Here is a 72,089-nt window from a genome sequence, read left to right on the forward strand (position 1 = left end):
TGGTGAGATCCTCCCAGTATGAGGAGCGCAACTTCATATCGCCTTATCTGCAGATGATATTTTGCTTTTTCAAAATGTAAACAGATTGACCTTGGGGAGGCTATCTGGCTGCCAAACAAATTCGGGGATAGATTGGAACGGCACATTAACTGGCTAGAAAGGTACTGGTTGCGTCAGCCGGGCTGTTGTATTAATGTGCTACGTTACCAGTAATACTTCAAAGAAATGTAATGTTTCTTCTATGTTCATACCCATGCCAAACAATGCTTGTTCTACGGCATCATTCTTAAGTGGCGTGCACAGACAATAACATGTTTATGATTGGATGCATGGCTCATGGGGCAGGTCCCCCTTAACTTGTTCAGAATGCAGCTGCAGGCAGATGCACTCTGATCTTCAGGGAGGAAGGGTGCACTCCTGTGCTTTCCGCGGAATCTTTGCAATAAAGCATACTTTCACAAATCAAAGGCACTCCTTTTGGATTATTTACATCAGCGCCCTTTTACAAGAAACACATTCCACGGATTAGATGATTTTACTAGCAGACTTGATCTGTGGTAAGGTGCCCAGTGCCCAGTCACAGATGGAGGCCTTGCGGCCCTCAGGCTGCCAAACTATCACTTGGTGGCACAAATGCAGCGAGTCACTAAATGGGTGTATGCAAGGTAGAGTGGAAGGACGGCAGCGGAGGAGACCACCCACCCCACCTCTAAGGGGGTTAATCCAGTTGCGGCCGGACTCTAAAGGGCTCGGTGTGGAACGCTGAGGACTGATGGCAGTAGCCAGAGCTTTAAGTGGGCCAGGTCCTGCCGGTACTCAGCACCAGCACTTTTTAAAAGCAGGTGCCCAGACATGTCCCAATCGGGTGCTCCATTTTTACTCTCAGGGTGAAAAAAAGTCACTGCTTTTGATGTAACGTCAAACAGACTCGTTTTTGAGTTTTATAAAGTGCAAACTTGGAGCACTTTACACAAGCCCCAGTTACATTGCTCAAGGACCTAATACTTTTTTGAATAACAGGACGGCAAACCCTAACTTGTTTTTTCAGCCCGAAGGTCGGCTGCTCTAGGCTTAGGCCACAACCTCGCCCACAAGAACTAAATCATTTTCCATTTTCAATATTATGCACATCAAAGTCATGGTTGTTGCCTATTTATATTATGGAACGTACAACCATTGACAAAGCCAATAGTCCTGCCTTGCTGCATGTGTAATGTTAGTTGTAAAATATATCTGGATGAATGGACACATGTATCGGTCTTCCACGTGAAAGCAATTGGACAGGACTAAGACAATATGATTTGTATAGGACGACACCATTGTGAAATTGGTGTATTTACAAGTTCATTATGTAACCATTAGTACGTTGAAATCATTCTGTGGAAACGCTTCATGTTTACATGTTCAAACTACTGTTGTTCAAATCCATGTTTGTGCAATTATGTTCTTACTAATATGGAAATAACATTAAAACAGTTAAAAAAGATAGGTCTCATTGGGTGCAAGGTTACGGAGGGGCCTTTTAAGTCGTTAGCTCTGTATAAAAAAAAAATCTTGCGCCCTGACTACCACCCATAGCCAGATCTAGGGGACATGTATGTGTGTGTCCTCGCGCTGAACTCCCTGTGAGTCATGCCTGACTGCTATTACCCACAATGCACTGAGTTGGAGTTGGCAAAACACAGTCCTGGCCAGCATTATGCTGTGTAAATGGTTCCCACCCGTGTTTGCTGCTTTCTTCGGGCGAGGGTGGAGGCACCTCGGCTTCACAGTCCACACTCACTGAAATAAAGCCGACCACACCGAGAATCATCGTGTCAAGTCAGGACAGCAAGAGTCCACTGACGTCAGCAGGGCCACTCCTTGGTCACGTGGTCAGATTTCTTTCTCAGCAGCGCCAGCTCTGTAAATACACCCGCTCGTGCAAAGAATGCGCTTATCTGTTCTTGTCGTGTTTAAAACGCTTCCTATTAGTTTCTTCATTTTCATCATATACTATAAATATACTGTACATACCCCTTTTTCTCGTAGGTGACATTTAAGCAAATAACATATATACTATTGCGATGTAGGCGTCCTCGATCGTCGAACGAATGCACTTGCACAACTTGCCCCAGGGTCAAAGATCAGATCATGTAACATCTAAGAGTTTCCGTTCAACGGTTCAGTAAACAAAACCCAACTTACTCGAGATAAAGGCACAGTAATGCAGCCCCGAGTCGACTCTGACCTCCAGATAGAGAGAGATAGGATAAGGTGGGTCCTATCCAAATATTTGTGGTTTATAAATTGTAATGTATGTTGTATGTGTTGTAACTAGGAGCTTTACCCTGTCCCTGTCTCCCTTCATTCACCCCTTCCATCCACCTTCCTTTCACCCGTCCCCCCTTCCCTTTTCCTCCCATTGGTACTTACCATTCCAGTAGAATCTTGAAGAGAAGCTCACTTTAGACTGTTCACTGCCCTTCACTTGTCAGCTGGTGCCTGAGGATCCAAGTTCAATAAACGTTTTCTCTTCTTCAACTCTTGTGGTGGCGTTACTTAACGGTATTGCAGTATGTATATAGCGCTTACCACCTCTGTGTGGGTCACCGAGGCGCCTGCCTACATGGGCAACGAGCGATGCCATCTAGGGGTGTGGTTGGGAGCGTGTAGTTTTTGTATTTAATGTGTTGTCTTTGTTTTAGGATTGTCTGTGGGAAGTGTTTCCATGTCGTGTGATGACCACCAAGGTCCTGTTTTGGTGTTATGGGGCGTAGCAGTGTGGTGGGTGAAGAGGCATGAGAGACTGTGTCTTATGGGTTTCAGTGAGCTGGCAGCTTTAAACAGCTCTGCAGGTCGCTTTATGGGATTTCTTTTGATCTTACTCTACTTAACTGGTTTCTGCTCTCGGTGGTCCATTCTGAGTTAAGTTTAACAGCTGAGATTTTGTTGAGAGTTTTTGGTTCTGAGCAGGCATGGGTGGAGATAGAAGCGGTGGTAAAATCTGCTGAAATGGACTTTGTTAATGTCATTGCATGCCTTAATGCCATTGTAAGATGTAAAGATGCTGTGATATTGTGTAGTCGGTTGTAAACCTGCAGTGGTAGTCTAGGTTAGAGTCCTCCTATTGGCCAGCAGTATGTGACAGATCTTGTCAATTATTTGATGCCTCTTCAGTTGGCGATGACTGCTGTGTTGGCTGGTGCAGTTCTGGGGGATGCAGAGGTCTACAGTAGGTATGTCTTAAGTGAGGGTTACAGTACATCCAAAGCAATACTTTGATGCCGGGCCTGATTCCGGTATTGGTTACTCTAGACCGTTGGTCAAGGCCTTAATGGTTGTTCTGTTCTAGTTTTAGCTCCAGGATAGCTTGACAATCCCACACTCTAAAAATAGTTATAATACAAATAATTATAGTAACAATAGAAACTCACCTTCTCAAAGCGCACGAGACCAGTACAGGTGTCCTACCAACCTGAAGTGACAGGACACATGAGGAACTGCTATCTAGGACCTTCCCTTCCTGCAAGGTATGTTGATATGTTGAGCATAGGTAAGATGGGTCATACATCTGCCTTGGGAGCTCTTCAACTGCCCTCACATGTTCCCAGTACCATTTCAACCCTTTAAATCAAGTGGCTCCAGTGAAGGAGAGTGACGCCCACTACGCATGTTGACCCACAGAGTGGATAGCTCCCTACGTGGCATCCATTTTGTCTGCTCAATGGAGGGAGCACAGTCCTAAAATGGAGGCCAAGCTTGAGGACAATAGTTAAGCACAAGAAGGGAAAGGACCGGTTGAACTAACAGTTCCTCCCCAAACTACATGTGCTCAGATGTTGGGTTATAGGTAGGGTAAAGAATTTGGGGGCCAGAGGGGTCAGGGGAAAATGTCTGTGGCTGTGCAAACTAATATTTACCTAGGTTTGCTACAACCGGACCCCCAGCTTCCCACAGATACAAAGTAGACCAAAGCACTTTACTGCCTTGTGCTACTTAAATGGAGCCCATTGCTGACTTTGTTTTCAAGGAGATTGCATTTTATCACATGGCACCCGATGCCCTGTGAGAAACTCTTCGCACATACTGCAGGCCTTGTTTATGAGGCCTTGAGACAGTTTTGCGCTGCTTTTGCATCACATTTTGTGACGCATCAGCGGCGTATAACATGCCCGCTGTTGTGCCATATTTACAAAGTGATGCATCTAAGCAGATGTGTCACTTTGTACACCCCTGCGCTACATTATACCGGTGTCAGGTATAATGTATGCGGGGTGTGGACGTTCCCACGCAAGTAAGCCTCATTAAAGTGATCACTGCGCCACTTCCAGGATGCAAATGCGCCAAAACCTTACGCCTGCCTAATGGCAGGCGTAAGAGTGACGCAGTGGTATATTCATAGCCGTACCCCCTGCATTGCTGGAGTCGCATCACACTTCCGACACAACTCCAGCCTTGCGTCATTCTTGCGCCAACAGATACGTCAGTAAAACTGACGCAGCTGTCATTCATTGCGACATGATGCGTCATACAGTAAATATGACACATTCATCATGTCACAAGGAGGGCGCACTGAAAAGTGACGCATCGCTGTTTTCACGCAGCAATGCATCAATTTTCATAAAAAAGGACATGCATGTTTTCCAGTCTCCCAGCTGTGGCTGAGCCACTTGTCCCTTATGCCTGTGGTAAACCCGAAGCCTCAGGTTTTTACCAGCTTCCCCACTCCTAGCATCAGACATCATACTTACCATAGAGCAGTATTTGGGGATATGCCAAAAAATACTTAAAATACAGACACCCAGCTACAGCCAATGCAATCCAGCTGTCTGGGCTGCCACCAAGTAATGTGATCCAGCTGGACTGGTTGCAGGGAATGCCATCAAGTTCTCAGGGCTGCCACCAGTGAGTGCGTTCCAGCTCTGAGGGCTGCCACCAATGAAAGTGATTGTATGAATTTGGACTTTTCTGTGTGGTGACCACAGATTCTTCTCCATTTGCTGGACCGTATTTTTGCTGTCTCTAGAACTCTGTGCAATTTACCTCTGCTAAGCACTAGTAAAGTACCTGTGCTCTCCATTTGAGAATGGTTGAAATGGCATACTCCAAATTGGTATATCCTAGTGTATGGTACCAGATGTACCCAGGGCCTGGAAGTTAAATGCCCCTTGTAGGAGAGTAGGGTCTGCTTCCTATGGTCACCCCCACTTTTTGCTGTGATACTCTGGTTTTTCGACTTTAGTGTGGCTGTGGGCTTGCTAATCAGACCCACAGCCCAGCTGTTCTCTCTCTAAATTGATACCATGTACTTTAGGTACATACAAGATTGGTTACTGGATCACCTTTGTGAGCCCCTGTATAGTGTACCCTAGGTACCCAGGGCATAGGTGCATCCAATGCCTACCAGGGGCTGCAGCATGTATTATGCCACCCCTGGCTGGCCCTCCCAACTGACACCACAGGCTGATCACTCAGCTTGGGTAAGGTGGTGTAATCACCCCTTACTTAGATATAGTATATCTATATCTACCTTATATAAAGACACAAATGCACCTATAAGTCACTGCTATGGCAGGCCTCGACAATCCTGAAGGCAGAGTGCTTGGTTTTATGTGAGAGGGTGCCCTAGCATGAGCTGAGCCCCTCTGCAGCTTTCGGAACCATCTCCTTATAGCTGTTCTATGATATAGCCATACCATATACTCTTAAGTGCATTATAATCCTCGCGGTCAATGCTAACTTTGGTTTGACTTTATCAAAACATATTGTGTAAGGTATCAAACACTTTGGAATCCATGTGCTTCAGCTTCCCTGCAAAGGAGAAGCGCCCCAGACCTTGCTGGTCTGACTCAAAGCCAATCTTCACTTCCTGCGTGGGTTGTGTTTGGCAAGGCTTGTTGGGTCCAATCCTGATACCGACACCGCAGTCAACTAGATCCTTCGTGGGACAGCTCGAACCCAGCTACTGGTTGTCGTCGACACCTCCTGGTCTTTGTGGCTGCAGAGACAAGCTTCACTTCTTCACCTGAGATCTTCGCGACATCGCCTGGTTCCTTTCTGGTACCTTCCTGGTCACTGGCTAGTGACCCAGACTCTGTCCCCTCTGCTTTCAGCTTCTTCAGATCTTCGATCCACCCTTGGATCCACCCGGACACTTTTCCTCTAGTTGCCTGCAGCACTTCTTTGCCGATCTCCATAGAAAACATTGACGAAACCCGACACCAAAAGACACCTATGCACCCGGCTTCCTTGGGTGAGGTAACACGAGTACTGCGGTGCTCCCATGGGTCTTGACTCTCGAAGTGTCCTAGTCTAAAGGGGTTTTGTCGTAGTCCATCCGGAAGTGCCCTTAAACAGTAACGTTGTAACTTTTACGTTCTCCATTATAAGTCAATGGTAACTCGCGACTGTGTTTAGACACTGCACGCGTCTCCCGTGTGCCTCTTACTCCCTAACCTTTGGTTGTTTAGTGTAGCCCCAGCGATTCCCTACTCACTATTTCTATCGTGGTTTTTATATCACTATTTTAGTATATGGTTTGTGAGGCCCCTAAGGCAAAACTGTATTTGTGCGACTTATCGTATGCTAATTAAGTAACTTGTGATGTACTTTTACCTCTGACCTCATAAAGAGTGCAGAGGGGTTGTGTTTAGAATAAATACATATATATTTGATATATACCTTGTGTGGTGTCCTTTCATTTGGTATTCGAGGGATTATAATTGGTAAAACAGCTTGCTTCACATGCTCTCTGCAGTCTTAGCCTAAGACTGCTGGTTCATGCTACCACTAGGATAGCTTGTCTATAAGGTTGACTTTACAACCACCATCAATAAGGGTCGAGTAGACTGGTGCAAGGTGCCCACTAGAATAGTGGACATCATATGCCAGGCTAACTTCTCACACCCCTAGTGAACTGTGTCACCTAATATGCCATCCACTAGAGTGGCATTGCAAACATGACTTCTGGCCTGACTTTATCAGCGTAAATAATGCAGTTCAACTTGTCAAAATAAACCATTTTAGCAGATCAAAACGTCTCTGAAAAATATAAATAAGTCACTCCTATGTATTCCTTATAGCAAGTCTAAGGACTTTTTGTCTCAGTTTGACTTAAGACCAAAATGTAAGTTTAACTGAGACAAAGGTCTAACTTTGCTACTCGTAAATGCTGTTTGTGAACACTGAAAGCCGTAAAGTTAGAAATTTGTCTCAGTTTACCTTTTTGAATCGGGACCTTAGTCTAGAACTAATTACTATTACTTCGCTGTACTGACCGTTGCTAAGTGTGAGGACACAAGTTTACTAATGGAACTACCCGGTGAGGTTCACTGAGAGATAAAGACTCTAATACCCAGGGTCCATGTTACGTCAAATGGTGATTCCCTTCACAAACATCAACCTTTTTTATTTTTCATAACGTTATTCATTATTTTTAATCTTAACAGAAGTGCAATCATTAGTACAACATTGCTCATCTTCTCAGCATACATAATATCGCCAGGTAAATCATTTTGTTTTTCATTTTAACATAGTGTAACATTCTGCGTACATGAATCACGGTATACAGTACAGGATATATACCTAGATCATTTCCCACCTCTGCGCACACACATGCTTGGGGGCACATAGCACTAAATCGCTATCTTGTCCCCACCTTTTCCCACGCAGTGTATCCGTTATCCAATCTTATTCTACCATTGTCGTTTGTGGTGCTCCTTGGCTATTCTCAGCTTACCCCTATCTCATAAAATATTCTATCAGTGGCTGCTATATATCCCTAGGTCTCGATGTAGGGGGTTGTAATTCAGCATATATTTTGCTGTTTGTGTCACAGTACATTAAACATTTAAGCCACAGTTCAAGTGTTGGCGTGCTCCCGCAACCTCAATGAATGGCTAACTCTCTTTTTGCAATTAGTAACACTATGCCAATGTACCTGCGCATCATTTTGGGGATGTCTGCCAGGTATCCAAGCAAGGCCATTATAGGAGACGGCCTGATTTGTAGGCCTGTCATTTGTTGTAGTGCTGTAAAAATGTCCTCCCAGTACCCAGCCACCTTACTACATGTCCAAGTCATTTGTATATAGTCCGCCCCTGGGACCTGACATTTACGGCAGTTTGTTTGGCGGGTTGGATCCATTCTTGCCATCTTTACTGGCATCTTATATGTCCTGCGTAAGAACTTGTAATGAATCAGTTTGTGTCTGATTGCCTGATATTGTGAGTGTGACCTTGCAACACTCTTACTATATTGTATCTGTGATGGGCTGCCCCAAATCTGCCTCCCACGCACCCCTGATGCTGCCATCACACACTGTTAATGACACTGATTGAGTAAGTAAGTAACTGAGGTTACTTGAGACCTATGTTTCAAGTAGCCCAATGAACTGGTCCCTAATGATGATGAACTAGTTTAGGTCTCAAATAGCCTGGGTCTTGAGGGGTGCACGTATAATCGAGTCTTACACTGGAGCCTGGGTCCTTATCAGGTTCTTGATCATCGATGGATTAATTTCCCTTAAACAATGAGAATCTGAATAATATGAAATGTAACGATGATGCAGAAGAGCAGCTTAAAGGGGGTCAACAAGCAAATAGCTATGTAGGGGATTACTTACTTGCGGATTGTAACCTCAACACAGAAGGGCGATCGAAGAAACATGAGACAACACCTGCCCAACTTATTTTAAGTCTCATGAAAGCCATAAGCATGACGCTAGATTCAATAGCCATTGCACTGACCTCACAGTCACTAAAGTTGATGAACAAACCCAGATACGCAGAGAAAGCCTAAGCACCCTCAACGTAATAACCAGGATTGATCAAAGAATGGCTGGTATTGAGGAAGCTGTGAAGAGTAAGCTCGCCCAGCCAGCCACGCCAATGAAAGTGTGCCCCTGTTCTCCCATTCTGAATAAGTTGCATGAGATTTCATACACTCTATCCTCCATCATAGAGGAGTGCAAGATCCTGCCTCAAGAAAGGAGAGAGAGGTGGCAGCAAACTAACAAGTGGACCAATTCCTCCCAAAGAATGGTACCGGTGTGACTGACGTAAACGGAACCATAAAAAAACATATTGGGAACCATTAAAAGGAGTGCCATTAGGGTACACAAATCCAAAAATGGATGGACCAGAAAACTCCTGTTCCCAACAAGACCAAGCCAAAAATCCAACAGACGTAAAAGAACAGAAAAGGACAAGCACTGAGACACTCTGGGAGGCTATCAATGCCCCTGGATCCCCCAAACCTTCCTTGACTGCATGGCATCCCTTGAACTCCCTTGAATCATCTTCAAGTGTACTGAAACCTAAATTGATCTCATCGTCTAAAGTCCTGGAGGGGAAAGTGGCCAATATATTTGGAACTCCATCAAACAGCCCACAGACACCGTAGTCTAGCAATCCATCTCTTTGGCTCCTCCTCTTCACTTATTCCAGGCTCTTATGCGACAAACAGTGCAAGATACATACGCACATCGATAGATTCTGTGCTGGCCAGAGACCCATCCAGGCGACCAGCCTTAAGACTAATGAAGGTGAAGGAGCATCGCTCACTGGCTGCACCAATGACAAAGCTTCATGCACCAGGGGTCCACTAGGACTGCCCTTAACAGAAGCAATTATATCACACAAAAGGAGAGATACATGGCATTAGAGGGTTCACGCCTGCCCTTAGTTACTAAAATACAAAAATGGCGTGACATCCCAGTGGTTAATTTAGTACGCTTATTTAGCGAAACATGAGAAAGAGGTGTGTTAACATCCCAGCTGTTGCTACCTACTCTTCACTTCTAATTGTTTGGGCAATTCCAAAAGTTGGACGAGGATGGCTCACTCACATAATGCGACATGCTTCATTAGCCACCCCATCCCACCCTGGTACGGTGGTACTACCAGGGTGGACTCTACCTCAGGCAGGGGTTTACCAGAGGGAGTTCTTGGATAATAGTTATCCTATCTGGATAATACTATGATCCAGCTGACTGGTTAAAAACACTTCAGGATAGACCACAAAAGTGTCCTTCATTCAGGTGGTATACCAGGTAGATTAAAAAGTTACTAAAGGCGTATCTACAGGAGGCATATATGGGTGTAATGACCAATATGCGTCTCTGCATATGGGTAAATATGCATGCCAACATGTTTCTGCCTTCCGTTGACCTATTTGCCTATGGCATTCATCAGGGCTGTATCTGTGAGTCCCTATACTGCAAGCAGTCAGTGCAGAGTACCCGAAGAGAAAGAATATGAATATGGAGAGGACCTACCTCTCACTTATGAATTTTTCAGTTAGGAATAACCTAAAGATACAAAGAGTAAAGAGAAGTAGCAGAAAATACATACTTTATATACTAATAAACAAAGGAAAAAGAAACTGATTCAGTTCATTATTATATGCTTTAGGGAGCTTATTATTTGTACACCCCAAGGTAAAGTTTGATTAAAAACCTAGAAAAATATGACAGTAAACCACCTGTGATCAGGTGATTCTAAAAATATTCAGTGGCACGACATGCACAAGTGGCACAGAAACACGTAAAGACACACAGGGTTGTTTTTACCTAGTTTGGTTAAACTAATTGCTGCATGGTCTGTTTGGGCTGGGTCTCTCCTGTAGTCAAACTCTAGTGATAGGGTTACATAGGGATTTATTAGCGATAAGGCATGAAGAAAAACATAATGAGATCATATTGTTAGCTTAGAACTAACCACTCTTCTGCCGTGAGGACTTAGAGCCTTTTGCGCATTTGTAAGATTTTGTATCTGTAATCACTTTTCTTTCACATACTTCTTCAAGGTAGAGAACCCACTTGTTTCCTACCGTGCCCGTTCAAACAGCTGACTGATGGAGAATCCATCTTGGGAATTGCTTCCCTATGAACCGCCTGGACAGGGGCGTGCTTTATTTGGTTAATCGTCCCCACCTGTTCCTAATCCAGAGGGGAAGTCTGAGCTAAACCGCAAGGCGGAGTGAGGAGTTTCACAATCCTCGTTGCAGCGGCGGGCCTCCATTGTCAAGGTACACGACCGGTCCCATTCCCACACTGTAATTGGGACGCGTGTGCCGGGTTTTATTTCATGTGGGTAGGAGCTGGTCTCAAGCCCTCCATTATTCAGGGAGTGTTTTACTTGTGCTTGTAGACACGCTTTTGCCGTGCCGCAGGCGTGTCACCTGTTGGGTGTCCTACGTGCATCATGCTGGCACTAAGGGGTCTATTACTATAGTGGGCGGATCCGCCCGCCATTCCCCCCGCCCGCCTACTATTTCCCCTCCGCCATATTACGATGGCGGGGTGGACCCCGGCAGATGGAAAGACCGTCCAGCGGTTTTCCGCTGGCGATGAGTCGACGGGACGGAAAAGTGGTATAATATGGTGGGGGTGTCTGCAAGACACCGCCACCATATTATAATGTGGGCAGGGATGTGCCTTTCCATGGCGGCCGTGCCACTATGGAAAGGCATGCTGTGTCTGCATGTGGGGGCCCGTTACGGGCCCCCAGAGTGTTGGGGCGGCAGAGGTGAACATGGGGGGCACCGCGCGGTGCCTGGCACGTTGTGCATGCAAATGCACAACATGTCTTTTTTACATTGCGGCGGTGCTGCTGAAAACACCGCCCGCCAAAATGTAAAAAATGCTGGATGCGCCCGCCTGTGTGGCGGGCGCATCCTAATCTGCATCACGGGACTGCCGCACATATGGCAGGTGGTCCCTTTTGCCGTAACAGTGGCGGACGGTCATAATAGTGTTTGCGGCGCGGCAGGTGCATCAATTATGGCGTGTCCCACGCGCGCCATGCATCATGCTAGCACATAGCCCATTATGTCAACATGGGAGCAATTGTTGATTGCTTGCCTGTTCCAAGACCCTTCTTGCTGCATCCTGGGATATGTAGCCTGTAGGATGGATGCCGCAGATACTTCGTGTAGGCATTTGGCCCTTATCATCAAAATATACAGATAATGGCTGTATCCTACCGTGGCCATTTGAGGTCAATCTGTTTTGTTTGTAGGCCACCACGTTAGCTTGTGTAGGCATTTTTGGCCCATATTATCACATTATACAGCGGGGAATCTGTCTAATTTGTAGACCACCGCCCAGCCTGGATTCCTTGTTTCTTTCCATTTTTAGGTCTCGCCTACGCAGCGCATGCGCTGCTTAGAAAAAGACCTGTAGCAATTGCTTTGGTTTTTGACCCAAAAACGTGCACGCGTTGCATTGCCTTCAATGGCAACGCATGCACGTTTGGCGAGTCCCTAGCGGGAGTGAGCTTGACACCAGGGGCCAGATGTAGGTAGACATTTACAGACCGGTAACGGCCGATTCGGCCGTTACCGACCGGTAAATGGCTATTCTAGATGTAGGTGGCCTATTTTACCGATTCTGTAAATTTACCGAATCAGTAAATTTACCAAATTGGTAAAATACCGAATCGGTATTTTTACCGATTCGGTAATTTTGAAATGTAGGTGGGACTCTTCTGAGTCCCACAGGCCTTACCGAATCGGTATTTTACCACCCAATCCAATTGGGAGGTAAAATACCGATTCCAGGTGTGCATGCACATGTGTGCATGCACACCTATGGCATGTGACAGACGGACATGCCCTTAGGGCATGTCTTTGTGCCACATGTCAAACATGCTTTAAATCGGGGTGCTAGAGGGTGTCAAAGTGACACCCCCTGCACCCTTGCAAAATTCGGTATTTACCGAATCGGTAAATACCGATTCGGTAATGACCATTGATTCCTATGGGCTTCAATGGGCATTACCGAATCAGTATTTACCAATTCTGTAAATACCGATTCTTACAGAATCGGTAATTCAATTACCGATTCTTTCTACATCTCCCCCCTTCTATTTAACTGATTCATAAATACCGAATAGGTAAAATTCGGTATTTATGAATCGGTAAAATATACTTACCTACATCTGGCCCCATATGTTTGTAATTAACTTGTAAATAATGGTGCGCATGGCTCGCTCCCGCAGGGGAAACGCTTTGTGTGCTCAAGGGAAACAGGCGCCGGCTCCCTTCTCTTTTCTCTCCCCTCCCCCTGCTGCCAGCGGCAGGTGCGCGCGCTTGTTCTTTTTTGGATCCATTTCACAGGGAAGCAACTAAATGAAAGAAGGAAAGAGAGGTTGTGAACCATTTCTTCAAGTCGCGGTTTTCAGTAAGTGAGGAGCACAACACAAAGAGAGGGAATAATAGGAAGGGGGGGCAGCTGCCAGCACAGAAAAGAAGAGGACATTGTTCGTGTCTTCTCTGGGAAGTAAGGAAGAGACAGAGTCTTTTCCCTTCTCTGCCCGTCCACTAAAGCAAGCAGAGCCTTATCTGAATGCCTTTGCTATTATGCCGTCCTGGGACACAGTTTTGAAAAGAAAATATAGGGGAACGAAATCTTTTTAATAAAAGAAGTAGGGGCATGGCGTGCGCTTCCGATCCCGCCCCTTCGACCACTGATTACAGTCCTTTGCTGGACCAGAGTCCAAGCGTGCAACCCGTGGACGGCACCCAGTGACGAGGGTCCACTCCTGAGGCAGGGAAGGATGTCCCTGGAGATAGGCCGGGCGTCCGTGTGCGTCATCAGTCTGCCGCTGCAGTGGGCATGTTCGGCCCTATACCCTGGGTGCAAACACTGCCGCCTCAAACAGCGCGCCCTTGGGCTGACAGAGCCCAAGCCACGCACTAGAAAAAGATCAAGTTAATTTACTGGGAGAGGCAGGGAGTCGAGCCTCATCATCCCAGCGCCCCGCGCGCAGCTGCTGCATGCCAGGCCAGGAAAGTACTTCATTGCCCTTACTCCTCCGGCGCTGAGACAGCAAGACACGGAGGTTCATGCCCCCCCCCTCCCTCCATCGGTATCTGCGCAGCTCAGCCCACCCTGCCTACCCTCATGCCATGCAAACGAGAAGCACAAGCACGGCTAGCCAGTACCGAACGACAACCCACCTGCTTCTGGGCGCTATCGAAATACAGCCGTTCTTTCTCTCGGGGCCAATGGAACTAAAACTGCATGCTTCTGGGTGCTATCAAAGGAGAACGCTAATGGCCTCTTCTAACTACCATGTAAATATGAGCCCAAAGAGAACCCTGAGCTACTGGTGGCACTGCTGTGAGGCAAACAGCCTTTCAAAAGTGTGAACACATATTTATCATTTTTGGTACAAGTGTTCTATATTTATTTTGTACTCCATAGAATGTTCTTCAAGGAAAAAGTAACGGTAAGTAATTCAAAAAATATATATGATGGTATTTCTTAATCATACATTCTTGACTTGACAAAAGGCAATTGTAGAAATCACAATTTCAATTTAACATTTCTTGTTTCATTGAAACTAACGACCAAAGTTCATAACATGATGTCAAAAATCCCAATGGATTTCGGGTTTAAACTCAACCCTTCGTCAGGGTATATATAGGTAAAAGAAAGAAATATGTAAATTGCAGGTGTCGACTTTCAATGATGTAGATTATTCAGGACCTACAAAAATAGCAACAAAAGGTCTATTTTACATGTCTGTCAAGAAATTACATTTTTATACCCAAGAAACTAAGGAGTGCTGCCAGGAAAAGGAAAACAACATGTGTGTAAGTAGTGAATTGGGCGTGAAAAGAAACGCAGCCCTCTTGTAATCAAGTGGGTTTGTGTGCTCCGTCCGACCACCATGAGTAACAAAGGAAAACTAGTGATATTAGTGGCTATATATGGTGCATGAAACCCCCGGAGGCGTGATGGAAAGCTGTGGATCAATAACTCATTAAACGTGAAACATTGCAGCCTTATAACCCCCGTGCACTGATGTTATACCTTACTAAATCCGAAGCTAAAAGGTTGTATGCTTACTCGACAATGTATTCAATACAATGGGTCCTGGTGCTCTACCCCGAGCGCGAGGAAAATCTTCTAAATGGAAACTCTGTATTGTTGTCTGAAAATGAAATGGGGATCAAAGATAAGAATCCCGTATAGCATGTGTATATCGGGTAGGTAACTAGTGGCTAGCATGCAGCTTACTCGCACTTTCCTGTACTGGTTGTGTCGTGCGACCCTCGCTACTCGAACAAAAAGCTGAAAAGAATGGAACCGATGTTGAAAACAAGGGCAATAAGTTATGCCTCAGTTCCGACATTTGTTGATAAATAATCCCCGAGGCGTACCTGGTTAAACGAACGCTGCCTAAACGAAAGATAAACTTATTCCGTGTCCGCCCTTCTGATCACATGGTGCGGAACTAGGAGGTTACTTAAGCTTCAGTGCAACTAAAACTAAACGACGGACTATAGCAGAAAGAGTTCACTTGGCCGACACGGCCTGAAAAGAAAAGCATGCAGCTTACCCGCACTTTCCTGTACTGGTTGTGTCGTCCGACCCTCGCTACTCGAACAAAAAAGCTGAAAAGAATGGAACCGATGTTAAAAACAAGGGCAATAAGTTATGCCTCAGTTCCACAAAACCAGCGATCAAATCTAAGGAAAGGGGTATGATGAAATGCTTTAACTGCGGCCAATGTGGCAATGTCATCACTGGAAATCTGTTCACACATCCACACACAGGTAAAAATATAAAACTCAGACACAATGGGGACTGTACAACATAGGGAGTAATATACGCCATTAAATGCCCATGTGGGCTAGTATACGTGGGGAGAACCAGTAGAAAAATAAAGACACGCATAGTAGAACACAAAAGTTGCATCAGAAATCAGAACATCAACTCATAATTAGCCAGACACTGGGCAGATGCCAAACACACCATTCCCCAACTCAGATACACTGTTTTGGAATGTATCAAACAAAGATCTGGAATAGACCTTAATACCCTTTTAGCTAGAAGGGAAACTTACTGGATAAAAACTTTAGGTACTGTAATTAGCTAGAAGGGAAACTTACTGGATAAAAACTTTAGGTACTGTAATTCCAGCAGGTCTCAATGATCATTATGAACTACTGTGTTTTCTGGATTAATGTAATCTTATTGCACAGATTGTACAGGAGTACGCTGGGATCTTTTACACTAGTGTTATACTAATCTGTCATTTTTCTTAAAGTTCATCTTCCATTAACACAGCTTTATTTTCCATTAACACACTTTTATTTACTTTCCATTTTAGCCCTTCATACACACATTTTTTAATACTATTCCTGTTTCTTTCACTCTTGTTTTGTCCCAGGGAGAGAGGCTTCCTATCTGATATTTCTCCATTAATTTGGAGATCCAGTGATACCATATGTTCCTTTACTCCTCACAATGATATCTCCATTATGCAATGTGGGCTATTAACATTGAGTCAATCGGTTCCTTTATTATGATCTGGGACCCCACTTCTTTTCTTTTCAGGCCGTGTCGGCCAAGTGAACTCTTTGTGCTATAGTCCGTCGTTTAGTTTTAGTTGCACTGAAGCTTAAGTAACCTCCTAGCTCAGCACCATGTGATCAGATGGGCGGACACGGAACAAGTTTATCTTTCGTTCAGGCGGCGTTCGTTTAACCAGGTACGCCTCGGGGATTATTTATCAACAAATGTCGCACCTGAGGCATAACTTATTGCCCTTGTTTTCAACATCGGTTCCATTCTTTTCAGCTTTTTTGTTCGAGTTGCGAGGGTTGGACGACACAACCAGTACAGGAAAGTGCGGGTAAGCTGCATACTAGCCACTAGTTACCTACCCGATATACACATGCTATACGGGATTCTTATCTTTGATCCCCATTTCATTTTCAGACAACAATACAGAGTTTTCATTTAGAAGATTTTCCTCGCGCTCGGGGTAGAGCACCAGGACGCATTGTATTGTATACATTGTCGAGTAAGCATACAACCTTTTAGCTTTGGATTTAGTAAGGTATAACATCCGTGCAGGGGGGTTTTAAGGCTGCAATGTTTCACGTTTAATGAGTTATTGATCCACAGCTTTCCATCACGCCTCCGGGGGTTTCATGCACCATATATAGCCACCAATATCACTAGTTTTCCTTTGTTACTCATGGTGGTCGGACGGAGCACAAAAACCCACTTGATTACAAGAGGGCTGCGTTTCTTTTCACGCCCAATTCACTACTTACACACATGTTGTTTTCCTTTTCCTGGCGGCACTCCTTAGTTTCTTGGGTATAAAAATGTAATTTCTTGACAGACATGTAAAATAGACCTTTTGTTGCTGTTTTTGTAGGTCCTGAATAATCTACATCATTGAAAGTGGACACCTGCAATTTACATATTTCTTTCTTTTACCTATATATCCCCTGACGAAGGGTTGAGTTTAAACCCGAAATGCATTGGGATTTTTGACATCATGTTATGAACTTTGGTCGTTAGTTTCAATGAAACAAGAAATGTTAAATTGAAATTGTGATTTCTACAATTGCCTTTTGTCAAGTCAAGAATGTATGATTAAGAAATACCTTCATATATATTTTTTGAATTACTTACCGTTACTTTTTCCTTGAAGAACATTCTATGGAGTACAAAATAAATATAGAACACTTGTACAAAAAATGATAAATATGTGTTCACACTTTTGAAAGGCTGTTTGCCTCACAGCAGTGCCACCAGTAGCTCAGGGTTCTCTTTGGGCTCATATTTACATTGTTGTTACATTATAGGGAGCAGGGCACGCCCCCTTATAACTGGCGCGCACACAAAAACTGAGTACTTAGAGATAACTTTGATTAACTGGAGACATCAGGTGTGCAGGTCCACCCCCCACAACACTCTTCTAACTACCGACAGAAACGGCCTCTTGCTGATGGGTGATGAAAGGAATCGAACTTCCGGTCTCTGGGGCACCTTTGTAAGCTAGACCGGCTTCTGTGAGGCTGAGCTATTCAAATCAATAAATCAATCAATCAGTAATTTGTAAAGCGCACTACTTACCGTGAGGGTCTCAGGGCGCTGGGGGTAGGGCTTGCTGCTACTGCTCAAAAAGTCAGGTCTTGAGGAGTCTTCTGAAAGACAGCAGGTCTTGGGTCTGCCGTAGGTGGATGGGGAGGGTGTTCCAGGTCTTGGCGGCGAGGTGGGAGAACGATCTGCTGCTGGAAGTCGCTCTTCGGATGTGGGGGACTGTGGCGAGGGCGAGCTCGTGGAGTGGAGCTGACGGGTGGGGGTGTAGAAGTTGAGTCTTCTATTGAGGTACACTGGTCCGGTGTTGTGGAGTGCCTTGTGTGCGTGGGTGAGGAGCTTGAAGGTCATCCTCTTGTTGACGGGGAGCTAGTGCAGGTCTCTCAGGTGGGGTGTGATGTGGCTGCGGCGAGGGATGTTGAGGATCAGGCTCTCAGAAGCGTTCTGGATGCTTTGAAGCCATTTCAGGAGTTTGGCCGTAGAGGGTGTTTCTGTAGTCCAACCTGCTGCTGACGAGGTCCTGGGTGACCGTTTTTCTTGTTTGAGTGGAGATCCACTTGTAGATCTTGCGGAGCATGCGGAGGGTGTTGAAGCAGGAGGAAGAGACGGCGCTGACCTGCTAAGACATGGAGAGGGTGTAGTTAAGGATGATCCCTAGGTTGCGTGCGTGGTTGGTGGGTGTTGGAGCTGTTCCTAGTGCGGTCAGAAGCCAGGAGTCATCCCAGGCGGATGGGGTGATTCCGAGGATGAGGACCTCCGTCTTGTCCGAGTTCAGTTTAAGTCGGCTGTTCCTCATCCATTCGGTGACGGCCTTCATTCCTTCGTGGAGGTTGGTTTTGGCTGTGAGGGGGTCCTTGGTGAGGGAGAGGATCAGCTGGGTGTCATCGGCGTATGAGATGATGTTGAGGTCGTGCAGTCGGGCGACGTGGGCGAGCGGTGCCATGTAGATGTTGAGTCGATGTCACCCGCTTATGGGTTGTACTGGAATACAGGACCTCCAGGTCTGGGCACTGCTAGCCTGAAAGATAAAATCACTAGTGTCTGGGTGCTATTAAAGATGGAACAATCTGCTCCTTGTAACTTTTGCAAAAAAAAGCTGCTAGGCGCTATAGAAATATCTTGGGTTGGACCCTATGGAAAGACAAACCGGCTTGCCTCAGGTCACTCTCGAAAGACAGACCACCAGTTTCTGGGCACCATCACAAAGACAAAATGTCACGTGGCCCCATCTCGTCCCCCATACCCAAGTTTGAACCAACCCGTCCACACCTGGGTGATATTGGAAGAAAGGAGCATAATAACTTCCAGCTGCTTTTGAAATACAGAACTGTCTTATTCTGGGCGCAATCAAGGCAGCTTGAGGGTTAAGTTGAGCTGTTCCTTTTAAACATGTTCTGGAAGGCATCCAGATCTGTATTTATAATACCTACACAAACAACTCCTGCTCCCATGCAATGTACTTAAAAACAAAACAATTACTCAGCATTTTAGACGTAGTTGTGAAGGTTGGGAAAGGATTAGTAAAAAAAAAAAACACATTTACGTAAACGCAGCATTTGAATTCTTAAATTTAAGCTCTGCAAGGCAAAGATTGCCATTTGTGCCAAACGGAGAATTTTTGATTTAACTAGAGTAGTGGGCATGGCTTCTGGGCTTATTATTCTATGTTCCTAATTTTAATCTCGAGCCGTGCACGACGAGTGTGGGTTGTGCAGCACGTTCTAAACATGGGTGTCCAAAGTAGGCCCAAGAGGCCAAACCGCACCAGATTTTAAAGCAACAAAGGTAAATGACTTTATGTGCAATTGATCAGAATGAACCTCTTTTGCCTGGCTAGCGCTAAACTAACAAATTACCATGAATCCGGCTTATGGACACATGCTGGACGCCACTACTGCGCATGCATGACCCCATGTTAAAATCAGTTCTTGGTCTTTAATTGGGGCAGGAGTTTTTTTAATGTATTGGTTGAAATGAGAAAACCATTCTGTATGCCGTATACTGCAATCAGATGCGGCAAACCCACCCTGAGACTAAATTGCCTTTTATGAGATGCTGGTGAGAGCCATGGCCCTAGAGCTTGATCACAGGAACCGATAAAGGAAAATATTTAATACAAGATATGGTCTCTGAGCATTACAGGAAGAAAAATACATTCTCCGCCTTTACCCTGCAGATTTGAAGTAGATTTCCAGTTTTAAGGCTGTGCCTGAGCAGTAAGGGTCACTGTCAGCATTCCTGCCTTCCTGGCTCAATCTCCTGGCCTTTCGGAAGCCCTTGCATGTAAAAGAGCACATGGGCAGAGCTGGCAGTGTGCGGATAATGGAATAAGTAGGTCATTTCGAGTTAGATCTCCTTTCCGGGGATGTTGCCACAGACCGCTTTAGCGTTTTGGCTAGGAGGGCTCATTTTATCACACAACGCAAAAATACATATATAAAGACAGAGAAAGAGGCTTTTGGACAGCCTTGCTGAGCCAATGGCTACCGTGGTCCACCTGTGTTTAATCTATAACTGATTGGGTTGACCATCAGCATTGTTTCAACCCACAACAGTTCACAGTGTGAACACACACGCAGGCAGTATTTGAGTTGTTTTGTAAATATACATCTATATGTGTGTGTGTGTATATATATATATATATATATGTGTGTGTGTGTGTGTGTGTGTATACACACACATATTTATATTGAGTATGCACACACACACACCTATATATGCACACACACACACACACACATATATATATATATATTTAGAGGGGATCTGTGCTATTTATTTATTTTTTACTTCTGATGGCCCAGCAGCTGCCAAGTGCTACTGATTTGCTCACTTCCCCAAGATGGTTGTCGTGAGCTCACATGCATACACTGGGCAGCACAGTGGTCATTTTGGCTTTTCTTACCTTTAACCACACAAAAGGTAATGGCCACGTTACCCTAAATAACACTGGGCTTTGGGTATTGGGACCAGTTGATAACTAAATAGAAAGAGCAGCACCTTTGGGATCAATTTTAAACTCAAAATGTCCTCTTTCCCAGGGGAGTCCTTCTACAACTATCTAGGAAGTATCTTCACTGAGAGACTTTACAAGTAGCTGCATGTGCTTGTGTGTGACTTTGAAGTTACAGGACCTGCCAATTCTGCTAGGCTGCCCCGGGTCACCGCAGGGGGCCACCTAAGAGGGCGGCCACCCTTAGTGCCACAGGATGGCACAGACCCACAATGAGCGGTCTAGTGTGCGGGACCCTGGGGGTCCCGAGTGATGTCACTTCCTGCGGGGGAGGGGCCGTAGGCATATAGCCAGGGGTCGCGGGCCTGGTGCCCTCTTTGACCCCGAGCTGCATCGTGGATGGACCCTCTCCCTCCTTGCCCGGACGAGCTGTGCTGCCCGGACGCTGATTTTGGGCTTGTCTGGTCTCGAGTCGGGTTTTCTTTGACGGGTTTTACGGTGAGTGCTGGTTTGTTTCCCCGAGCCCGTCTGCGGGCGTTTTGCAGTGGATGCAACCTGATGGGCACGTTTCCTTGGCAAGGCTCGGGAGGGGGAGGAGAGCAAGCGTTTTGTGGTCGTTTACTGTCCCCGATGTCAATCAATCAATCAATCAATCAATCAAAGCATTTGTATAGCGCACTACTCACCCAGAGGGTTTCAAGGCGCTTAGGGAGGGGGGTCCGCTACTGCTCGAACAGCCAGGTCTTGAGCTGCTTCCTGAAGGCGAGGTGGTCTTGGGTCAGGCGGAGGTGGGTCGGGAGGGAGTTCCAGGTCTTGGCGGCCAGGTGGGAGAAGGACCTTCCTCCTGTGGTGGCTCTTCGGATGCGGGGGACGTCGGCGAGGGCGTGGCTGGTCGATCGAAGCTGGCGTGTGGGAGTGTAGAAGTTGAGGCGGCTGTTGAGGTATCTTGGGCCTTGGTTGTGTAGGGCTTTGTGTGCGTGGGTGAGGAGACGGAAGGTGATTCTCTTGTTGACCGGGAGCCAGTGCAGGTCTCTCAGGTGTCCAGAGATGTGGCTGTGTCGGGGGATGTCGAGGATGAGTCTTGCTGAGGCGTTCTGGATACGTTGGAGTCTCTTCTGGAGTTTGGCAGTGGTTCCGGCGTAGAGGGAGTTGCTGTAGTCCAGTCGGCTGGTGACGAGGGCCTGGGTAACCGTCTTCCTGGTCTTGGTGGGGATCCACTGGAAGATCTTACGTAGCATGCGCAGGATGTTGAAGCACGACGAGGAGACGGCGTTGACTTGTCTGGTCATGGAGAGGGAGGAGTCCAGGATGAAGCCCAGGTTGCGTGCGTGGTCAGTTGGTTTGGGTGTGCTGCCCAGGCCAGGGGGCCACCAGGAGTCGTCCCAGGCGGAGGGCGAGGAGCCCAGGATGAGGACCTCCGTTTTGTCCGAGTTCAGCTTCAGGCGGCTGTTCATCATCCACTCGGCTACGTCTGTCATCCCTTCGTATAGGTTGGCTCTGGGAATGGAGACAAGGGGCAGGAAGCAGCAAGCGTGACTGTAGTTAATCTCTCAAACCGGATTTTGTCTGCAGATGAAATCAACGTCCTCACGCTAGGCCTCTCCTTTTGCCCTACAAGTAACATGAACTATGCACGAACAAGGATTTATCTTTTTCTCAAGGAAATTAAAATTAAAAAAATGATTTAACACTCAACCACAGAGACAGTCTACTGATATCACAATGGATGCTGTAAGTAACCTTAATGTTGAAGATGTGGCACTACTAAATATGTTGCATAATGATACGGCAGACTCTGAGAATACTCCTAATGAAGACATTTGGGGGGTGGATACTGACACTAAACCTGGGAGTAATTTTAAACCAAAGTTCATTTTTCTTCCCAATGTGCAGTGTGAAGTGATAGATCTCTTTGAAAAAGATGTTTTGATTGATTTGAAAAAAATTGAGATCGGCTAGAACTCCTTATAATCAAAGGAATCTCACTGTAACTCAGGTTGCTACTATTGAAAGTCTGAAGGCGGATGGGAGTATTGTCATTCGCCAGTCAGACAAGGGGGGGAATGTGGTGGTTTTGGAGAAAAGCAAGTATCTTGCTGAAAGGACATGACAATTAAGTGATACAGCATGCTATTGCAAGTCAGATATGTCAGAAGTACTAAAATCAAATACTACATACAGGGAATTACTTGTAGAATGGAGGGAGAAAGCCTTATTGGAATGGGAAGAGTACCATTACCTATACTGTGCACACCCTCGCATTCCCATCTTATATCTTCTGCCTAAACTCCACAAAAACTACCTTGAACCTCCAGGAAGACCTATTGTTTCTTAGATGGGGCCCCATTTGGAGAATACCTCTAGGTTTATTGATTACTATCTGAGACCCTATGTAGTGGCGCTTCCCTCTTATCTTAGAGATACCACTCACTTTCTAATGATTATAGAGGGTATACATTGGGAGGAGAGTTTCATTTTGGTTACTCTCGATGTGAGTAGCCTCTATACTAGCATTAAACACCAGCTAGGGCTAGAGGCCATTAAACACTTTTTCAAGACTTGCTCAATCTCATTGCTCAACCACTCCACTATGATCACCACTATGAATGAATTTTGGCTCACAAACAACTTCCTTATTTTTGATGGCACCACCTACAGGCAGTCACAGGGCACTGCGATGGGCACCTGCTTTACCCCCAGTTACGCGAATGTATTCAAGGGCTGGTGAGAGGAGCAGGTGGCCGCGCAGATCGAAGAATTTGATAACAACGTAGCACTGTGGCTGCGTTATATTGACGATATGTTTGTCATTTGGAGTGGGGATCTTTACAGAAAATATCAGTAGACAAAGGATTGAATTCCTTGATGTGTCTGTCGAAATTAATAAGAACGCCATTGAAACTAAACTATTCCGGAAAGAGACCTCAGGGAATAGTATCTTGAGGGCCAAAAGCTCACACCCGCGGAACTTGGTACACAGTATTCCCTATGGGGAATTACTGCGTGCCAAGAGAAATTGCAGCACAGTGGAAACATATGAGCAGGAAAAATCAATAATGTGTGAGATTTAAAGAACGTGGCTGTAGTGCTAAAATCATATCTGATGCCTGTAACAGGGTCGAAGAGGTCACCAGGAACGATCTACTGTATCCCCTAAAGAGGGATGAATCCAAAGAGAACATAAGATTTATCACAACTTATTCAGGACAGGCCAAAGATATTTGCATAATCTTTACTAAACGTTGGCAGGTTCTGTTGACCGATGAACATCTCAATAAAGATTTGGGGAGCAATCCCCAAATTACTTTTCGGAAAAGTAGATCACTGAAAGATGAGCTAAGCCACAATCATGTGACACAAGAGAACAGAGGTAAACCTATAGTGAAATCTGGGTTTAGATGCTGCAAAAAATGTAAGGCTTGTTAAGGTAGCATAATTGTGAAAAGTTGACTGGACCCAATTTGGGTAGGGAATTTATGATAAAGAAAAATCTTATCTGTAATACAGCATACTGTGTGTATATTTTGATCTGCCCCTGTAACAAGTGATATGTTGGTAGCACCAAACATCAAGCTAAAAAGCGTGTGCTAGAACACTTACGTGCAGTGAGAAATAATACAAACAATACCCTCAAGCCTGCCACTTTTATTCACACCACTATCAGGATGATGCCCTGTTCGTATGGTTGTCATTGACACTGTAGATCTAGGAGTAAGGGGGGGTAACCGGGAATTGTCTTTAAGGAAACTTGAATCAAGATATATTATTTATTTTGAGAGTGTCGCACCCAATGGACTGAATATCAATGAGGAGTTGGCTGTACACTTGTATGATATATGAACTTTCTTGCAAAATCCAGTACCGCATCTGCTTCTGAGTAATTGTAACTTTTTATTTTTTCCAGGTTTCCCTTTTCAACTTATTTTTTGGGCCGTAGCAGTATTTGAATCATGCCTCAACCAATGCTCACATTTAGGAACTAATTGACTACTGTTTGTTAAAACCTAGCTTTGATGGTGGTTTCTGCCGTTTGTGGGTTGGAAATAATGCTTGAATATCTGTGATCAATAGCCCACTTGGGCAGGATGTGTCCACATTATTTCATACACTGCATTGTAGCCTGTATGCATGTTTGGTTGGTAGAGTGGGTGTGTTCTATTGGACCCCATGTTATTCTTTAAGAAATACCGGCAAGCCCACTAGGGCTATATTTCTATGAGCCAGATAGCACTGAGGCCATGAATTTGCATGCGCAGTGGGTAATGTAATGGATTGTGTATTCAGACGGAAATTTTTGCCACCATTGTTGCAGAATATGACTTAATATGATTTACAGTTCAATATTATGCCATGTCAAAGACTTGGAATTGCTTTTTGCTTTGGTATGATTGCAAGCATGTACTGTATCACGTTACTGTATATACCAGTGAGAAATGGCCGCTCTGTTTACATCCATTGAGAAGCAACCTGGAAATAGTCCTATGTTTATTTTTATGACTATTGGTTTAAATGTCTTCTGTGTGTGTATGTCTACAAGCGTGGTCAAGGCATAATTGCCGAAACGCGTTGTTTTTGCCATTAAATCTATTTTTCTATCTGCAAAGGAAGGTGTCCGAGCAGTCATTTGTACTTGAAAGACTACGGAGCGGATATCAGGGACTTCCGGTGTCCCAGCTCAGACCGCCCGAGACAGCGTATCGACAGTTACCGGAGATTGCGGAGGAAAAAAAAAATATATATATATATATATATCAGGAACACTCCAAACTTCACCATACAAGAAAGGCACTGACTCTGTGAAATTTTGAATTCCAAATAAGTTTTAATCACTTATTGGCTGCTTGACGCGTTTCGGCGGTAAGCACCCGCCTTGTTCATATGTGTGTATATATTCACTGAAAAAAACAAAGGTTAGAAGGACATTATAGTTGGGAATTGGCATTTAAAAAACCTTAGAAAGTCACAGAAAAAAACAAAGGTTACAGGATTGTTATAGTTAAGCTCAGAATTCACTCATACAAAACCAGTGAAATTCAGTTATAGTTAGTGAGCTATCTATGACTTGCGCCTGCGCAATGCACTGCTTATGACCTCACATATTATATCACTTATGACATGGTCAGTGACATCACTGATGACATCTAAAATGACATCACTGATGATTTCATCCAGTGACTGTGGGTGTTTTTAAAAGGTTTATGAGTGGTAAATATATATACCAAGGTGTATTGCTGATTCAGTGGGTGTATGAATGCCTATATAGTTGAGTCAGGCTGTGTGTGATATATAATCAACCATAGGTAATTTTTACCTAAAGAATAGCTATATATTAAAAAAAGTTAAATTATTATACATATCTGTACAAAGAAATACACATATCTAGATATGTACATATAATCAAATTATAAATGGTTATATGCACAAGATATGCTGTATATTAGTGTTTGAGTATGGTGGTTATGTAGTAAAGATCCAGCTCTTGAATAGTCTTCTGAAGAAAAGATAGTTATGTGTGGATCTTATGTTTGGGGTAATGAATTCCATAGTTTGTAAACTTGAATAGAGAAAGATGTGCCACCTATGTTTTTTTTCTTCTATGCTGGGATTTTGAGGCGAGGTGTGTGCCAATCTGGAGCAGAGGTTACTTTGTTGAATGTATTTCGTGATTTTATTCCTGATGAAAAGCGGTCCTGTTCCTGTTCAATGTATTGCTTTGTGGTTTATACAAAGCAGCTTGAAGGTGGATCTTCTGGTAACCAGTAACCAATGTAGGGCCATCAAGGCAGGGGAGATGTGGGCTTGTGGCTTTACATGTAGGAGTAGTCTGGCAGCAGAGTTCTGAATAAGCTGGAGTCTTTTTATAGTTGATAAAGATGATCTGTGGTAGAGGCCATTGGAGTAATCAAGTTTAGACAGTACAAGAGAGATAGTAGCCTGGACCTTGTGTGGAAATCCCGGGTGGGAGAAGATGCATCGCTGAGTTTACATAGTAATAAATCTTGGTCTTGCTAATTTGTCCAGATGGTAATTCACTGATAAGTAGGAGTCCGTGGTATTTCCAATTTAGGAGGTGGTCGCCGATCGTCAGGCCAGGAGCAGGGTGGGTCATCATTATTCCAATTGCCACATGCGAGTATTTCAGTTTTTATAGCATTCAATTTGAGATGGCGCCATGTCATCCACTGATCAACAGCTCTGAGGCAACCGAAGATTTTTGAGTTTCCAATATCTTTGGGGGTTTCCAGCTTAAGAATATTTGTGTGTCATCTGCATAGGTACAGCATTTGAGCTGAAATTCATTGATTATTGTCCGTAATGACTCCATGTAGATATTGAAAAGCATGGGTGAGATGATGGAACCCTGAGGGACCCCCCTTTGGTGAAGTAAGGTTTGGATGAGAAAGGGGGAGTATAAGTGAAAAATTTTCTGTTTTGATGGTAGGATGTGATCCAGTCGAGAGTATTCCCCTCTATACTGGTTTTGTAGAGTCTTTGTAATAGAGTGTCATAGTCAACTGTATAGAAGGCAGCTGAGAGGTCCAAAAGAAGTAATGCAGCGACCCCCTTGTGGTATACTGTGCTTTTAGGGTTATCGCAGATGGCAGATTCTCTTCCTCTTCCTGGGTGTAATACTGTTTGGAAGTTTGAAAGTATGGAGATATCTTCAATGAATTTTGAAATCTGGGCGAGTGCTGCTCTCTCTATCAGTTTGCCCAGGAAAGATTCCCATAGCTAAAGAAATATTTATGATGCTAAGGTCGTTTTTTTTTTTTAAATGTGTTTATGAGTTCAAAAGAAAAAGGAGCATTACAACCCAATAGGCAATGCTTCATTGTCCACATTGCAAAAGCACGCGGCGTACGCAACGATTTCATGTCAAACAGTATGCATGGTGGCACAGGGGCACCCATGGCAGTAACAATAATAATAAACACAAATACATCAAGTGTGAATAAGAAAACAAAGCAAACAAGTTGTGGAGAAGTGTGGCTCACTGGTTAGAGCAGGCAGACCCTGAAGCAGAGGTCAGACCTGGGACCAGGGTTCAATTCCCGACGTGGCAGGGTCTTAAGCTCAAATGTCCACGGACTCGATAATTCTCGCTTCGGTGCCTGACCAAATCATGGGTTCACACTCTGCAACTCTGGGCATTAAGCTTGCTTAATCTCCACAACGGCCCCCCTGCGGCGGGATGCCTGGCTTTCACCTTGGGGATGCCCTGTAGGGGCTATCTCACAGGGAAAAGCCAGGACGGGTTCCCAAGGCAAGCGCTTAGAGACCCCTGGGTGATACGCGCTATATAAATCCAATATACAATACAATACAATACAATACAAGTTCAGGAGTCTGTCTCAGCAATATGGGTGATGGGGCATATGCGAGAAAGGAGGTTGGGGTTGGTCCCGTCAGGAGGGAAGAGGATCGTGGGCAATAGGAGAGGAGAGAAGTGATGCACAAAAGTGTAGCTCAGGGAGGGTGCATCTTGCTCTTAGCTTCAGCGTTGAGCAGAAAGGCCTCAGTACAGAAGAGCCCCCTCATGTGGAGCCAGCAGAGGACGTGCGCCTCGGTACGAGTCTATATTAACAGATCATATAACCAGCAGTGGATATCGGGAGGAGCAGGCGCCTTCCACACAACAGCCAACCGGGATTTGAACAGAACAAATGCTAAATCAATCAATCAATCTATTAAGGTGCTTATCAGCCTTTGCATGGGGACGTAATCCCAGTAAACAGGAGAAAAGGCACAGGAGCGAGAGTTTGTACTGCTAATTCTGCTACCACCTCTGTCTGTAACCATGTGCCAGGCTGGCTTCAACATTGGGCAATCCCACACCATATGATAAAATTCTGCGTCCTGTAATGTACAATGGGGACAGGTAGGGAACATGCTTTTAATATGCTGTGGGGCAAGGTAGGCTTGGTGGATAAAATTAAATTGAGTAAAACAGGACCTAGGTTTGCAGGACACTTATTTGGTTAGCTGAAGAGCCCGAGACCATGCCTTGTCCGTTAGTGGTTGTGGCAGTACTGAATCCCACCGAGCACGTACACCCTGCGCATGATCTGACAGGAGTATATGAAGAGCTGTATTGAGAATGGGAATATCATATTGTGTGCCAACTGCAGATAGAAGCACTTGCATTATTGCAGATGTGGGAGGCTCCCCATCTGCCTCAGGCCAGGCAGCCCGCAATGCATGCTGCACAGTGTAAAAGGTAAGAAACTGTCCGGCTCTCAGACTATACGTATCAGCAACCTCCTGAAATGGCAGGACATTACCCTCAAGATAGAGATCCCCCAAGTGTGCAACACCAGCGTCCCACCAAAGAGTCCTATTAGCACCGGAATCACGCCCTGCAAGCTCGGCAATTCTCATAGAACCCACCACCATATCAATTTTACCCTCGCAGAGGTCAGGTTTACTGTGGTAAATTTGAACCCCAAAATATTTAAAAGATTCGTAACACCATTAAAGATGTGTACCTTGGGATTCAGAACTGTATAATACCGGGCGTGGCGTTAAAGGAAACAAACAAGATTTTGGTTAATTCACCCGTAGGCCTGATATAACACCAAAAGCATTGCGCAGGTCCATAAGTGCCGGAAGAGCGGCCCCAACATCTTGAAGGAACACCAAAGCATTGTCCGCTAATAGCAACACTACATGATGGATGACCAACTCATGTATAGCCCACTCCCTGGTCCTATATTTGACACCCTTATGGAACATTGCTCAGACCTGACTTCTTTTGGGCTCGCAGTGTAGAGTGATAGACTTTTGACACCCCACACTGTTCAACGTAATGAAAAGTGGACTCAAGTTGTCTTTAATTTGTGTACTGTAACTTGCACAAAATGAGACACAAAAATATCTTAAAGAAATGAGCTAGAACATATCTATTCCCTACTCTGGCTTATTTGATTATACTCTGGTTCAGGTCTAGTGTTTTTTTTAATGTTCTCGGATCGCCCCAGGTCTATCAATGAATAGATCGTCCATTCTACGGTTTGCTTTGCATTATAAGATTTGTAGTCCCGTTTTCCACAGTATACAGTCAGCACTACTGTCGTGTCGTGGCAGTAATGATGACAGACAAATGCTTATATTTATGAGAGCTTTATTCTGTGCTTCTGCTCGTGTCCCTGTCCCTACTCTAACTGCCCCTTTCCTGTTTCCGCTCCTCCCCTTCCACTGGCCCCCCTAGCTCCGCCCACTCCCAGCTACTAGAATGAACTTAGCGTCCAACATATCAGCCACACGGGTCCGCGGGTCATTCATTTGAGCCTGGTAGATGCATCTCTGTTTCCTTTGTGTGACTGCCTGTCACCTTGATGAGAGCATCCTTTACTACAAGAGTGCTTCTCTGCAATTGCATAACGTCTCGTGTGATCTGAGTATGCTCAGATTCGTGGTGATTTTCAATCAGCTTCTGGGTGATCCACTCACCTTCGGTGTCTGAGGTGACTGCGAAGGGCTCAGTTTGAGATCGGCAGCCTGTCATTCTTTGCGACTCTTGTTCTATTGACGCTCGATCTCTTTTCTGAGGGGATGTTGTTCTGGTTCTCTTCCGAGCACCCGCAAGTCCTTTTGCTTCGGTTTGTCTTGTCCGGTTGAGGGCACCACTGCCCTCCTGTTCAGAGTCATGGGTGCCAGACGGCAAGGTACGATCTGGAGAGATCGTCTTGGTATGGTTTGGGGACTCATTTACTACCTCCGGTTGTCTCATCCACTCCCTCTCGGGACTGGTGAACCCTTGGAACATCTGGGCATATGTATGTTGCTCTCTCGTCCGATGATGATCTGTCTCTATTAACACATCTGGCTTTCCTTGCAGATTGACTGGCTGGTCCTTTTCCATCCGGTGCGTAAGGTCCACTACATCTGTTTTCCTTTTGTAGGCCCTTTGAGTCAGCCTCGCTGACCCCCTCAGAGGTGACGGTGTATTATTTACGTCTTGACACACCTGTGACCGACATGACAGGTTGTCTTGTGGAATGATTGAGTGTTCAGAGACATTGGTGTGAGACATGTTGCTCTTGACGGTTGTTCTTGATGGTTCTCTGGTGTGTTCGGATGATTGACGTCATGGCCGTTGTCGGGACCACGTCTCGGTCGACTTGAAGGATCGGACCGACATGCTTTCTGAATCATAGAAGTTCTTGGTCGATTTCCTTTGGGAACGTTCCTTTGAGAATGTCTTAGCAAGTGGATTTCTACCCTGGGTCGTCCGTGACAAGCTGCTCTTCATGTCAGAGTTAGATTTGGGTTGTTTCTCCGAGTATCTTTCTCGAAGTGTCTTCGTTGTCAATTCACTGGAGACATGCTTGTTTCTTGAGTTTGATCCCAAGGTGCTTCATTTCTGCCTCTCTCGCATGATGGTAATGACCTCCTCTCAGTTTCTTCATTATTTCTGATGTCATGAATGCGTTTGTCTTCCCCTTTACATTGTCTGAGTGAATCAGTCCATCTTATGTAGTTCGCTTCCTCTTCACACTTGTTTGGTGCACTGACATCTGTGCTACCGGTGTGATATGTTCTCCTGTTTGATCTCTCCTCGCACTCGTCTCTAGACTTTGGTGAACAGTGAGGTGCTTGTGTGTGGTCGTGTACCAATTTCCAGTGTTGACGGGACTGGTCCAGTCCGCTATATTTTGCCTTTCTTGCACGTTTGTTGGGCAGACTGTCATCTGGTCCATTGGTGCGATCTGTCCCATTTGACACTTCATCTGCTTCAGAACCGTTTGCACCATATGTTGACTGACTCCTTGAGGTTGAACAACTCCTTGAGGTTGTATCAGTGCCGCTATCGCAACCCTGACTCATCTTTGTCCTTTGTGTTGTTGACTCGGAGTATTTCATGACACTTTGTCTCTCGTTTTGTATTGGCTCTGATTTGCCTTCACCCTCCCTCTTTCTGGTTTTGTTTGTTTCTTGGGTTTTGTTCCCAGACATAAGGGATGTCTCTTTCCGGGTATCTTTGTGTCTTGCATTCGAGTGCACGTCTTTTGATATGTCTCTTGCTTTGACCCGCACTCCAGCTTCGGCCTTTCTGATGATTTCCTTTAGTGACCACTGTCCTCGAAGGATCTTGCGCTTTGTGTTAGCATTTGAACAGCCTTCGATTATCCGGAGCCGAACTGCTTCCTCATTTGTAAATGTGTTGAAGTAGCAGCATGGTACCAAACTTTGCAACCGGGTGATGAATTTCGGCAATGGTTCTCTTGGTTCCTGCCGTGCTGTGGTGAAGGCGATGCGAGCATGATCCACGTCTACCTGTGCATGGAAATGGGCACGTAGCTTCTCTTGGAGTCTTTCATAGGTCTCTGTATCCTTTTCAGGAAATGTTCTGATTAAGCGTCAGCCCTCATGACCTACCAGCTGGAGGAGTAGTATCAGACATTTTCTATCTCTTCGCTCACCAATTGCTTCAAGAAAATCGTCCAGTGATTCCAGCCACCGGTTCCATTTGAGACCCAAACTCCAACTGTCAGTCTGTGTCACTGGGGGCGGCACTTCAATGCAGGGATTGGACCGTTGTGTTACTTCTCCCACCGCCATGAGAGAGGAGGATTCTGATCTTCTACAGGCACAGGACAGTTCACTTTGCTTCCCGTCTTCTTTGCTGACTCTCTGCAGCCGAGATCCTTGGTCTGGTCGTTTGCTTTGAGGTTGGTAAGCTTCGCAACTCTCTCAGTATGTGCCAGTGAGTGAACTTGGATTTCTTGGGTTTAGACTGGCCACCACTCAGCTACACTATGCGTAACTCGTAGCTCCCTTTCCTTAGAGTCGCATGCTAGCTGCAGGTGATTGATGGTTCTTCCGCGATGGTGTGTGGCACATTTGACATCTTGTTCGTTCATGCGTCTCTTCTGGACTAGTACAGGTCCTTCAATCGCTTTGTTGATGAGGGAAGGCTTCCTCGACATTCATCTACTCATACTTCTGGATCATTTATTTTATTAGCCTCTGTTACTTTTGAATTGCTTGTCTTCACGTGGTGCTGAACGCTTACTTTGGCACTTGCCTTTGCTTGTGTTTGTCGCATTCGAGGTTTGTCCGGGCTTGTGCTTGTTTTCAGTGCATACCTTGCACTCGCCAGTGTTTGCTGTGTTCATTGGCCCTTTGCTCCTTTCACTTCATGTTTCATATACTCGTGCTTGTTTACAGTCAGTGCGATCTTTGCTTGTTTCTGGTACTGCCTTCTTCTGGGTCTTCTGCAGGACTGCCCTCTTCAGGGTCTTCTGCCGTTCTGCCTTCTTCGGGGTGTTCTGCAGGACTGTCCTCTTCAGGGTCTTCTGTAATTCTGCCCTCTTCGGGGTCTTCTGGCGTTCTGCCCTCTTCGGGGTCTTCTGTAGGACTGCCCTCGGGGTCTTCTGCAGGACTGCCCTCTTCGGGGTCTTCTGCAATTTTGCACTCTTCGGTTTGTGCTCACCGTTGTCTTTATTTGTCTTTTGCATTCGCTTATGTTTGTTTCATCACACTTCTTATATTGGCCAGTGCATGTTTTCTTGCACCCCTTGCATTTGCTTGTGCTTGTTTACTTGTTTGATTCACTTCTTGCATTTGCTTAGGCTTGTTCGCTTGCCTCTTGCTTTGTTTGCCAATGCTTGTTTGGTCTTTGTCAATGCTTGCTTTGCATTTACCAATGCTTGCTTGCTTGTGTTTCACTCTCGCCTTTGCTTGTGCTTGTTTGTCGCAATACTCTTGCACTGGCTCGTGCTTGTTTCATATGCCACTTTTGCTTTGGTTCATGCTTGTTTTCTATTCTATTCTTGCCTTGACTCAGGTTTGATTGTCAATTCACACTTGCACTGACTTGTGTTTGTTTGTCCTTAGTCACTCTTGTTTTTGCCAATGCTTGTTTGCTTGTTTCTTGCCTTTGCCAATGCTTGCCATGCATTTACCAATGCTTGATTACTCGTCTCTTGTCTTCGCCAATGCGTGTTTGGTCCTTGCCAATGTTTGTTTGGTCTTCGCCACTGCTTGTGGTGCATTTACCAATGCTTGTTTGCTTGTTCCTTGCTTTTTGCCAGTGCTTGTTTTGCATGTATCAATGCTTGTTTTGCATGTACTAGTGTTTATTTCTTAATGGCTTACACTGCCTGACCTCTCAATGGCCGCTTATAATTTCCCCATGGAATCTATGGAATCTGTCCTTATGGCTGCCTGACTTCAAGATGGCCGCCGTCACTGAAATCTCAATTCACACTAGAATTCCTCTCTGTTTATTCTAACCAGGGCCGATTCAAACAGGACTCACCGGCAGCCGGTCTCAGAGGCAGCAATACTTCTCCAGGTCTCCACACCTTTTCCAGCGCTGCCACGTTCAGGTGAGGTCGGGGTGGGCTCCCGCATTGCTTCTCTGGGTCACGCGCTTACTCGGCGACAGCTTGCCAAGTCTCACGCATCGGGGGTGAGATCCCGATGTCAGCACCGAGTGGCGCTCAAACTCAGTCTTCTTTGGCGCTCAATAGCGCTGATCAGTGGGGCTTTTCTGGGGAACCAGGCAGCATCAGGGGCGCTCCTTCGTCAATTGGAGCGACAGGCAGAGTCGGGGTGGACTCCCGACCTCTCCTCATGCAGCGCGTGCCAACTTGCACGCATCAGGGGTGAGTCGCGTTTTGACGCGACCAGGCACACCTCTTCCAAACGCCCCAGCGCTTACTGCTTTCGCTCCCTCTGGGCTCTACACAGTTGCCGGACTGTGGAGCAGGGGCAGCTACCGCTAGCCTCTGGATCTGGGCGGCGGCCTCGTTTTTTACGACAGCATTTTCCTCTTCTGTTTACGCTGCCCGGGACAGGACACTCCTTCAGGGTTCTGTGGGTTGGCGGTTACACCAATCCCACCCTCGTCGCCAGTTGTCGTGTCGTGGCAGTAATGATGACAGACAAATGCGTATATTTATGAGAGCTTTATTCTGTGCTTCTGCTCGTGTCCCTGTCCCTACTCTAACTGCCCATTTCCTGTCTTCGCTCCTCCCCTTCCTCTGGCCCCCTAGCTCCGCCCACTCCCAGCTTCTAGAATGCATCACAATATTACAACTACAAGTCCCAGAATGTAAAAATGAAAACATGAAAAGGGACTGGATGAACTATTCATGTATGGTCCTAGGATGTTTAAGTGCTCTGTCTTCGCTGTCAGTGTACATGAGTGGTGCATTACGGACTAAGACCTGGGAGAGAGCTGAGACCTGGAGCGGCACCCTGCAGTGTGTTGGAACCTTCGTCTCTCTCTTTTCTGGCACCCTGACTCTGTCTGTCATGACCTTTGCAGCAGGATTCCCGCCGCTTGCAAGTATGGTGCAAACTGGCAAAACCTGTCTCTTTGCAAAAATTATCCTGTAGTATAGGTTGATGTTTCCAGGGCTATGGATGTGTGAGTAGATCATCCAGGCCAGGGTTTTTCCTGCATTCTAGGATTGGTAGTCCTGTTTGTCTCATTATAAAATCAGGAATACAAGTCCCATGATGCAAAAAAAGTAAACCTTGGCTGGACCAGCTTCTCAGACGGGGTCTTGGAAAACTTGACAGCTGTGCAGTGCCTTCCCCTCGCTTCTTGATGTTTCACACTATTCTACATAAAGCCTGTGCTCGGTTTCTTTAAAAAAGCTCAACCGAAGGTAGCATTTGTAATTAAAAGAGTGGTCAGAGAGCGGGCGTGGCTTGACTGCCGCGCAAGATGGCCGGCTAGTTGCGGAGCTCCGCCGCACCGAACAGCCTCCTTGCAGTTTTCCCGATGTGAAGGGGACTGCATTCACACCTCCTTACCGGATTCTCCTGTCGGAACCTCGGGAGACCACGCGGAGCGGCTTTGCGGCTTTTGAACTGCCGTTCTTCATCTGCTTACACGATGTTTCTGCTGCTCCTCACGCAGCCGCCATTTTAGGCGTCCCTCGAATTACCGGACCTCCGCCTCCTCAACACGCCAGGACGACCTCGACTGCCATGTGTCACTCGGCAGCAACGACCTTGGGGGTGAGCAATTAAGGTGTTTTTTGTCTACTTTTACCTTGCTATCTCTCTGAGGAATCTTCGCTCAGGCATTCCGTCATGGCGTTTCATCTGTGACACCCGCTTCCTTCGGACGCCTTGTCACCTCAGCGCTATTCATTGCAAGTGCGCCACTACTATTCCTCATGGCTTTCTGCTGACTTTTTGACTTTATGGGCACTCCATTACACCTCAGCTGCCTCATGACGCGCTTTCCCTAACTGCCATTCTCAGCGCCCTTTCTCTTTGAATTGCCAGCATATGCTCCATTCAACTCACTGGCGTTTTCTTGTGCAATTTACAAGCGCTTTCACAGAGAGTTAATTTCATTTTCTCCTCTTCATGGTATGCTACCTTTCTGTCCTATGTTATCTATATACTACTTTTTCAAGTGTAAGCTTGGGACCAGATAAAGGTGTTTGGGTATACCCTGTTATGTTCAACTAAGTTCTTCAACGCTACTACTTCTCTCTTCTTGGCATTACTCGCAGTGCTGTATTTTTGAAGCAGCTTGTATTATTTGAGCGCCTGGCTTACTTTCTACTACGATGATCTTCTGAGAAATTGCCAACGCACTCTCTATACCTCTCAGGGCATTGCGACAAGTTATTGGCTGCAATACGAATTTCTATGGTGAGATCACGCAAACCTCAATTTGTCTTTGCTTCCTCTGTGAATACTTCGGTGGGTTCTTCAACTGGTGCATCTAAATCGACTCACTCTGCAAAAATGTCGAATTCTTCTTCTCAGAAAGCCCCTTCGGCTCATTCAGCCTCCAGTAGAACCTCTCCACCTGCTCCGTCTGGCAAGCGTCTTAAACAGAATTCTCCCACACCGGAGGATAATTCTTCCTCATCTCCTATTGACCAAATTTTGGAAGAACTTCGTGCAATGCGTCCTTTTGTCGAAGACACAAGCAAGGATATGCAGCTTTTGAAGGACAAATGGGAGTCCATGGATGCTCGCCTTTCTTCTGTTGAGCTACAGCTTCCTGAGGTTCAATCCAACACGCAACGCATTGTTGCATTAGAAAAGACTGTCCTCTCTTTACAAAAGCATACAGAGGATTTGGAAAATCGCAATAGAAGAAACAACCTTCGTATTTACAATTTACCAGAAAATCTTGAGGGTGACAATCCAGTGACTTTCTTTACCACCTTTTTACCGAAACTTTTGGACATGCCCCCCTCTACGTCCATCAGTATTCAAAGAGCTCATAGACTTGGCGCTAGAACAGATTCATCTCCTAAGCCTCGTGGAGTCATTATCCTATTTTTGAAATTCACGGATCTTCTCTCGATTCTCTCAGCAGCAAGGAGCAAAAAACTATTGGCTTGGCAAGGTCAACGAGTTTACCTATCTCAAGATGTCTCTAATGCCACTGCCTCCAGACGTAAGGAATTTTTAGCAATGCGCCCTTCTTTGCGATCCCTGGGAGCAAGATATGGCTTGTTTCACCCTTGTACCTTCAGAATCACCTATCGGAATAAGACTTGGTCATTTCAAGATCCTGGAGAGCTACGCAACTTCATCTTTTTGCAGAGTGAGGAGGGGATGGACGCTTCTTCCGCTCCTTCGACTAGTGGCTGAAATGTTTTTTGTTGTCTCCATGTATTGTTCTCTAGTAGTGTTTTTCTGACTTAATATACTCTTTTTACTCCTTTTTTTAGTCTTCTCATTCTTCTTATCTTGTTTATCTTCTTTTTTCCTGTGTCTCTTTGCGTATGTTCTTCATAAATCTTATTTCTAATTTCTGGCTATATACGGTGTGTCAAATGTTCCGTATGTTAACAATTGTCTCGTTTTTCCCCTTGCAGATATATATTGGATGCTCCCTTCACCATCTTATTCCATCCTTTGTTCCTTTTTTGTGAGGTCCCGGTGTGGTTCTGCTCCTGTTCCTGGCCCACCCGTCTTGTAACGCATCACCACCTCCCCACCTTCCCTTTGTGTGTTTCCCCCTTCAGGTATGTTCATTACAGTCATCCTTTTGGATTTGTACTGTCTTCTATGCCTTCTCTCTTTTCTTTCTTCTTCTTCCTCTGCTGACCTTCTCTCCTTTTCCCTCATCTTTTTCCTTTCCCTTTCTCTTTCTCTTCCTCCTCCTATCCTTCCTTCTACCCTTTTAATGATTTTCATATTTTTTACCTCCTTAAAGTTTGCATTACTACTTGTACAGTATCTTTTTGCATTTTTCAATTTTGATCATTCTACTCCTCTAATAGTTGTAATAGTTCTTACCCTCTCTACTTTGACTTGTTGCATGTACAGTATATTTTTGCACCTGTTGTTTTTGAACAGTTTTATGCGTTTTCATATTTAAAGTTATTTCATGGAATGTGAAAGGATTTAATCATCCTATTAAGCGACAGAGAGTACTTTCCCACCTCTCCTCTTACAACCCTGATATTGTCCTCATTCAAGAAACCCATCTTTCTGATGCTGAATCTTTGAAACTAAAAAGACTTTGGGTGGGCAATGTTTTCTTTTCACCTGCCTCTCATAAAAAGAATGGTGTTGCTATCCTAGTTCATAAACGTCTCCAATGTAAGGTACTCCTTGAGGAGAGAGATGAAGAGGGTCGTTGGGTTTTAGTTAAATTACTTATCAATGCTATCCCGATTACTTTATTGAATGTTTATGGTCCCACATGCTTTGATTCTTCCTTTTGGCCCTCGATCACAGCAAAATGTATCCAATACAAAGATGATTCTTTTTTACTAGGCGGAGACTGTAACCAGATTGTTGACCCCTTTTTAGACCGTAAATCTTCTGTTCGTTTCACCCCTCACAAGCCCCACAAGCAGTTCCTTGATACTATTTCTCAGGTCCATCTTGTTGACTCATGGAGGATCACACACCCAGAAACCATAGATTTTTCCTTTTTCTCTCCCCCACATGCTTCCTTTTCCCGCTTGGATTACATCTCCCTCTCTTCCTCCTTATCTCAAAACCTTCTCTCCTCTTCCATTGAACCTATTGTCATTTCTGATCATGCTCCTATTATTACTATCTTTGATCTTCTTCCTCCTGTTCCTAAATCCTCTCGTTGGCGTTTTAACTCCTCTCTTCTCACTGATCCTCTTTTCTCTTCCTCCTTTCGCTCTTTCACCTCAGAATTTTTCCAAATCAATTCTACCCCTGATACCCCTCTGCATATCCTTTGGGATTCCTTTAAAGCCACGGCCCGCGGCTTCATTATCGACTTTGTCTCAAAAAAGAAGAAAGCATTCCTTCAAAAACGCAAGGTCGTTCTATCACATATTAAGTCACTAGAACACCAATTTTATACCTCCTCTCCAAACCAAATGTCTCCTGAACTCCTTCGATCTAAAATTGCCTTTAACAAACTCACTACAGATTCAGCCTCTTCCTATCTCCTCCGAAGTAGTGCTCGTTATTATGGCGGTCGTAACAAATCAGGTAAACTGCTTGCTAACTATCTAAAATCACGAAAAGAACGAACTATTATTGATTCTATTTACTCCCCTTCTAACACTCTTTTACACACGGACAAAGACATTTTGGAACAATTTCAATCTTTCTATGAATCTTTATATTCCCCTGAAAATCCTCCAACTCCAGATCTTCTTCAATCATACTTTCATCGTCTACCAGCGCCTGATACCTCCCAGCTCAACTTTTCTACTCTAGACTCTGACCTTAGTCTTTCTGAATTGTCCACTGCGTTGACGTCTCTCACCAAGGGCAAGACCCCCGGCCCCGATGGCTTCCCGGTTGAATTTTATCTCCATTTTTCCGACATTCTTTTGCCTCGTCTTCTCCTTCTTTTTCAGTCTTTTTGTTCCGACGGCCTGGCTCAAGGCTCCTTCCAAGATGCTACTATATGCCTCAACCCTAAAGAAGGACGGGATCCTAAATTTTGTAAAAATTATCGGCCAATATCTTTAGTCAACGTAGATTATAAACTGTTTGCTAAACTTCTAGCTCTTCGCCTTGACCCCCTTATGCCACACCTCATAGGGAAGGAGCAATGTGGCTTTGTTAAAGGTCGCCTCACTTCGGACAACTCCAGACTACTTCTTAATGTCCTTGGTAAAGCCTCCTCCTTATCTATTCCTCTTGCAGCCATCTCAGTTGATGCTGAAAAGGCATTTGACCGAGTTGATTGGTCCTTTTTGATAGCTTCACTGAAGTGGCATGGTTTTGGCCCGAAATTCATTTCCTATATTTCCTTAATCTATTCTTTGCCCAAAGCATCTGTTTTATTCAATGGTAAACTTACTTCACCCTTTACACTTAAACGCGGTGTCCGCCAGGGTTGTCCTCTTTCCCCCCTTTTGTTTATCCTGGCTCTTGAACCCTTTCTGACCTCCATTCGCAATAATCCTTCCATTTCTGGCTTTCCGTACGGACCCCACCAGCTTAAATTATCTGCATATGCTGATGACATACTTTTATTTATTTCTGATCCTATTACCTTGGTCCCTTCCTTATTAGTTGAATTTGAGAACTTTTCTTTGGTTTCCGGTTATAAAATAAATTCGGATAAGACGGAGATTCTTCCCTTAACTAAATTCTGCCTTCCACACTTCTTTTCTTCCACTGGTTTCGCTTGGAATAGTACGAAAATAAAATATCTTGGTGTCCTTTTTTCCAACTCTATTTCATCTTCTGTCCAGCTTAACATGAACGCAGTTATATCTAGGATAGACGCTCTACTTTCCTCCTGGAATCCCCTTTTCCTCTCTTGGTGGGGTCGTCTTGACTCCATCAAGATGATGGTTGCCCCAATCTTAATTTATTTACTTTCCATGCTCCCTATTCATATCCCGGTTCTTTACTTTCGTCGTATTGACTCTGTCTTGTCCAAGTTCCTCTGGAAACAGAAAAAAGCACGAATATCACTTTCATCCCTTCGTAAACCCAAAATTAATGGTGGAACTAATTTCCCGGATTTCCGTCTTTACCACAAATCCTTTTCCCTCCGTCAAGCATCTCGTTGGTTGTCACAGGACATTTCCCTTTTTTCACCTCTTTGGCTTTCTGTTGAACGTGACCTGTTACTCCCTTATTCATTTCAGGAAATTCTTCATTTTAACGCTAAAGCTCCATGTCTTGTCCCCCCTTTATTTAGGCACACTTCCTCTCTTTTAATACCCTTGGTATCAACTGCCCCTATTTCTCGTGAGTCCTTTCTATTATTACCCATCTGGTATAATCCACTCATTCTCATACGAAACAGACCCATTGCCTGGCCTACGTGGAGGTCGAGGGGCATTATCTGGGTCCACCATCTTTTCGATGGTTTATCTCCTCGTTCCTTTCCTCAATTTCAGTCCTTCTTCTATTGTCCTTCCTCCTTCGCAAAGAAATACTTCATTCTTATGGAAACTGTTCTTGACCGGTACTACTCTCTTGAATCAGACATCTCACCCTCATCACCCTCTTCCCTACTTACACTTCTATCCAATGTTCCTAAGGCCTCTCTTATCTACAGATATCTCTCTGCTCCTGACCCTGACCGCCCCAAATCAAAACTGGAACTCTCTTGGGAAAAAGATCTAGATTCCACATGGCCGATTTGTCTTTGGGATAAAATCTGGGCTAAATTTCTGAAAACTTCCCGCAATGCCTCTCTTACTCAATCCCTCTTTTTCTTCTATCATAGGCTCTACCTTTCTCCCCTCTCCCTGTCTCGCTTTCTCTCCTCTTCTAGTGCTACTTGCTGGACCTGCAATGCTCCCAATGCGGATTCCTTTCATCTTTTCTTTCTCTGCCCTTCTGTTCGTCTTTTTTGGACACAGTTGTGGACTCATATTTCTCATATCTTTCACCTCTCTATCCCTTTCTCAGCCTCTTTGGTATTTCTGGGGAGTCTTTCAGAATCTCTTGACCTCCCTCCACACTCACGTGGCCTCCTAGACCTCATGTTAGCCCTTGCACTCCAACACATTTCTTCTAATTGGAAGTCTCTAAACAAACTCTCCATAATATGTTGGTGGAACTTACTTTGTCACTCCCATAGGCTCGACGTTGCCTTTGCAGCCTCTTGCAAACCCTCTCGTAATGTTGCTTTGTACTGGTTACCCCTTACTCTCCATTTGGATCAATCCGCCAAAAAGAAACCCTCTACGTTCTCCTCTGCCAATTTTAAACCCCCTTGAATATTTGTACTCCTGCTTATAAGTACATTCCTTACTCTTTCACATTTACTGTTTTTATTAACTTCGTTCATATTTTCTCTCATGCCCTTAGGCCATATATTTGCTGTTATTTGTGCATTTACTGTACTTTATTGTGATTGCTGTTTTATGATTATTGCAATTTTTCCATTTCTGATATATTAATAGGTTTTTTTTATCATCCCCCCTCCCCCCCTACCCCCCTCTCTTAAAATTCAAAATGCTTTGTTCTTCATTTGTGCCATCGGCTTTATTATGATTATTCATCTTATATTTCCTCCTCCCCATTTATTTATGCTGTTGTCACCTCACTGTACTGATTATTTACTTTAATAAAGCTTTCAAACTGAAAAAAAAGAGTGGTCAGAGGTCATCCTATTTTGCATCATTCTGTGGTTAAGGGAAACACTTCCACAACATGGATCCCTCCAAGGTGTACATCTGCAAGATATCGGGCATTTATGGTCTTCCAATAAAAATACTTTTTTTACCACCAACTTTATTGGTTTTCAAAAGACATAGCATTTGAAATTATCGACATTACTGTTGTCATGTCGGACAAGAACACATATGGTACTATGCGTCTCTAACATGCTATTCCCATCCAAACAGAGACATAGGACACTTGTTGAATCAGAGCTTGTATGGCACAAGTATGAGACAAGGCAGCAAACTTTGGCATTTCCCAAAACATGTGTGTAAGAAAGTGCCTATTTTTGTGTGGTTAACCCCACTTTTTGCCTGATATCTGATGCACTTTGACTGAGTGTGCACTGGGTCCCTGCCAATCAGGTTCCCAGTGCCTGTGTTTTTCCCAAAACTGTACCTTTGTTTCCACAATTGGCACACCTCTTGCCCACATGTAAGTCCCTTGTAAAAGGTACCAATGGTTCCAAGGGCCTTGTCACCATAGAGTGTCTATAAGAGCTGCAGCATGTACTATTCCACCCTCAAAGGGTACATGATCTACTGCCATTGCAGAGTGTCTGTTTTAGTGCAGACAAAACCTAAGAGTCGACTTGGCACACATCACTGTGTGCCATGATGCCCACACCACACTGCCTGTGGCATAGGTAAGTCACCTGTTTAGCAGGCCCCACAGTCCTAAAGCAGGGTGCACTATACCACTGGTGAGGGCATCACTGCATGAGCAACATGCCTCTATAGTGTCTAAATCAATTCTTAGAAATTGTAAGTGCAGTAAAGCCATACTGAGTTCATTATCTGGGAGTCTGTCATTACGAACTTCACAGTTCCATGATGGCTTTACTGAATGCTAACAAGTTTAGTATCAAACATCTCAGCATAATAAGCCTAGACTGAATCCAGAGCTGGATTTATCTCAAAATGCTCTCAGGGGGCATCTTAGTTATGCCTCCTGAAAAACGACCAACCCCTTAGTGTGTAGCTGACTGGTCTGCACAAGGCTGTCAATTTCAAAGTGTTTATTTCGATTTTTAGAAAAATCATAAAAGACATCAGCATAAAAAGACAATTTATGACATATTTAAAACAGAATAAGCCAGCAAAAAAGAAAAAAAGAGGGGATAGAGTGGGCGTTTCAAGAGAAAGCTAGTTGGAGAGACTCAACTTTTTAGCTCATATCACCCAAGCCCATCCCAAGAATTTTGCCACTGCTATCACAACAGCTTGTTCCGTGTTGGTCCTAAGAACCCTCAGGGCTGCCATGGCTACCCTGAAACCCAAATTCTTGCAGATAGGGTTCAACCATTTCAATCTGGGGTTTATATTGGACGGGCATATAAAAAAGAAGTGTGCAGTTGTTTCCAACACCTCAGGGCAAAACGGACAATGGCCTCCACATCCCCGTTTCCAACTAAGCATATGGAATCCCAAAGGTAGGGAACCCACCCGGAACTGTTGATACAGTTTTCTCTCCAGAGTGCTTGTTATAATATCCCAATATGGCTCTAAAGTCAAAGTCATCTTGAACTCTAGGAATCGAATGGTTAGGGAGTTGTTACTCTGGGATAATCGCCGTTGCTCTATATGGTTCCAATAAGCTTCTTTAAATATCTTCTTAGACGGAAGAACCACTGAAGATGGAGATTCCCATAAGCTCTTCATACCTATTGCTACTAAAGTTAACTTAAGCTCCCTGAACCACGGGATCTTGTCAGAGGTGTTCATGGACTTGACTTCGCTCAAGGCCTGTGCATACTGTGCCAGCTCGGGGGTCGTCCATAGTCGGCACCACTAAGCTATAGGACGAAATAGAGCCTGGTCCCTGATATTCCTACTACCGAGTCAAGATACAGGGGAAGCAGTGGTGTAGAATTGGGAAGCCCCAGAAGCGCTCGTAGGAAGTTGTTATGTGCCACAGCTAGGGGTGATAAATCACTGAAACCCCAAAGTTCCGCACCATATAGAATCGAAGCCCCTACCTTGTTATTGTAAATTTGTAATGCGGGGGCAATAGGCTTAGATTTGGATTGTTTATGCTCTCTAAGCAGGGCACCCGCCAACTGTGAGTGTTTCAAACTCATTGTATCTATGTGAGATTTAAAAGAGAAGTTTTTACCTATTGTTAGACCTAGGTACGTGAATGTGTCTATTTGTTCCAAGGGGGCTTGCTCCATACTAACCCTCCCCCTCACAGTTTTGTTCTTGTGAAAGATCATGAATTTGGTTTTGGACACATTGCTGACTAAATCCTGGTCACGACAGAAAGCCTCAAAACAGTTGAGAGCGTCTTGCAATCCCCTTTGAGCTCTTGACAGCAACAAAGTGTTGTCTGCGAACATCAAAAGAGGGATGTGCAAGCCCGCAATTCTTGGTGCGTCTGTTGGCTGTTTATCAAAGTATTCTGTAACTATAGTGATGAACAAGGAAAAAAGTGTGGGGGCCAGGACACACCCCTGCCTAACTCCCATTCCAACCTTGAACTTACTCGTCACATTGCCTTGCTTCCCCCATCGTACCTGGGCGTAATTTGCATGGTGGGAGCCTAACAATAATATTCAAAAGTGCTGGAGATAGTCCCATCGAGCGAAGGGCCTGCCATAATTTGGCCCGAGGGACCAGGTCGAAAGCTGTTTTTAAATCGATGAATGAAGCATAGAGCGATCCCCCTCCCAAAGTCACAATCTTCCCGTGTATAGCAGCATACCTGAAGGCCTGATCGACTGTACCAGTGTGGGAGCGAATGCCGGCCTGTAGGGGCGTCAAGATGGTATTATCCTCTAGCCAAGATTGAAGTCTACCCAGGACCAGTCTTGCCACCACTTTCTGGATACTGTCGATCAGGCTGATGGGCCTGTAATTGTTGGGGAGGGATCGATCCCCTTTTTTAAATACTGGGATTATCTCCGCTCCCGCCCATGTTTTTGGCGGGGGTACTCCACTAGCCACTGCGTTGGCTAAGAATAGTATGTAAGAAGCCCAAGTATCACGGTCCGATAAGAAAAGATCAGCCGGGACACAGTCTGGTCGGTCCTGGAGCTTTTCCACGGGGAAAACGTTTCAGGATTCTTAAGACCTCAGCTTTTGTAAATAGAACACACGGTTCTGGGGTCAGTTCCATTAAGGCAGTGGGATCGCTTGAAGGGCCTCTAAATTGAGTTTCAAAGTAAGAGACCCAAGCTTCAGGGGAAACATTATTTTCAGGAGCTATAGAGATATTGCCCCTGCCCCATTTCAAAGTATGCCAAAACCTCATCTTATCCCTGTCCTTGCTAGCCTCTAGCAAGTCAAACCAGTATTTGTCCTCCCAGGCAGTTTGGGCTAGCTGTTGTTGCTCTCTATATAAGCGTCTGGCCAGTCTAATGGCTGGCCCGTCGCATGACTTAATTACCCTAGCCAAGATCTTATAGGCCTTCCTACAGGAGTTGTTATACCAAGAAGCTCTTCGGGATTGGGAACCCTTGCTCTGTGTCTGGAATTTAATAAAGTATGACTTAAGGTCCACAAACAAGATTTTGTGTAGACCAATGATCATACTATTGATATGCTCCTGGGAATCACAGGTTTGGAGGGAAGAGAGAGCGACACCAACCAGAGATTTCATTGAGTTCCTAACCTCCTCATTGTCATCAATATACTGCCAGCTAACTCTTCTCATGTTATTGGTGAGAACGAGCTCCCCTGAACTAGTTTTGCTGGGCCGCTGCGAGGTTGAGGTTGTGGACAAAAGTTTAAGACTCAGGACTAGGGGATCGTGATCGCTTTCACACCTAGGATGGACCGCCATGTCAATCAGCATAGGCCAGAGGGGCATACTTAAGATAATATAATCAATACGGCTACCTCTAGAACCTATACGGAATGTGTTCCTGGCCGTTCTGTCCGAGCTCGTTCTCCCATTTACAGCCCTGAGGCTTTTAGCTGGGCAGAAACCCTTGAGATGCAACGCTGCGTCAGTCCATTTCTTTATAGGCGGAATAGAAAGCTGGGGAATGTCCACTTAATGTCCTCCTCCCATCCTAAATCAGCATCTTCGCTGTCTAAAGTCTCGAATGTGCAGTTAAAATCTCCTGTTAAAATCACAGTACTTAAAGTACGAAGTGTTCCTAAAAAACTTTCTAAATCTATCATTGCTGGCGAGATTTTGCCACCTTGAGCTCCTCTGGCATAAACATTAATTAAGAGGAGGTTATGCATTCCCTTTTTTTTCAAATTTAAAATCAAGATGTCTGGACTCTCAAAATTAACTTCCTGAATCGTCCAACCCCTGTCCTGTCTGACCCAGACAGTCAAGCCTCCCGATGGCCTACCCCTTTCCCCAGGAATCGCTTGCTTTGAGTAATTAGGATAGCCTGGGAAGAAAATGGGCGTTAAGGCCCAAGTCTCTTGGAAGAGCCAGATATCGCACGTTTCAATAAACTCTGTTCAATCGGTAGAGCCAAGCCTTGAAGAGAGACCTGCAATATTCCTTGATGGAGTTTTAAAAGGTAGGGATAAACATCCCGGCTCTTGAGGTTGATCACTCTCGGCTGTCGTACCCTGGAAACTGGTACAAATCTCGGGAACTAGAGGAGCTGGTATGGGGTCAAACTGGCTCATGCCAGTTTGCTCCTTGACTGCAACAACCTCAGTTGTATTGGATATAACCTGGGTGTCTTCCTCGTGACACAATTTAGAATCCCCAGAAATGTTTACATCACAACCAACGGGCACACAAGGGGCTGAGTACAGGGAAGAGGGCATGGCCCAAGAGTCGCTTATAGGACTGCCCTCCTCATATGGGGACTTGTTGGGAGAAGCATAATCAATCTCCAGTCAATCAAGCTCCTCCAATGTTGTTAGAGGATCAAATCTGTTCCTCAGGCGCAGTATCCTGTGCTTATCAGTGAGAGCATCTAACGTGGGATAACAGAAACCCGACCCACCAAATGAGCTGACATTCCTTTTCTGATGTTCTGGGCCTCTACTATAGGTCGGTTTGTCCATCAAGTAGAAATAGCCATGGGGCAGGGGCCTAATGGGGCTTGAATAATTAGAGGACCCCCCCCTGAGGATGTAATCAGCCACTCTATAATCCCTGAAGTTTATAACCACACAATCCCCGGGGATATCCTTGCACCTGTTACCAAGGCAACTAACCCTTCGGACAAACAAAATTTCCCCCTGGTCGTTCCCCGAGAGCGGTCTGTTCCTGTTGAGCCAGAACATTATTTTGTTCTTTAATTCGACAAAGGATTCTGAACGGCCCGGTTTCAGCTCAGGTACCCCTGCTAATATGACAACATAGGGAGATGCCTCTGGAGGCAGATTAATGCATGGTAATTGGTTGTTGCTCACCTTGGGTGGTACAAAAGGGGGCGGTGATGGACGGAGCATCTGAATCAATCAAACACTCACACCCAGTCAAAAGATCTGGGTTTAATCCATCACTGTTCTTTAGCCCACTCTGCCACCCCAGTTCAGATATGGCTATATGCAATTCAGTCTGACCCTGTGCCTCATGGGAACAGTCCAGCCCGAACTGCCAAGCCATGTCTTCCCTGGACCGGAAACAAGCTTCCGAGGACCGGTTTCTGGCATTCCAGCCGTCTTCAGCCCAGCTTGCTTAAATCCAGTGGCAAAGTGAGCATGGGACTCACGTCTGAGCATACCCTGCCACACTTATGGCGGCCAAAAGCGGTACAAAAGGGGGTGGTGATGGACGGAGCATCTGAATCAATCAAACACTCACACCCAGTCAAAAGATCTGGGTTAGTTCCATCACCGTTCTTTAGCCCACTCTGCCACCCCAGTTCAGACATGGCTATATGCAATTCAGTCTGACCCTGTGCCTCATGGGAACAGTCCAGCCCGAACTGCCAAGCCATGTCTTCCCTGGATCGGAAACAAGCTTCCGAGGACCGGTTTCTGGCATTCCAGCCGTCTTCAGCCCGGCTTGCTTGAATCAAGTGGCAAAGTGAGCAAGGGACTCACGTCTGAGCATACCCTGCCACACTTATGGCGGCCAAAAGCAGAACAAAAGGGGGTGGTGATGGACGGAGCATCTGAATCAATCAAACACTCACACCCAGTCAAAAGATCTGGGTTTAATCCATCACCATTCTTTAGCCCACTCTGCCACCCCAGTTCAGACATGGCTATATGCAATTCAGTCTGACCCTGTGCCTCATGGGAACAGTCAAGCCCGAACTGCCAAGCCATGTCTTCCCTGGACCGGAAACAAGCTTCCGAGGACCGGTTTCTGGCATTCCAGCCGTCTTCAGCCCGGCTTGCTTGAATCCAGTGGCAAAGTGAGCAAGGGACTCACGTCTGAGCATACCCTGCTGTCGTATTTTGACGGTGATCGGGTTAGCGTTAAGCTTTTGCTACACGAATTTCCCTTATCTTGACTATGGTTGTCGGAAGCCATTTTGAATGTGCCGGCGGCCATTTCATATGAATGCGTCGCCTCGTGGCCAGCATACCCTTTTGTCCTTTCTCTGTACCACTGACCACTCGAATTTGCCCAGCAACAGTCTATTTTTAGTACTGGTCAAGCTCACACATGCGCAGTTAAGCCCTTTGTACTAGTGGACAGTCATCACTTAGGAATGTCCCTCCAAACTGACCAGTGGTGTTGTAACTCCTCCCATGAGTTGGCTGTGTTCCAAAAATGACCATATATGTACCTAAAACTCTGTAAAAGTGTTCCGCCTACATTTTTATTACTGTAAAACTGTATAAAAGAAGGCTTGCACCGATGTTCGGTGTGATACTCCTTGCATTGCCGAAGGGTGCTGTAGGAATGTACCACCACCCCATGGGGTCTTAATAAACTTGTCTTTTGCATTTGCCAGTTTCCGTGCCAACATCTTTTATGCTGTAGCGGGTTTTGCGGAGTATGTAGGCTTGGAGAACCCAATACCACAAATTGGCGACCACGAAGGGACTCATCGGCGACTCGGATGCCCGAAGGAGAGGTCGCGTACGCTGCCACTGAGTGACCCAAGTCTTGGCACCCACGGTGTTTTCTTCCTTTCCTTCTGATCTGACCTTCCAGGTGGCGCCGGTCCTCGACTGAGATCCTGCTCGTTCGAGTTGTCGTACAGTGCCGGTTTGGCTGATTCGATTAAAGACCTTGGCAGTTGGAACCTGGATATCTGAGAATTTGGTAAGCTTGTGATTGGTAAGATAGTCTACGGACGCTTACTGTGGCTCTTTGAATTTGTTTTGAGTTAGCTAACATTTGGATCTATGATTTGAGTTATATGTGCAGTGCACTTCACATAGGCAGGCATGTAGAGATATTTCTCTAAACTTGTTTTTGTTTGAACGGCACATTTGTGTGGAGTATATTAAGTGCCATTTTTGTGGTATCACGTTTCCGTGATATTTTTGACATGCCTGTTTTAAGCACACTTCGAGGAATGTGCTGTCTTGGAAATGGTACCAATTATCGATTAAATGAATCTCAGCCGGCTCCCCCAGAGGGGACTCCCAATTGGGAAATGTATATTAAATGTGGCCTTCCCCCTATATTATACAGTAAATTATGGAACAAGTATACTAAATCTGATCCCGAGTTGCAATGGCCACTACATGGGTCGTTTGATTTACGAAAGGTTCAGTATGTGGAGCAATGTTTGTTTCAGCGTAGGTCTAGACAAGATATGTTTGATTGTGTACGAATGTGGGAGAAAGCAGTGCCCGAACGAATGAAGCGTGAAATAGCCTTGGCGGACAAAGAGCAGCGGAAGGCTGCTCGTGATAAGGCTTTACAGCTGGAGGAGAAGGAGTTGCAGGAGAAGAAAGAGAGGGAGGCACGGGAACGTAATTTGCAAACGAATGGTCAATTCCCTATTCGACGTCCTCTTTATCCTGTCCTTACTAATGAAGTTGATGATTTTTCATTGTTAGATCGGTGCCCGCCTCCGTATGTTCTGCCTAAGGCCCCAGACGAGGACTCGGACGGAGATGGTCAAGGGAGTAAGAGTATGAGGCTAAGTGCTAGTGAGGCTGCGGAATTGCGCAGTTTTGCCCGTAACCTAAATTTGAACAAAATAACTATGTCGGAGATTAATGATGAAATGAGTAAGTGGTCCGAACGAGAACGGTTGTATTTCTTGAGTCAGTTTGGAGATGAAGTTGTAGATCGGTTTAGGAAATATTCGATTGATCTAGAGCCTAAGGATATATCAGTTAATCGTGAGAATATGCATAAAGGTTTATTTGTTATTGCAGATGCGGATGGGTTTTTCCATCGGTTAGTCCAGCTACGGGATGCGGCGTCAAGATTACGGGAAGCAAGAAAAGAATCAGATGTGCCTGCGCCGGGATCGACGGAGCAATCCAAAGAGTGTTCTATCTTTGGAACAGATAAGAGTTCTACGGTTCATGTTATGCCTATGCGTGAAGCTGCACCTTTGTATGTCCCTCCTAAAGGGCAAGGTACAAGTGACGATAAATTGTCTGGGGATGCCAAGGGTTATTTCATATATAATTGGGTTTATACACCTTGGAAGAGAGCAGATGTTATGGCACTGAAAAATGCTTTACCTGATCCCCGTAAAAATCCGGCAGCTTTCTATGAAGGAGTGGAAGGGGCCATTTCTTCATGTGTTATGACGTTAGTTGATATTGATCTTTTCTTCGGGTTAATATTACCCCCTGATATGTGGAGAGCGATTCGCAAGTTTGATGATCAAGCGATATTGGGAGCGGATTGGAAAACTCTAGGCCAAGCTGATTTAGATAGGGAGCCTGCATGTAAGCCGTGTCAATTAATTTTAGATCTTCCAACAGCTATTTTGAATAAATTAAAAACGCTTGTCCCCCCTAAAAAGATTGATTGGACTATGTTAGCTTCTTGCAAACAGAAACAAGATGAATCGGTTTCTGACTTCTTTTCACGTTTTGAGGAAGCATTTCATGATTACAGTGGGCAATTATTAACAGATGACACGGGTAGGCATTTGTTTGTTGATAAGTATGTGGCTAATCTCCTGCCGGAGATTGCGAAGCGTTTAAAGACTAGCGAGAGTTCCTGGACCACGGCGACCCCTGCGTCCTTATTGACTATGGCTCAGTATTATGAGCGACAGGAATTAGAGGCTAAGGAAAGTACTGATAAGAAAGCGAAGGAATTAAAGACGAAAGTGATGTTGGCTCAGGTTCGTGCTACACAGCCGAGAGGGAACGATAGAGGCAGGCGTGGAGGGTTTGGTGCGTCTTCTGGTCGTACCGACATTGCTGAAGATCAGTGTGCATATTGTAAAGAGTTTGGACATGGTCAGGATGATCGTAATACTTTTGATCTACGGAATCAGTATCAGATATCAGAGGGTGAGAATGTGGAGTCTCAGGACTATGTGCATGCATAGGATTGCGTAGGATGGGGTGTGGAATCGGTTGAAATACCAGTAGATCAAAGAGGTCCCTATGTATCAGCGGGCGTTTTGGGTTCTCTTGATCAGTTCCTAGTTGATACAGGAGCTACTCGTAGTGCTCTATCTAAAAACTTGGTTCCAAGGGCTCCCCTGTCTGGCGAAACGATTACATCTATAGGGTTCGATGGAACACCCTCTCTTAGCCCATTGTCACAACCCCTTACATTTTACATTGGCAGATTCTTTGGTCCGTGCCCGTTTTTATTGTCACCAAACACTCCAGACAATATTATGGGCATAGATTTGCTTAAATACTTCTGAGCGACAATACGCTGCGCTCCTGAAGGAGTGCGGGTCATCTTGAATGACAATTACCCAGATGTAGAGAGACTGTGTACTATGCAAGAAATTGAAGCGTTAGCCTCTCTCCCACAAACGTTATGGGCTATTTCCGACACGGATGTGGGACAGATGCTTATTCCCCCTATTCAAATAACTGTTAAGGAGGGTGTGTCTCTGCCACGTGTACCACAATACAAAATATCTAGGGAAGGTGAAATTGCCTTAACTCACATTGTACATGATTTGATTATTGCAGGAGTAGTGGAGGAAGTTCCCTACAATGTCTGTAACAGCCCGATTCTTCCGATCTTAAAGAAAGACACTGATGACAAAGTCTATCGATTTATTATTGATTTGAGGGAAATTAACAAGATTGTAGTGCCCCAGTATCCGGTGGTGTCTGACATCACCACCTTACTTACTCTGATTCCACCCACTGCTACCACGTTTACTGTGATTGATCTAAAAAATGCCTTATTTTCCATTCCCATACATCCCGATAGCAGATATCTATTTGGCTTCACATTAAATAATAAATCGTATAGATTTTGTCGAGTTCCTCAAGGCTATACAGAAAGTCCTAGCATCTATAGCCAGGCTTTAAAGAGACAGCTCGACTCTTTTGATTTGCAGTCTGGAGTGGCTCTCATTCAGTATGTCGATGATATTTTACTAGCTGCAGACACGCATGCACAGTGTGAAAAGAGTACTCTTGCTTTACTCTCCTTTGTTGCTCAGAATAATCACAAAGTATCTAGGAAGAAACTGCAATACTGTAGACCAAAGGTGACCTACCTCGGTCATCTTTTGTCTAAGGAGGTGCGTGCATTAACATCTGATCGAATTCAAGCAATTTTAGATACACCAGTCCCCGCACTCAGAGAGATGTGCGTGCTTTCATAGGTTTAACGTCCTTCTGTAGGCAGTGGATAATGGGGTTTTCACACATTATAAAACCCTTGTTAGCGTTATTGTCCAAGACTACACCAATGCCCCTTGAATGGACAGATGAATGCCAGAATGCTTTCGAACAATTGAGACAAGCTCTTTGCTCTGCACCAGTGTTAGGTACACCAGACTACACGAAGATTTTCACGTTGTGTGTACACTAGAAAGATGGGTATGCATTGTCAGTTTTAGTGCAGACACACGGGGATAAGCAGAGGCCCTGCGCGTATTTTTCGGCAGTACTTGACCCCGTAGCACGAGGATTACCTGGGTGCTTTCGAGCAGTTGCAGCAACAGCAGTGGCAATACGGCAGAGTGAGGGAATAGTTTTGTCACACAAATTGCTGGTGTTAGTTCCCCATGCGGTAGATGCTCTGTTAAACCAAACAAAGACCCAGTATCTTACGAGTGCACGTCTAAAACGATATGAGCTCATACTGTTGGCGCCACACATCACACTAAAGAGATGTGCTACCCTGAACCCTGCTACTTTATTGCCGTATCCAGTTGCTGAAGGCCAGGAGGAAGAACACCATCATTGTGCTTTCCTGACTGAAGAACAAACAAAGGGTCATGTTGACTTACAGGATACGCCACTTCCAGATGTGGATGGGGAACTGTGGGTTGATGGATCGTGTTTGAGGCTGCCAGATGGTACAACTTCTGCAGCATATGCGATCACGACACTTAAGACGGTGGTAGAAGCAGCACGAATACCACAGAAATCGGCCCAAGCAGCGGAACTGATAGCCTTTACAAGAGCATGTGAATTGAGTGCTGGCTTGTGTGTGAACATTTACACTGATAGCCGGTACGCCTTTGGAGTAGCGCATGATTTTGGCCTACTCTGGAGAGAGCAAGGGTTTTTGACTTCACATGGAGTGCACATCATGCATGGAGAACTAGTGCGTGATCTCTTGAATGCGTTACTTTGTCCAAAGAAAGTGGCGATAATCAAATGCAGTGCACATAAGAAAGTGACTGACAAAGTGGGGCAAGGAAACGCTTTTGCAGATAGCATAGCGAGAGAGACTGATATGTTACGAAATGCCTCGCCAATGTATGTAGTGAAATCACAGGCTGAGCAATGGCATGATGCTAGAGAGGAGATACTAGATATTCAGAAATCAGCGTCTGAAGCAGAACTCGTAACCTGGGCAGCAGAGGGAGTGCTGGATGATGAGGGTTGTTGGAGAAGCAAAGATATGGAACGATGGAAATTGCCTGCAGCTTACTTGCAAGCGATGGTCCAAATGACACATGGATTGGCACATGTTGGAGCTCATTGCAATTACTCGATTGCTAACACGAGTTTGGGAGCATCCTGAGATTGCCAATACGGCCAAAAGAGTAGTGCAGACCTGTCTGATCTGTTTACAGCACAATCCTGCAAAAGGGACACACACTCCGAAAGGAGGGTTTGTTCCACCTACTGCACCATTTGAAGTACTGCAAATGGATTACATTCAGCTTGAGCATTGCAATAACCTTAAGTATGTCTTAGTGGTGGTGTGTGCTTTCAGTAAATGGATTGAGGCCTTCCCCACGAAGGATAATACAGCGCTGACAACAGCTAAGGTTTTGCTCAAGGAGTACTTCCCTCGCTACGGTGTTTGTAAATTTTTGTGGAGCGATAACGGACCTCATTTTGTTGGGAAAATTGTGGAATATGTAATGAAGGGATTGGGAATTCAGCAAAAGTTTCATGCTGTATTTCATCCGCAGTCAGCAGGTCTCGTGGAAAGATATAATGCTACTCTGAAATTAAAGCTAGCAAAGATAGTGGCATCCACGTCTTTGAAATGGCCGGATGCTCGGCCTCTGGCATTGCTATCTATCAGATCAGTGCCCCATTCCCGAACTGGCCTCACACCTTATGAAGTGGTGTTTGGAAGGCCTATGAATATATGTGGAGTTCCTAAGCCTCGATTATTACATGATGTGCCTTGTATAATGATGAACGATTATTTGGCACGATTAACAAATGATTTACTTTCCATTCATCAACAGGTTCGAGAAGCGCTCCGTGAGAATTCCATTGGAGAGGCTCACAATCTTCGTCCTGGGGACCATGTGATGGTCCGATCCTTTGAGAGAACAAGCAGCTTGGAGCCGAGGTGGCGTGGCCCCGAGCAGGTGTTGCTCGCAACTCGAACGGCTGTGCGAGTCACCAACAGGAAGCGGTGGGTGCACTCCACTCACTGCCGCCGTGTCTCTCCGGATCTGGTGAACCCAACTGTGCTGTCTGATTATCGAGACATCTTGGACGCGGAGAAGAGCCCAGCTGTTGCGCCTACTGAGCCGGAGGGAGCCTTCCTGGACCACACCGTCTCTGGAAGAGAGAGATACAACCTACGGCCAAGAGAAGCAGTTGTTTTGTGCGAGACTGGTTGAGTTACCGCTCCAGGTTTGTGAAACGGAAGCCGGGAATATCAAGGGTGGGGGATCTGTTCTGCCAAGTGTAGCGACACCCATCTTGAATCTCGGAGAAGAAACCAACGGCTACCTCAGAGCTCAGCACTCATATTTTTATGTTTTAGGTGTTTTTTGAGACATTTTGAACTTTGAACTATGGCATCTTCTACAATGCGAAATAAGAGAATTCTTGGTGCAGTACTATTTGTTATGACAATTGTGGTGATAGCTGTGATAGCTTGGGTAGTAGAACTCCTGGTGCCGGCAAGAGAACATTTATTGCCAACTACCCCAATTCCGTCTGAACATTTTCATTTTACCCTGCCTTACCATGAAGAACGACACAGACAGACTTACTTGAATAATAGCTTCATCCAGATTCTGCATCACACCCACACTATGACAAATACTTTCAACTGTTGGGTATGTGGGATGTTGCCTGGACATCAAAAGAAAGGAGGCACTCCACTTATCCCACTCCCGTTTTCCCATAATGGGTCTTGCAATGCTTGGTATACACTTTTGTTTACTTTGCGATGGCCAACGAAAGGTGGATTACTTTTTTGACTTAACAAAGTTTGTTTCAATGATCGAGATGGTTATCCACAAGCTGAAGGAACTAAGTTTGAATGGGAAGAGTACCGTCCTGACAACGTATCCTCGCCACGAATTTATAGCAATCAAAGAAGTGTAAATATGTCTAATCTGCACGTGATTACTGTTATCGATACAAAAGCTGACTTGTGCGTTCGTAATAAAGGTACAATCCCAGTAGGAAGAAGTGAATGTAACACCACTCTCACCTTTGACACTCCAAATGGTATTACGTTTGTGGCCTCACAAAACACGTACTTTATTTGTGGAAATAAAGGTTATCACCGTCTCCCAATAGGATGGTTAGGAACATGTTATATATCTTTTGTATTACCTCCTGTGTTTATTGCCCCACCTATGTATCATAATGACTACGTGTTATACTACGATTTTATATTAAATAGAGTAAAGAGAACATTGGTTCTCGATGAGATTGATCAGACTGACACTGCTTTGCAACAGTATGTTGACTTTAATTTGGGCCTCTTTTCATTTGTTGGAGCTGCTTTAAACAGTCGAAAAATAAGACGACTGACACGTGTTGTAGAAGCTGTTGCTAATAAGACAGTTTTTGCTTTAGGAAACTTAACAGAAGAACTTCACATTACTAGAATTGTAACGCTCCAGAATCGCATGGTCTTAGATGTAATATTAGCTGACCGTGGAGTAGCATGTCGTATTATCGGAAGTAGTTGTTGTGTATACGTGCCAGATAATTCACCTTCTGTTTATGATGCAATATCTAAATTACATAAAATTGCTGCTGAGATACATCCTGATAATGGTACATGGACATTTTTGGGGTGGTTTTGGACATTGCTTAGTACGTGGGGTTGGAAGCTGCTGACAATACTATGTGTAATAATTGGGATATTATTCTTCCTATGCCTTTGTATTCAATGTGGCCCTATGTTATGTACAATGTGTCTTTCTGCCTGTATCCCGTCCAAACGAGCTATTGCCAAAAATGAACAAATGATTCATAAAGAAGTAGCGCAAATTATGTCCATTGATATTGAAGATGAATACCCTGATTATGTCCACTATAAGGTAGCTTCAGCTAAACGCTAAAAGGGTCGTCTGTCGTAATTTGACGGTGATCGGGTTAGCGTTAAGCTTTTGCTACACGAATTTCCCTTATCTTGACTATGGTTGTCGGAAGCCATTTTGAATGTGCCGGCGGCCATTTCATATGAATGCGTCGCCTCGTGGCCAGCATACCCTTTTGTCCTTTCTCTGTACCACTGACCACTCGAATTTGCCCAGCAACAGGCTATTTTTAGTAATGGTCAAGCTCACACATGCGCAGTTAAGCCCTTTGTACTAGTGGACAGTCATCACTTAGGAATGTCCCTCCAAACTGATCAGTGGTGTTGTAACTCCTCCCATGAGTTGGCTGTGTTCCAAAAATGACCATATATGTACCTAAAACTCTGTAAAAGTGTTCCGCCTACATTTCTATTACTGTAAAACTGTATAAAAGAAGGCTCGCACCGATGTTCGGTGTGATACTCCTTGCATTGCCGAAGGGTGCTGTAGGAATGTACCACCACCCCATGGGGTCTTAATAAACTTGTCTTTTGCATTTTCCAGTTTCTGTGCCAACATCTTTTAAGCTGTAGCGGGTTTTGCGGAGTATGTAGGCTTGGAGAATCCACACTGCCACACTTATGGCGGCCAAAAGCGGTACAAAAGGGGGTGGTGATGGACGGAGCATCTGAATCAATCAAACACTCGCACCCAGTCAAAAGATCTGGGTTTAATCCATCACCGTTCTTTAGCCCACTCTGCCACCCCAGTTCAGACATGGCTATATGCAATTCAGTCTGACCCTGTGCCTCATGGGAACAGTCCAGCCCGAACTGCCGTCCATCACCACCCCCTTTTGTACCGCTCACCTTGGGTGGCATCTCTCTAGTTGGGGCCATGGACTGAAGCACCACCTGGGGTGTGGTTGTTGTGTGCACGGTATTCACCTCAACAATACTAGAAAAACTTCTAGAGGGAGCACTATTTATTTGATTAGGCTGAGGAGCTAAGGGCAATGCTGGGCCTATCAAGTGGTCTGTTTGAGCAGATGAAGGTGGGCAGACTGGGAGTGGGGGCAAATTCACAGATGTGGCCTCAATTCCAGAAGGTTTGGCAGCTGGGGGAGGGTGTCTGGTACTTCCCGTGTTCCCCCCCTTGTTTTCAAAAGGGTGACTACTTTATCTAGCCGACTCAGAATTGTTTTCACCTGTGAATTTATGAGTTGGTCAATATATGATTGCAAATCAGAGATTAATTGGTGCGCCCAACTGGAGGGTGCTTGCAATCGCAGTGCATACTCTATGTCCTCCCCTGAGTTCCCTTTATTTTCTTCGCCCCAAGCCAACTGATTTTTACCTATTGTGGCCCCCTTCCGTCTAGTTTTCCTCGAGGGTACTCCCTTTTTTGTTTTGATAGATGACTTTCCCTTAACTTTACTTTTGCATTGGAGATCTGAACTCGGTAGCTGTGCACAGGGGATCTCCTCAACAGGCAACACTGGAGAGCCACAAGGGGAATTGGGTGTGGTATATGTCTCAATCTCTTGGGGCATAGGAGTGAGGTCAATTTGCGGAGTGAGCGATAATCACCTTTCGGCGCGCTCAATTTCGCTTGATACCGTACCAATAGCTTTTTGGAGCATGTTGTCTATTGCTGTGGGTTGGATAGACATGGGGGAGAGAGTACCATTTTGCTTTGCCAGGGGTCGAAAGTGGGGGGAGATGGTTTTACCCATTTTGGATGACCTGGTTCGCACGGTGCTTGCCATTAACCTTGGGTGACTCAGGGGTGGTAGCTAAATGTTTTTCGCAATCACAACACGACTGCAACCCAAATTAGTACCCAATTTTTGATGAATTAAGCCCACCCAAGTCTGTTCGGTGAATAAACACCCAATTCAACTGAACTGACAACACAAATACCAAAGTCTTGGGGGGTATGGCCCAGTTCAGTCGCTCCCAGTCACGGACAGGCACTGACAGGCCCGCCCTTTGTCCCGGACTTCGTTACGCGCTGCGGAAAAAGGGGAGTGGCTTTTGAGCGTGGAAGCAGCACGTCTCATTGGACGCTGGGGTGCTCATCACTTGGGGAAACTTGCAGCCTTCCTCCTCTTGCCGTTTCGCCACCTCCCGCACTCCTCGCCTCGCCAGTCACAGGTCAGACATAGAACGGGTTAGTGCAGCCTCCCTGCTGCTATGACAAGGCTGTCACACACAAACATGTTACTTACATGTGCTCTTGTAGGTCAGGAACAAAGCCTGCTTGGGGTGGAAGTGTTTCTCACCTATCCCCAAGCTGGAACAGCAATCAGGACGGCAAGCCTCAAAGACTCACTGCCCTTTGATATGCTGACCAGGGCCTCTCAAGCTAGTGAAGATGCCTGCCTCAATGACCAAATCCAACTTGGCATGAGGGTCGGCTGGAAAATTAGTAATCAGGAGAGGTGTGTCCCCCTGTGGAATTTTAGTTTGCGAGCTGAACATCATCTGCGCCAGCTTGTCACCCATGTACCACGTGCACGACAACCATTTTAGGTATCATGGTCTCCCTGTCCACGATCGATCGCCAGCGCGCCCCTCTGACCCAGCAGGCATCCTCCGCGCACCCTGGCTCCCCCTCCCTCCCTCTCATGAGCATAACCCTTCTGCATGACCCTGTCCTTGGGAGTCACGCCTGCGCCTGACCAGCATCTCCTCTCCTCCCATGAATGCCCCTCTGTTGATAAACCTCCCCTCCGTGCTCGATTGTCCACGCGGCATAAATACCACTCCACTGATGACCCCTTCCCCCGTGTCCGGCTGTCCACACAGGTCCGAGGCCATCGCCTAAGCCGGGAGATATCATTTACTGCCCCTTATTGTATGAAGTCACTCTTCTTCAAAGGACCCTCTATTGATCAAGACCTCCCCACCCCCCGGGATATGATCAGGCGCACACATCCTAAGAATCGGCAGAACACTCAGCTGCGCGATGACCCCTTCCTCTTATCAGCAGGTTGAGGATCTCTATTGTAGAGGCATGTGGGGTGGGATTGACACGAGGATTACGGGGATGTCTTTTTCCTTACTTCACAATGTTCTGATTGTAATAAAGAAAGGTCACATGCCATAAACCAGTGTATAAGAGGCCAGGCCTCAGAGAGGCTGTTAGAGCACCTCGAGACGATACCTTGTTGTCCGATCTGATGTGTTCTGCTCCGTCGGAATAAAACTTCTGTTTCCTGCCTTCTGGTCTCCGGCGCCTGCCTCATTGCTTGGTAATTTGAATGGTACAAAGGCGGTTAGCGCCGGGCAAATCTTGAAAAAAAGGTCATAGCCCTACCTTTTATTCAACAATTGGCGTCCCAAAGCGTGGGGCCCATCAGCGACACGTGGATCCAGTGGGAGAGGTCCCGACGACAGAGTGAACGACTGCAACGATCGGGAGAGCTCGTGTCCGATAGACCCTCGTCTGACAGCCGATCATCCGACCTTCACTAGTTCCGAATAGACCTCTCTCGAGTGATCTACGGTCCTGACTGGGAACCATCAGGAGTGCCACGAACATCACGAAGAAGAGAGGACGATCGGGCGCTGGATTCAGAAGACAGGAAACCGTCCATGCGGTCCGGGTAAGGTCGTGTAGACACGACAAACTGAGAAATGATTGTTTGGTTTGGATAATACTAGTATTACGCTTTGTTGAACCCTCTGGAGATTCGCCGTCTGCAAACGGAGAAACAACAGGCTCTCTCTTTGCAAACAGTGAAGGATAGGTAACGCAGACTTTTGTCCCCATTGTAATCCGTCGTGCCTATCTTCCTCCCCCACTGTTTTCCCGAACTGTCGTTCGTGGATTATTGACTGGAGATTCTTTGTCTGCAAACAGGGAAGAACAAGGTCTCTCTTTGCAGGTAGAGAAAGAGTGGGTAACGCAAACTTTTCGTACCCACTTATTCTCCCCACTGATTGTTTGATTGACCGAACACTGATTGTTCGGTATTGGTTCTTTTGAGGTATTCACCGCCGGCAAGCAACGGAGAATAGAAATATTCTGTCTAGTCTTTGCCCGCCGTGATAAGATAGGTAGTGCAGACCTTTGTCCCCGTTGTAACCCGTCATGCCTATCTTCTCCCCACTGATTGGTAGCCTGTACAGCCCGGACCGCTTATTAGAGATGAACCATCCAGCTCCACTGGAGGGCACCCCTAATAAGGACATGTTCACTAAGCATGGACTAGTCGCTATAGCTTATACTAAGCTATGGCATAAATATACAAAGAAGGACCCCGAAAGTCAGTGGCCACTGATAGGTTCCTTTGATAAAAATAAAATAAAAACATTAGAAATAGCGCTCCAGAAAAATAAGACCACGCCCACTATGCTCGATAGTATTGGCATGTGGCGCAAAGAAACGGAACAACGACAGAAAAGAGAAGAAGCAAAAATAGGGAAAGAATTACGAAAGGCAGCCCACCTAGCCGCCAAGCAACTAGAAGAAGAAATAAAAGAAAGAAAGGAAGCTGCACAAAACCAAGCATTAGGGTCGACAGGTCAATGTCCTGTTAGGACCCCCTCTGCGCTCTACCCTGAATTGCCCTCCAAACAGCGGGCGAACAATGAGTTACTGCTAGGTCCCCCAATCATCTACATGCCCCCTCCATATGCTCCCTGCCAACAACACCTGCAGGCCCTGAGCACGAGCGAGAACGGCCTTAGCGCTAGTGCACCAGCCCTCACGGCCTCCGCACCGGCCACATTAGCAGCACCAACAGATGCCCCCGAGGCTAGCGAGCACCCACCAGCCAGATCAAATAGGTTGAGCAAAGATGAACGGGATGGGATTGACAAAATAGCAAAGACACTAGTAGAACGAAGGGAGAGCGAAGAGTACACAATGAACATGTATAACTCACATGCCGATAGCCACAGACGGCATTTCATTTTGCGATTCAGCTACCACACCCTGAACGCATATGAAGATAGGTATCAAAGTAAGGGCCCCGCTAAACTGACCACGCTGTATAGGAAGATTGATGTCGGAGATGGGACTGAATGTGAGGCGACGGAACTCTTCATGCAGACGCTTGAGGTCTTCCGCCACCTCACGGAGCAAAAACCAGAAACCAAGGTTACAGTCCCTGAAACAACCTCAGTAGAAGTAGCCAATGCTATGATGCCCATCAGAGAAGCGGCCCCTTACTGGATCCCGCCACGTGGCCTGGGAACAAGCGACGATATTAATCACGCAGATGCAAAAGGGAGAGTTGTGTACAATTGGGTTTACCAACCATGGGACCGACAAGATATCCTAACCTTTAAACAAACTCTGCCCGATTTAAGAAAGAACCCGACAGCATTCTATACCGAATTAGGCACAGCCTTGGGTTCGACAATAATGACTTTAGCGGATATTGACTTGTTTTTCGGGTTATGCCTGCCAGCTGACGTGTGGAAGCAAATCCGGAAGGCTGACCACACGGATCTGTTTGGACATACCTGGGACCAACTCAGTAAACTAGATGGACAGCGAGAGCCTGGAAGGAAACCAGTAAAGGACATATTAGAACTCCCAGACAAATTAGTTCAGAAGTTAAAAACATTGATCCCAGAGAAAAAGGTAGATTGGTCGATAGTCACGGCCTGCCGACAGAAACCCCAGGAAGATGTGTCCGAATATTTCTCCCGATTCGAGACAGTGTTCTCCGACTACAGTGGCCAAGACATGACCACCGCAACCGGACAGCACCTGTTTGTACAAAATTATGTAAAGGGCCTAACACAAGAGGCCTCCCAAAAACTGCAGACGAGTGAGAGTAGTTAGGGGGCCTCCAAACCCGCAGCTATCCTTCAGATGGCTCAGTATTACGAGCACCAAAAGAATGAGAATGATAGGGTGTCCGAGAAAAAGAAGAAAGATTTAAAAGAAAGGGTAATGATAGCCCAGATACAAGGTATAGCAGTAGGACGGGAACCCCAAAGGGGGAACTACCAATCGACCGCCCCCAGAAATTCACCTCCTAAAGATAATACCCCAACACCCTACACTGGACGTAGAGACATTAACAATGACCAATGCGCCTTCTGCAAAGGATTCGGCCATTGGAAATCCCAGTGTCCGGTTCTGCTAGAAATGAACAGAAATAGGGACCCCAGAGATGTGGCGGGTGGTCCGAGAAATAGAGGACAAGGACGAGGGCACATGAACGACACAAACAATGACAGATCAGGGAGATCGAACACATTTGACCGCCCCCGACAGAACCAATATCAACTGTCCGATGGTGAGAATGCCCCTGATTTTGCATAGGACTGCCAGGGGCAAGGGAGGGATCCAGTCGAGCTCTGTGTTGACCAGCAAGGTCCTTATGTCACCGCTAAGGTCCTGGGTACAGAGTCTCCATTTTTGGTAGACACTGGGGCGACACGTAGTGTGTTATCGAAACGACTGATTCCAAGGGCACCCTTGTCTGGCTCACACATTACATCGATAGGTTTCGATGGGACGCCCTCCACTAACCCCCTGTCCGTGCCTATCACCTTTGACCTAGAAAACAACACCACTGACACGACATTCCTGCTCTCCTCCAACTCCCCTGACGCCATTATGGGCATTGACTTACTGAAACATTTTCGAGCTACCATTAGGTGTTCCCCAGATGGAATCCGAGTCATCCTGTACGACAACCCAGGCATGCCCAAATCCTGCCCTTCACGACACATGTGCTCCATAACTGACGCTGACCTGTCCTTGCTTGACACCCTGCCTCCGTACCTGTGGGCCAAAAATGACTCTGATGTGGGACGAATGATGATTGACCCTATTCATATAACTGTAAGACAGGACGCTATGCTCCCGAAACTCCCACAATATCGGATATCCCCCGAGGGCGAGAAGGCACTGGTAGCGATCATTCAGTCTCTGGTAGATGCAGGAGTGGTTGAAGAGGTGGTTAGCAACGTCTGCAACAGCCCAATCCTACCTATTGTTAAGAAGCAAGGCGAAAGAGATGAGAAAGCATACCGCTTCATCATCGACCTGCGAGAAATTAACAAAGTGGTTGTACCCCAATACCCCGTAGTCTCCGATATCACCACCATTCTGACCCTCATCCCGTCCACTGCCACCACCTTCACTGTTATCGACCTTAAGAATGCGTTTTTCTCTATCCCCATCCATCCAGACAGCCGTTATCTCTTCGGCTTCACTTTAAAATCCCGCTCGTACCGATTTTGTAGAGCTCTCCAGGGGTACACTGAAAGCCCCAGCATTTACAGCCAGGCCCTCAAAAGACAGCTGGATGCTTTCCAGCTACCAGATGGAGTGGTGTTGATCCAATATGTCGATTATATCCTTTTGGCAGCCGACACCACCCCACTTGCAATCACAGCCACTGTCCAACTCCTACGCTTTCTTGCAGAGAATGGCCATAAAGTTTCCAAAAAGAAATTACAGTTCTGCCAGCCACAAGTGACATACCTAGGCCATCTCCTGTCCAAAGAAGGGAGGAAGCTCACACCCGACCGGATCCAAACCATCCTAGACACCCCCATCCCAAAGACACAAAAACAAGTCCGCTCCCTGGTTGGCCTAACCTCTTTCTGCAGACAATGGTTACCCAATTTCAGCCTCATTGTAAAACCCCTACTTGCCCTATTAACCAAAGATGCCTCCTTCCCGCTCCCTTGGACCCCTGAGTGTCAAGCATCCTTTAAGGAATTACGAGATGCACTCTGTTCAGCACCCGTCCTGGGAACCCCGGATTACTCCAAACCCTTCTCCCTCTTCACCCACGAAAGGGAGGGGTGTGCATTGTCTGTCCTGACTCAATCAATTGGTCCTAAGCAGCGCCCTTGCGCCTACTTCTCCGCCACTCTTGATCCTGTAGCCAGAGCTTTGCCTGCCTGCCTTCGAGCGGTAGCTGCCGCTGCCGTCTCTATCCGTCAGAGCGAAGAAATCGTACTTTCAAACTCTCTGACCGTGTTAGTACCCCATGCAGTCGACACCCTTCTGAACCAAACCAAGACTCAACATTTGACTAGCGCACGACTGACAGGGTACGAATTGACGCTACTTGCACCCCACATCACACTAAAGAGATGCACGACTTTGAATCCGGCCACATTGTTGCCCCGACCTGAAAATGACCCCGACGTTCCTCCCATACACGACTGTGTGACCCTCACGGACGAACAAACTAGGAGTAGAGTTGACCTCCGAGATACTGCTTTCATTGACCCCGATGGAGAGCTATGGGTAGACGGCTCCTGCATCAAACTCCCAGATGGCACCACTTCAGCTGCCTATGCAGTCACGACTGCCCGAACAGTAGTTGAGACAGCCTGCATCACACAACGATCTGCCCAAGCAGCGGAGCTGATAGCCCTCACACGAGCATGCATCATAGCCACGGGGACCACCGCGAACGTATATACAGACAGCCAGTATGCCTTCGGGGTGGTTCACCATTTGGGGCTCCTGTGGAGGGAGAGGGGATTCCTGACGTCTCACGGCACCCCTATCCTCCACGGAGATCTAGTCTCTGCCCTGATCGAAGCAGTTCTCCTCCCCACACGACTAGCGGTGATCAAATGTCAGGCACATAAAAGGGTGACAGACTTAGTCGGACAAGGGAATGCACTGGCCGACATCACTGCACGAACCACAGCTGAGAATAGGGCGATGACACCCATGTATGTGACCAGGTCACAAGCAGAGAAATGGACTGACACAAGGGAAATGATCAGAGACATCCAGTCGACCAGCACCCCTCACAAACTGACTAAGTGGGTTTGAAGGATGATGAGGGCTGCTGGCGAACAAAAGATGCCAACAAATGGTTGCTGCCTGACTCATATCTGATCCCCATACTGACGATGGCACATTCCCCCGCACACAGGATCTGCACCCATGATCGAACTTATTTCCAAAGTCTGGCACAACGACAAAATCCCCGACTCAGCTAGACGCCTAGTCCAGCAGTGCCTTATCTGTCTGCAACACAACCCCGGGAAAGGAACTGTGGTACCCCGGGGAGGGTTTGGGATCCCCAATCACCCCTTTGAGGTCCTTCAAATTGACTACATCCAGCTAGAGAGATGCCAAGGCTTGAAGTATGTACTAGTCATCGTATGTGCCTTCAGCAAATGGGTAGAAGCCTATCCAACCCGTGACAACACTGCCATGACTACTGCCAAAGTACTACTGAAAGAATTCTTTCCTCGCTATGGCCTTTGTCGAATTTTATGGAGCGACAATGGCCCCCACTTCATAGCTGAGGTTATCCAATTAATCTTAAAGGGGTTGGGGGTGAAGCAAAGGTTTCATGCGGTCTTCCACCCCCAATCCGCCGGTCTGGTGGAACGCCATAATGCCACACTGAAGCTGAAATTGTCAAAAATAGTGGCAACCACTGGACTTAAATGGCCGGATGCCCTCCCACTGGCATTGTTATCGATGCGCTCTACTCCCACCAAACACCATTTGACCCCCTACGAGGTTGTATTCGGGCGACCGATGAACCTCTGGACTGCTCCCAAACCAACCTCCATTTATGACGTCCCGGACGTCCTACTATCTGATTATTTGTGCAAGTTAACTAAGACGTTGTCTGTCATTCATCAACAGGTGCAGCAGGCCATCCCCGATGCTTCCAGGGGCCCCGGCCACGACATCAAACCGGGAGATTTCGTTCTGATACGAAATTTCCAACGGACCAAGAGTCTGGAACCCCGGTGGACGGGCCCCTGGCAAGTGCTGATTACCATACAGACGGCGCTTCGAGTGGAGGGGAAGAGGCACTGGCTGCACGCGCATCACTGCCGGAAGGTCTCTGCAAACCTGGCCACGACAGAAAACGTCAACACCCAAGAAGAGCTCCTGAACAAAGACCGACCGACATTGAACTGTTATCCCGATACTGAGGCACTCGAACTTGCAAAATTCTCTGATCCCACTGTGCCATCCAGAGAAGGGTATTTCCTGCGTCGAAAGGAGGGAGCTTCGGCTAAGTAGGCCACGGACTAAGTTGAATCTCAGAACGGTGACCTAAGCACAACCAAGGGTTGCCGGGAGAGACGCTAAACGAAGTCTGTGGTTCTGCCCGCTACCGAGCCCCTTGAAGGTGATGGAAGCGCCAGATAAGAAGATGATGGAAGCGCCAGATAAGAAGATGATGGAAGCAACAGGAAATACCCACTATAGAAACCCAAAGACTGACAATTTGCACAAATCAAAGACAATCGCCCTCTTTATTGTCTTCCTCTTCTGCCTCCTCCTCATGACCTCCTTCTGGATTCTGGAGGAAAGCACACCGGCTCATGAGGCATTGCTGCCTACTGCACCACCGACCCCCATGAAAGAGCACCACCTGATCTCCCTGTCGCCTCAGCTCCGAGAGAGGCGCAGGGAATTTTGGAACAATTCCTTCGTGCAACTGTTGCACCAACACAACCTTGCTGCAAATGCTACGAACTGCTGGATCTGCGGGTTGCTCCCGCATGCCACTGGACACTCCATCCCCTTCATCCCTTCTCCTTTCTCAGTTCACGGCTCCGGCCTCGCCTGGTTGATCCTCATGCAAGAGAGCCACAAGGACAACGCCACTTCCAGCCAGACGGTGTCGCACTTCTACTCTGGGTTCTGGCTGAACAAAACCGGAAAGACCTCTGCTCCCCTGTGTCCTGCGCTCACAGGCGCCACCTTCCTTAAAGACATTCCAGCCAAAGAATGTGTCGAAGTACAGGTGCTCCACAATCCAGCTAGATCCACCTTCTCTCATCTGCAGAAACAAACCACCGCCACTCTGTCTGTGGCTCTGTCTGTTATCAATGTCACAGGTCTTGTGTGTCTCGAAGGCCAGGGAACACAGCCGGTGGGTCGCAGTTCCTGCCGCATCATCAGAACATTGGACTCAGCCGACCCCCTTTCCTTTGTTGCTTCTCCAAACATGTACTTTGTGTGTGGCACCAAAGCTTACACCTGGCTCCCGAAAGGTTGGAAGGGTATGTGTTACATTGCCTTCGTTCTTCCCCCCACGTATGTAGCTCCTGCCAACCATCACCGGCAGAGGCGTGCAGATGACATTGGACAAGCCGACTCCACCGGAGCACAGTTCCTAGATGCAGCAAAGGGACTTGTTCCTCTGTGGGGGCCAATGGCAAACAGCCGCGCTATCCGACACCTGACCCAGGCAGTAGAAACAACGATCAACATCACGGCTGGCATCCTCGCTAACAACACGGCTGAGCTTCAAGCGGTCCGCCTTGTGACCCTTCAAAACCGCCTTGTCCTAGACGTGGTCCTAGCCGACCGAGGAGGAGCATGCCGCATCATCGGATCCAGCTGCTGCACCTACGTGCCTGACAACTCGCCTTCAGTCTACAAGGCAATTGAGCACCTCCACAGACTTTCCTCGGAGGTTCACCAAGAACGAGAAGGATGGTCGCTTGGGGGCTGGTTCTGGGACACTTTGAAGGACTGGGGTTGGAAGTTATTTTCCTTCGTGCTGATACCTGTTGTAATATTATGTGGGTGTTGTTTAGATATTCAATGTCTGCCATCTTTGTGCAGCCTCGTTTCTAACTGTATGTGCCCAAATACTTTGGACCAGCGAAATGAGCACATGAGCCCCCTCTATGAAGTAGAAATACGTGGCCTTATGGGGATAAATCCAAACTGACAAGTTGGCGAGACATGTTAAAAGGGAGGACTGTGGAATTTTAGTTTGCGAGCTGAACATCATCTGCGCCAGCTTGTCACCCATGTACCACGTGCACGACAACCATTTTAGGTATCATGGTCTCCCTGTCCACGATCGATTGCCAGCGCGCCCCTCTGACCCAGCAGGCATCCTCCGCGCACCCTGGCTCCCCCTCCCTCCCTCTCATGAGCATAACCCTTCTGCATGACCCTGTCCTTGGGAGTCACGCCTGCGCCTGACCAGCATCTCCTCTCCTCCCATGAATGCCCCTCTGTTGATAAACCTCCCCTCCGCGCTCGATTGTCCACGCGGCATGAATACCACTCCACTGATGACCCCTTCCCCCGTGTCCGGTTGTCCACACAGGTCCGAGGCCATCGCCTAAGCCGGGAGATATCATTTACTGCCCCTTATTGTATGAAGTCACTCTTCTTCAAAGGACCCTCTATTGATCAAGACCTCCCCACCCCCCGGGATATGATCAGGCGCACACATCCTAAGAATCGGCAGAACACTCAGCTGCGCGATGACCCCTTCCTCTTATCAGCAGGTTGAGGATCTCTATTGTAGAGGCATGTGGGGTGGGATTGACACGAGGATTACGGGGATGTCTTTTTCCTTACTTCACAATGTTCTGATTGTAATAAAGAAAGGTCACATGCCATAAACCAGTGTATAAGAGGCCAGGCCTCAGAGAGGCTGTTAGAGCACCTCGAGACGATACCTTGTTGTCCGATCTGATGTGTTCTGCTCCGTCGGAATAAAACTTCTGTTTCCTGCCTTCTGGTCTCCGGCGCCTGCCTCATTGCTTGGTAATTTGAATGGTACAAAGGCGGTTAGCGCCGGGCAAATCTTGAAAAAAAGGTCATAGCCCTACCTTTTATTCAACACCCCCTCTGCCAGGACCACCCCTAAGGTGCCCTGGACCAAGGTGACCCTCTCCTTAAAAAATCCTCCCTCCTGAATGGAAGGATTTTAGCCAATCAGGTTAGGGGTGTAGTCACCATAAAATGCAAGTAGCCCATTGGCTGCCATCTACCAGCACCTGTAACACCATTAAATTCAGTATTTAGGGGCACCCCTGAACCTTGATCCTCAGATTCCAGTGACCTAAAAAGAAAAGGACTAATAAGACACTGTGCAGCTGAGCCTGAAGAGGACTACTGATTGGGCTTTAGCCCTACTGGCCTGTCTCCTGCTCAAAGATGCTGCAAAGAAGACGATGCCTGTCCTGTGGCCAGCAACTTCCAGAACCTGAAGAAGACTGCCCATGCTTCAACAAAGACCAGCTCTACCGAGGACAGCAGCCCTGTCCAGAGGAAACCAACTATAAGGTGTCAAGTACCACACACCTTGTATACTTGGACTTCCACAGGAGCAGATGACTATTCCCCAAATCCCAAACTCCACTGAGAGCGAATGGTCAAATCCACTGCCAGTAAAGAGCTGGGAAATGCATTGGGTGAGGAACACTTGGGTCTTATTGGGGTCACCATTAAATCTCTCAGGGGCGGCTAGAGGAATAGTAGAGGAAATAGAAAGTGTGACTTGTGTGTTCAACTCAGCTGCAGAGGGGGAGGGCGGAAAATGTTGTGGTTTGTTCTCTTTGGATATTGGGTTGGCCCCTGCAACAAAATCATCAAATCGCTGCCTAAAGAAACTGGCTTCCTGGCTAGACACTCTAACGTCCTCTCTAAGATTCTTGTTATCCTCCATGGTCTCACTAAGCTGTTTTTGTATTCCCTCCAAGACAGCGGCTAAAGCCTTGACATCTCATCCCTCAGCCATGCTGCCCAGGTGGAAGTTGGAGTTTGGCACTTCAATCTGACAAGTACCACACACCTTGTATACTTGGACTTCCACAGGAGCGGATGACTATTCCCCAAATCCCAAACTCCACTGAGAGCGAATGGTCAAATCCACTGCCAGTAAAGAGGGGGAAGGGGGATGGGATAACAAGAGAGACTCCACTGCTATGCCTCTTCCTCTCTGGAGTTCTTAGCAAATTCTGCCTGGCATCGGCAAACACAAATGACCCATTAATACATTTCTAACCCCTCCCAGAACCTAGACCATTATACTCGATGCGCTAGCCCTAACCTATCTCCCACCTTCACTTCGGCAGTGGCTAGCTTCTCTCTTATATATTGCATTTGTATGTTAGTATTGAAGAATATACTATATTAATTCTGTCTTAGTTTCTTTCTCTTACAGTTGGCAGTTGAAAAGGTACCGTTGGTAAGTATAATATATATTACTACATACGAATTGTGAAGAATGTAAAGAAAGTCTGAAACTGCCTTAATATTTTTGTATTACTTCAGTATTCAAATGAATGTCCAGTTAATTGGATTTGTAGGTGTTAAGTGGAAGGAATTGAGCAAGAAGTACTAGTATTTTTTGGGGGATTAGAACTATTCAAATTAATTTTCAAATTGCAAATTAGGCGCTGAAGTAAGAAAATGCGGCTGCTTCTCCACTGACTGAAGGTCCTCTTACTCCACTGTTAATACACATAAAAAGGGTAAGGCTCAGTAACTCAAAGGTCCTCGCAGATAAAACTAACTGCACAATGAAGGCTGAAAGTCAGCTTCTCAGTATGTCATTGCAGAAGACTGACTGCGTGCTGAATGCTGTTGACAAGAAATGACTTACTTCTTCAGTCAGAGAGGCTGCTCCCACAAACAGTCTCATGAAACTCAGACCAGTAGTTTTTGTCCAAACGACGAAACGGTTCACCAGCCGGTGAACGCTGAAAATTCCTGCAGCGCTTCCTAGTATTGTCGGAAGGTGTCAGGTAGAGATACGCTAGAAAAGCTAACTACCCCTACGAGCGGTAATGAAACACAACCGCTTACCACAAAATGATGATTGAAGTGCGTCATGTGATTAACCCACAAGCACGAACACCTGACCCCTTCACTCAAAGCCCAAAACACTAGAGCTATAACCTCAGGATTGGAATACCCACCGGCTGGCACCATATTGGAAGCACAACAGAATTCGGCAAACCACTTGGGGATAAATCGGCAAAGCCGATTCCAAGGATAATTTTGTAACTTCTTGAGCCTGAAGCCTGCCTGGGGGTGGAATGGGCATCTGGATTGGCCAGTCTTGACAGTACCACCCACCAAAGCCCCTCCTCCTTCCTTCTTGGGTTTGTATGGACGAGTCTTTTGAAATTCTTGAACCAATCTGGGGCATGAACATTAGAACCGGGTTCCCAGGATCGGTCTTCAGGACCGAAACCCTTACAGTCCACTAAATAGAAAATGTTCCCTTTCTTTAGTTTGGAATCTATTATGCGTTTTACTTTAAACTACTCTCCTGACTGACACTAAAATGGGGCTGGTGGTTGATCTGTTCT

The 72,089-nt window shown here is 46.1% G+C and overlaps 1 long non-coding RNA gene across 2 annotated transcripts; it reads left to right on the forward strand.

Annotated features, from left to right (window-relative positions):
• The first annotated feature begins 2,169 nt into the window (after positions 1-2,169).
• Positions 2,170-57,598, forward strand: LOC147706823 (uncharacterized). 2 transcript variants are annotated; one of them, XR_015296592.1, is made up of 5 exons: positions 16,442-16,487; positions 16,577-16,631; positions 37,598-37,747; positions 49,186-49,499; positions 55,015-55,903. It is a non-coding gene; the product is annotated as an uncharacterized LOC147706823 (long non-coding RNA). The 2 variants fall into 2 exon arrangements; XR_015296593.1 differs by lacking the exons at positions 16,442-16,487; positions 16,577-16,631 and adding an exon at positions 2,170-2,256 and having other exon boundaries at positions 55,015-57,598.
• The last annotated feature ends 14,491 nt before the right edge of the window (positions 57,599-72,089 follow it).

This window comes from Lissotriton vulgaris, chromosome 6, assembly GCF_964263255.1.
Source record: "Lissotriton vulgaris chromosome 6, aLisVul1.2, whole genome shotgun sequence".
In the NCBI taxonomy this organism is placed as follows: Eukaryota; Metazoa; Chordata; class Amphibia; order Caudata; family Salamandridae; genus Lissotriton; species Lissotriton vulgaris.